Here is a 62,190-nt window from a genome sequence, read left to right on the forward strand (position 1 = left end):
TGTGCTGTCTTCCAGCCATCGTTTGCTCTGCAAGCCTACATTGACTCTAAGCTTATATAGGTCCATATAGTAATCTGCAAAACATGTGGATGATTAACGATGATTGGTGTTGAGGCTGTGATGCATCATGTGGATGTCATCAGATACACAACAATTAGGAGTAATTACACACACTGGCTTATATGTGAGGGTTCATGTCTACAGCAGGTCACACACCAGTGCACAGGTGACTGTGATGAGCCATTAGGCTTGTGTGTGGTTCACCTCCAGGCACTTCATGATGATTGTATGCAAAGGACTCATTTGCCTAATTCCTCTGGCCACTGGAACATGCCAGGCAATATAATGGATATGTAAGTAGTAAAGGTTGTGTGTTGCATGCAGTGTTTGGCCATGTTCTTTATGCCCTCAGACACATGCAACAAAGAAGACTTCATTAAATGATTACTGGAACTGTATATCGGTCATGTATATCTGCTTTGGGGACCGATGGTTTACATGTGACACAGTGGAAATGGGCAAGCATTTAGCACCCTTTAAGCATTTAGACATTTCAATGTGATATGGTCATAACATTCCACACTGATGTCCTTACACCTTGTAGGTTCTTAACAACTAGGTAATATTCTGGAATATAGAATGATGACATGGAAGGCACAGCGTGTGGTGCGAGACACAATTTAATAGTGGGGCTCACTGGGACCACCTGGAAAGAGATGAAGAGTATGCATGTGAAATTACATTCACAAAGTAAACACCAATCACTCCAAACAGTTTGCTCATGTCTGATGTGTCATTCACACATTCCCAATACATTACATAATTACGTATCACCTTGCTGCTTAGGGAGGATGATGGGCACAGAGATAGTGGGCCGAGCCAACTTCTCCTCCTCCAGGGCCACCTGTCGAGCCAGCCGGTCCAACTTGGCCTTCTTGATGTAAAGCACCTGCTGCTGGTACTCGGCGTCCCTTTTCGACGCCTCCCTGGTCAGGCCACACAGCTCCCTCAGCAGGCCCAGCTTCTCCCTCTCCAGCAGCACCAGGTCCTGGCTGCACTGGCAGATGGTAGCAGCAGCAGCAGCAGGAGCAGGAGCAGGAGCAGCAGCAGCAGCAGGAGCAACAGCAGCAGCAGGAGCAGCAGCAGGAGCAGCAGGAGCAGCAGGAGGAGCATCCGCTCCAGATCGCCTAGTCCCCGACACAGCGGTCATCTTCTCCGCTATTTGTGCCCACACCTTCTGCTTTTGCAGGTTGGTGTGGGCACCTTTAAAGCGGTCGAAAAATGACCCCTTTGTGCACCTCTATCTCCTCTATCAGGAGACGCACCTCATCGGGCCTGAAGCTCTGTTTTCTCCTTCTAGTATCCATTTTTCTTCTCTCCAACACCGTCCTTGTTGATTGTGGCCATTATATAGACAAGTCATCTCACGTGAGCAATTACAACGAAGGTTAATTAAATCACCTACATTTTATCACAAAATAATGTTTCAATTTAGCATGCTGTTGTGAAAGGAGATGTGGTAACGGAGATATGCATTAATTTCAGAAAGAGAATTACTGTTTTATTTAGGACACTTCCTTCCGTAGGCACGTGTCTTCCGCATACAAACAGAGTCGCGATATATTCAGCACTGCTTCGGTGGACAGTTCCCCTTAAGACCGTCTTAAGAGCAGTGCACGCGCGTTCACGCTACGAGCATGTTCGGGAAACAGTCGGAAAAACCAAACGACCTCTTAAGAGCGTGTCTCCGTCGTTATCGGGGAACTGGGCCCAGGCCCATTCGTGTCTACGCGTATGCTTTCTAAATTATTTAGCTAACTCCATCCCCATCAACGAACTTAGGCTATATGGCCAATATCTTTGAAATTTAACGGTCTTGGTTTTATTAGTGGGCATGCCTCAGACTCGTGGTGTGAGCGGTATGAGAGCGGAACAGAGCCGGCCACTCCGGCCTCTAAATTAAAAAGCGATCCGCGCTCAAATTCCATCCATATTACACAAAACTATAAAATGATCTAAACTTCATTCACTCTCGGTGTATCTAGATCAGGAAAGACTTGCAGAACAGGCTGCAGGTCAACCGTCTGACAGCCTGCATGAAGATAAGCATTAATGGTCCAATAGTAAAACAGTGCAATTTACAAAGGGCCCTTGAAATGATCTTTTTAAAGCCAAGGAGGATGGCTTGTAACAATGCTAGTTGTCAGCTCTGCCATAAGTAGTGACTGATCACATTTGCACATTTTGTTGTTTTGCACTTTCTTTTGCACTTGTTCTATAGTTTGTAGGCTAATAGTCTTTGTTAAAATTGCACAAATTACACAAATATTTTGAAATATTTGTATACTGGTGTATAGTTTGTTTGGTGTTGTTACTTTGTTCTTTGTTAACTGTTATTTTGAGAAGCTGGTTATTTATTTATAATGTAGTGTTTAATAAATAATTGTTAAATATACAGAGTCTGTAGTGTATCGCACAAACAAGACGCCAACACCCACACCCACTTATTGTCCTTATATGTGGAAGGGGGGGGTTTGGGGGTCCTCCCCCAGAAAAATGTTCATTTGTTTGATGTGATTTCCTGTATTCTGGTGCATTTTGAGGATGGCCAATACTAAATTCAATCATATTCATAGCCTACATCCTGATTTGTTGATATTGAGGCAATGATTCCATGCAAAGGCTTGGGCTTCAGGGCCCCCTGACCCCTTGGGCCCCTTGGCCTGGGCAGTAATCCATCCCTGCGCCTGTGGGTCATGAAGGGCAGTTATTTGGATGTGCAGTGGCCTTAACCACGTAAAACAGAGTGAAATAACATTTTGTATAGAAACATTATATCATTGGATACATATATTTTTCTAGCTATTTTGCCTAAACGGCATAGTGCATGGTATTTCCATAACCGCGAGACAGCACTTCACGATGACGGCAATGAGTAGTTAACAGACAAGACTATCTGAATATCTGCAATCTAGCAATCTATCAAATAACACCTATTTGAAGCCCATTTTTTTATGTAACATATTGTGTATTAGTGTAGGCTACATAGCTTAAACTGTGTAGGCTATGTTTAAACAGATAGGGCCTATTGCGAGTTTAATGTCAGCATGTCGACTTTAAAGTCGACACGTCGAGATTAAAGTAGATATGATATTTCAACTTTATTCTCGAAATGTCGAGTTTAATGTCGACGTGGCGACTTTAAAGTCGACACGTCGAGATTAAAGTCGACATTACATTACATTTCCACTTTATTCTGGAAATGTCGAGTTTAATGTCGACATGTCGACTTTAAAGTCAACATGTCGAGTTTAATCTCGCCATGACAAAAATAATTTTTTTTCTTCATGTGTGGCCCTAATACTCCGTCGTATATGCCCTTAAGATGTATCGAGGCTATGTTATTTGATATTGTTCAATAGGGCTTTAGTGGTGGTGTTGAAGCCTATGATAGCCCAATGTTTTCCTGTCATGTGCTCTATTTGTGGCATTTTTTTTATGTAATAAAGAGCACAAAAGAAATACCTGTTATGTCCTCCATAGTAGAACTTTATGTAGGCCTACACATTTAGGAACAGATATTGGGTTCTGCCGCCGAGCAACATAAAAGTAACATAAAAGTAACGAGTAACATAAAAAGTTACTTTCCATAGGGTAACTAAGTAAAGTAACGGGTTACTTTTTTTAAGAAGTAATGAGTAACGAGCAGACACTACTTTTTAAAAGTAACTTCCCCAACACTGTCGATGAGTGAAACAGAAGTAGGGAACACTTGAATTATACTTGAGTTGGAGGCTTGGAGCTTTAAAAAGTGTCAACGTCTCCATACCAGTCAACATTCTCCTAAGGTCCTAGACCTATAAGGGGCAGTAATAACTCTTCTAGTTATTTAGTTACTAACACAACAATGGTGGGTGGGTGTTCTCCAGGAGGATGGCAGCCGCACACTCACCATTCAAAATGTTACTCGGTACGATGTTGGCCCATTCAGTTGCCAAGTGGACAATGCACTTGGTAGTGCTAAAAGCCACCCTATCCCCCTCGTGATCAGTTGTGAGTTCACAAATATGTAAGCTATCAGCTGTTTCTTTAAAAAAAAAATAGGGGTCAGCCGTGGCATACTGGTTAGGGCTTCGGGCTTGTAACCGAAGGGTTGCCGATTAGATCCTCGACCAGTAGGAAAAATGTGGGTGGGGGAGTGGTTGAGCACTGATCTCCCATGCCCACATCCACGGCTGAAGTGCCCATGAGCAAGACACCTAACCCCTCACTGCTCCCCGAGCGCCGCTGTAGCTTTTGACATGATCAAAAGAGTATATATACTATACTTAAATATATATTTGTATTTTTTTATTCTTGGTACTAAGATAAAAATGATACAGTACTGTATTTCGTACCAAGAATAATAAGCTGAGATACAGATTGCATAATTGTATGTGTTACCCCATAGGCATAGTATAATTTCAAAAAGCAAGAATGCATGCCCTCAAGGATTATTGGTGCTTCACTCCCCTCCCTGAAGGACATTTACACCACCCACCTCACCCGCAAGGCGACCAAAATTGTGAGTGATGCAAGTCACCCCGCTCACAATCTGTTTGATCTACTGCCCTCTGGGAAGAGGTACAGAAGCCTGCGCTCCCACACCACCAGACTCACCAACAGCTTCATACACCAAGCTGTTAGGATGCTGAACTCTCTCCCCCCTCCACCCTCAGCTACATAACATCCTGAACATTGGACCCACAATGGCCGCCTTGCACTACTCCACTTGCACACTTGTACACTTTGCACACTTTGCAACTTGTTGTTGTCCTGAAAACACAACACTTCTGCTGCTCTTACATAACTTGCACCACTATGCCACTTTCTTTCTTACTTAGGTCAAACAGAACTACCTCAGCCTTTTATTGGCCTGACTTTGCACTACTATTTTATTGACTGTCTATGCACAATTTCAACCAAATTTTGCTGCTCTTATTTCTTCATTGTATGTGCCCTCTTATTTACTTATTTTTTGTTTACTTGAATGTTATGTTTGTCTGTGTACTTAAATTGGTAAAATATGTCTTGTCTTCACCGTGGGATAGTGAGGAACGTAATTTCGATCTCTTTGTATGTCTGGAGCATGTGAAGAAATTGACAATAAAGCTGACTTTGACTTTGACTTTGACTCAATGCCCATTGTTTAGATATGGATAATACATGAAGATAAAAATAGTCTTCTTTTAGTCAGCAATTTTTACCATGTCATTCTCATATTACACTTATCGTGGGTAAGTATGACAGACGGTGTCATCATGACATGCATTAGTTATCTGACTTCAGCCTTGCTGGTTGGCTCCATCCTGACCCTGTTCTGCCAAGTCAGCTCCCAGCCACCAGCCCTCCTGGAGTGGCTGGTGGCTGGGGAGTCACTGAACGCGACAGGCCAAGAGACGCTGGAGCTGGGCAGGGTTGAGGAGAGACACAGCGGGCTCTACTCCTGCAGGGCCTTTATCAACATGACCCTGAGGTGGACAAGTGTCACCAAACACCTCGTCATCAGCAGTAGGTGTTTGGGTTTACATATGAATACAGATATTTTAATATTTTGCATGATCAGAAAATTCGTTGTTTATTCCATCACTCATTGGGATGTACCTGTTTATTCATGTTGAATGTTGTCTTAGCAATGCATATACAGCAGACATTTGCATTACAGGGTTAGGGATCATAGCCTTAGCATTAGCTTTGTGGTTGCACCAACAGACCTGGGTACATGTTTCTCAAAAGTATGATTGTGAGAGGAATCCTCCAATTGAATCCTTCAGTCTAGTAATCCCTCCATCAGTGAAACAATCCCTCTACCTGAGATCTAGCACAGAGATCTAGTATGCGTTGTATGTCTGTCTTTGCCATGCAAACTTAGAAGCTGTTTTTCTTCACCTCCATTTTGTTTTTACTGTACCTGCAATGCCAGCTCCTCCTCTGTCGAAAGCTCAGCCGTTGAAGATCTTAACCCGGTTATTATGACCGCCGCTAGCGAAGCGGTCATATAGGGATTGTCAAAGTTTTTTTTTCTTTTTTTTTTTTTTTCCCGTCATCTACTTCCTGAAATTTTGGTCAACAGTACCCGGGGCACCCAAACACCGGGGCACATGAAATTTGGTGGGTATGTAGCCCCACTAGACTTTTACGGAAAAATTTCGTTTGGTCCCCGGGGGCCACTCCCCCTCCGCGCTGGGCCACCCGAAACCCAAAAAATGCAGTTTTTCCTAAATAACTACCTGAACCGTGGCACCGAGGATGAAGACATTTTTATGGTATGTTGGCCTCAAGGGCCCACATCAACCTAGCCCATAATCACTCATTTGTGATTTGCACCCCCCGGTAAAAAATGAAAATGCAATATCATTCTGCTTTAATCGCCCCTCTCTTCAGTAAAGACGTTCAGAACTGCACCAAATGTTATGTGTATGATTAACCTGACATTCTCTGGGGGTATGCCAAGTTTTGTAGAATTTCATCCATGGGGGGGGTCTAAAAAATTAAGTTATGTGTACATTTAGTGACTGTACACTCATTGGCCTGTAGATGGTGGTGCACACATATACACATGCACACACACACACAGGCACCCACATACTATCGGTATTAGAACGGCCGATACATAATTACAAATTCAGTAGGATTAAAAGAAAGCCAAAATAAATATTCATCATCATTATCATGGCTGCATTTCCAGTATTGGCGATAAGTAGTCGTTTGTCCACTAGATGGCGTATCGTTGCAGTGAGACGTAATTTTGTTGGAAGTTAATCTAAATTGGGTTGGAAAGACACTACGCTTCCTACAAGGACAAGACTGTAGGCTACAGTAGTTTACCGCAGAGAACGTCTAAGGGTAGGATGATTTCTGCATGACATGTAATTCCCATTTCCTCTTGAAGCCGAAATAAATCTGAGAATGTTTATCGGACATGCTTTTTTTTTTACTGCAGGTAGGCTACGTTAATCCTATCAATAGCAGAACGTAGGTAAAATAATGTTACCGTTAGCATGGTTGAGTGATGGAGGCCAATTTGATTATTGATGTATGTAGAAAACCATAAATGCGTTTATAGGCTACCAAGCAAATCGATAACAGCACTAATTGTATCTTTCGACTGTCATCTCATTTGCTTATGACCATAACCTAGGCTACTAACAGGAGCTAAGTGAGTTAGCCACAACACGTTCGCTACGTGATGGTTTTTTAATGGAAAATATATAGGCTACCTGAAAGATAACCTGTCTATGATGCATCCTAAACAACGGGCTGGGACATTTCTGCTCAAGGTCTCAAAAAGCATCTGAGTCAACGTTCATTCCCAAACACCCATATAGGCTACTTCAATCCTCTATTTTCAAAGGTGATTCAAGTAAGGAAGAGCATGGCTCAAAGTAAAGTAACTGAAACTACATAAATTCGTCAAAGTGAATAATTTGTGTCAACTCGCCGCAATGTAGATTTATTAACGCACCCGTGATGATCTACATCTCCATTTAAACCAGATGTTTTAGAGCGCACGTTGAGATGTATTCAGGGCAGGGCTGTACCTACACATATTTGTTGCACGTGCTACAAAAATCATTCTTTGCGATGGATGATTTAGTACCAACGTTACACCGGTCAGATACAGTTTTGCCTATGGCTATTCCGTGAGACTGAGGCGCTTTTTGTTTGCTCGAAGTGCGTGTTTAGGGTGTGAGAGGGGAGTCGATGTGCTTTGATTCCAGCTTGGTAGTTGTAGTCTATGCGATTAAAAAACACGTGTGTGTGAAGTATCCAAACAATGATAACGCTTTCATTATGGCTGCTTTAACCACAGACCTTGAGCTACTGTACAGTGGGTTGGGTTCCATTTAGAAGTGTCCACTTCATTCGCCCTTTCCGTGATTCACACAGCTACCTGAAATGTATTACTACTGATATGCAAAACTATTAACTTTTCGCCAAGAGGTGGCAGCTTGATACTGTAAGGTGTAAGCCATTGGTTCCAAAGGAGATTTAATTTGGGTCGCCAGCATAGCCTAGTGACAATTTGTGTTGTGTAATAGGCCTAGCATTAGAGGTGGGTCGGTCGCGAACGAACTAGTTCCTTTGAACGGGTCTTTAAAATGAACGACTTGAACTGGTTCGCCTTTCCAGTTCTTGTTCGTTCTTTCGTTCGTCGCTGAATCACACTGACCTAGTGCTGCTGTGAATGCCTATGGCCCAGCTTCCTAAGGGAAGAGCCAAACCAATCGTATGCTGTTGTCTGTATTGTTTCTAAAACGTTCTCATCGAATTAGCCAATGAGAGGCATAAAAGCATAGCAACCGTTTCCATGAAAAAAAACAAATGGGCTAGTGAGACTAGTTGGAGAGCATACGATAAAAAATAACGATAGGCTAATGGTTTACATTAACAACTCCATTTTGCATTTCAATATTGGCATTTACATTTAAATATCTGTCTAATGGTAAATGCATGCTGTCTTTGTATTTTCTGTGTCATGCCAGGTTAATAAATGTCTCTTCAGTCTCGTTCGTTCGTTCTCACGCCAAGACCCCCCCACCTGTTTCACTTCGGTCTGTCGTTCTCGTTAAGTCAGTCACTCGTTCTTGGCAGAGTGAAGCAGAAGAAGCAGAGTGATTATGGCTCTGTAGCCTAGGCAAAATGGGGACTTGAAACCTTTTCATCAATATAATCTTTCTGCCAAGCCTTTAAACATGTTTGTCGGCATAGCCTACTGGGTCTTTATGAATGAACACATTTTTAAAAAAGAAATTAGCTGATCTAGTTCTAGCCGTAGGCCAGGGGTCGGCAATTACGTTTGGACCCGGGCCAATTTTTTTTCAGACAATGGCATCGCGGGCCATAGCTTTTGTAATGGGGGGGGGGGGGGGGGGGGGGTGTTATAGGCCTACTATTTAAATTATTAATTATTATATTATATTAAAATAAACATCATCTAACTTTTAAAATGCATTTAATTTAATTCCATTAAAAACGTTTATTTGCTTATGTGCGCTGTTTTTATGCCGCCTGCTGCATCTCCTGTCGTCTCTCATGAAACAGGCGACTTGCCTAGCAACTTGCCGTAACTAATGTGTAGGCTACAAATATTATTCTTTTGGATGACGTGTAAATGATTAGCTGAACATTGCTATATGCTAGTTATCGATGCAAAATGTCGTTGTCAAAAGCCTTGAAAAGAAAAATTGATTCAGAATGCAGGACCTACAAAGAAGAATGGAAGCAGAGGTATGTGTTGAGCCTGCCTGCATTTCTTAATGCCAAGCCTATTAATTTAACGAAACATAGGCTATTTTTGACCTTGCCCACTGGAAGAGGGAGACAGGACACTGTTGTTGTTTTTTTGCACAAGATTACGCGCACTCGCGTGCCAATACCGTTCCGACCTGTGCGTCATGGATAACTGCAAGGATGTTCCACCTGTTTTGTCACTTTAGTAGGACTATCATCTATACCTCAATAAATGTTTTGAAATTGATGGGATTGCTGTAGGCCTTTTTTTCTTTTTAAAAACATGGGGTTAAAAAAAAAATTCATTCAACAGCAAATTAACGTCATCTCGCGGGCCAGATAGAATCAATGGCGGGCCAAAATTGGCCCGCGGGCCACTATTTGCCGACCCCTGCCGTAGGCCTAGTCTACTTTATTTACCTTCAATATGTAATGTCAAGGTGAATGAACACATTAGCTACTGCTGTTTTGTCTAAAAGTACACATAATCATGAAGTTGCAGCTATATTTGCCGCTACAATTACAGTGTTGTGTTGACCGTTTTCACAAACGAGGAGCTGAGAACCTGCATTCCATGATTCATAGTAGAGCGGCTACAAGGCCAATTTGGCAAGAATCGTGCAAATTATGATACAAGCATGAAACTTGGTAGGTATGTGCTTATGACCAATAAAATCAAATCTACCTGATTGGCCACTTGAAATGGTGGCCATTTTCCAAGATGGCCACCAAAAAAGACCCCAGAAATCGATTTATTGCATAGAATTGACCTAGCAAATTATGATACAAGCACGAAACTCAACATGTATGTGCTCAAGAGCAATACAATGAAATCTACCTGATTGGACACTTGAAATGGTGGCCATTTTCCAAGATGGCTGCCAAAAAAGACCCTAGAAATTGACTTATTGCACAGAATTGTCAAAGCAAATTATGATGGACGCATGAAATTTGTCATGGATGTGATCAAGACCAATACAATCAAATCCACTTGATTAGCTACTTGAAATGCTGGCCATTTTCCAAGATGGCGTCCAAAAAGACCAGAGAAATTTGCAAATTTCAAATGTGCAAATTGTAAATGTGGTGTAAATAATTGTTCACTCTCCTTAAATATGTTTCCATAGATGATGAAGTGATACAGATATTATAAAATGTTCCACAATGACAAATAAGCCACTTATGACACACAAATAGCATGGTGATTACATGCTAATAATGCCAGTTCTTAATGTCAATGGAGGGCGTTGCGTGATGCCACCCCCCACCCCCCCAAACAAATAAAATGGTTATGACATGCTAATAATATAATAACACTAATATGCTAATAATGGCAATTCATGTTTTTCTCGATGCGTGTACACCAGAAACAACCTCAGCTACCAAGTAGCCAAGGTCGTTGAAGAAGCTTTGTCATGAATTAGCTTTTTTCGCTCTGGACGTGACATTGACATGTTTGATTTAGCTAATCACATAACGGCTCTGGCTTGTCAGCCTGGGACATTCGAAGATAAGAGCATTCCAATTGTTTTTTTGCCGAACCGCTCATTACCATCATATTATCTGACTTTTAATTACTAAATCGCTCTGGTCGCCCAGATTGGTTCGCTCCCGGCTAATTCACTTTGGTCGCTTTATTCGCCGACCCTCCATAGACAAATAATGACTTCCGTCTTTCCGGTCGCATAGGTCGCTTTTGGTTTTACATGCAAATAACAGCAGTAACAGTTATTAACGACAAATAAGCCCCTTATAACACACTGATAACATGGTGATGACATGCTAATAATGACAATTCTTGATGTCAATGATGGGTGGTGCGTGATGCGATACCATTGTGGTAATAATATGCTAATAACGGTCATTTATGATTTTCTCGATTTAAAAACACTAATAACATGCTAATGGTACTAACGGTAATAATATGGTAATAATGTGCCGCTCACTATAATTTGTGCTCTCTGCGACTGTCCCCACAATTACCCCAGAGTTAGAGAACAAGGCGACCAGAGTGAATCAATCAGCAGAGGTCCAATGTCGCTGTAGGTGGCTAAAATTAATTCCGAATAACCTCAGTGGCTGGTTTAATTCAGATAGTTTTGGTCTAAATATTGTAAGGATATCGAGAGTGATATACAGTACATATACTCAAATGTAAAACGGCATATACAGTGTAATTTGTAGTAGAAGAGTAGGCTACAAAGTAGGGCAGTAAGAACAGACAGGAATATTATATATGAGGCACACTAGCATATAAGTGTTCTGTGTAACCACTCTGAAGGCCTGACTGACCGCAACGTCAAAAAAAGTTTGGTTTGACTAACTGCAACATTGCCCTTTTCCATGCTCAAGGTGAGGGTGGGTAAAGAAATATTACATCTTACTTGTGACATGGTCAGAATAATCAGCAATTGATATTGATATACTGCCACACCACTCATCAAAGGCATTTTCTTCTTCTCCACCTGCTGTATGTGTTTGCACAGCTTTGTTAAAACAGGCTTACATTGTTAAAAAACAAATAGCATTTTTATACACGTGCGTTTTTCTGTTAAAATACCTACACTAAATTCTGAATCACATTTTGCCAATCAGTCCAAAACCAATTGAAATTTAAATAACTGTTCCATGCATGGATTCAAAAGGTGATCAAAAGATCATACCTCAATCTGATTTTTTAGATTAACAATGGACAACGAACGTATAACACACACTGACTGGTCAAAGTGCTGTCTGTGTCAGTAGGACACAAAAGAACTATTAAAGTCACCCGATACGAATCCTGCAAAGACAGATAAAGATGGCTATACAACATTAGCAAAAAATATCCCCTCTCTTAATGCATTGCCTATCAAACTTGATAGTGCAAGACTCAGTCCTGATGCTGTTGCATACGCTCTCTTTTATTGTCCCTCAGTGAGATTTCTAAGATTAATTTAGCCCTTCCAGGGTTTGTAGTCTTTGTACATAGTTCATTTGTGAAACACATTTTCAAGTTGCAAATGAGGTGGATTTGATTATATTGCTCTTTAGCACAAAGATAGGTAAGTTGGTGCACGGCTCTGTCAGTCCTGATGCTGTTGCATACACTCTCTTCTATTGTCCCTCAGTGAGATTTCTGAGATTAATTTAGGCCTTCCAGGGTTTGTACTCTTTGTACATAGTTAATTTGTGAAACACTGAATCTCAGTTAAGTGCCTTTTTGCTTGATTTTTGCTTGATTGAATTTCCAATGACTTCATCATAGAAGGAAACAGATATGTAGTGAATGTTAACATTGATTTGGGCCACATCTGCTAAATTAATTGCAATAAATCTAGTGTCTTATTTGGTGGCCATCTTTAAAAATGGCTGCCATATTACATTTTCAAGTTGCAAATGAGGTGGATTTGATTATATTGCTCTTTAGCACAAAGACACAAAATTACATACTTGTATCATCATTTTCTTGCTCACTTCTGGGCTAAATTCAGTCTTTTGGCGGCCATATTGTAAAATGGCTTCCATTTCAAGTGGCGAGTCAGGTAGATTTGATTGTATTGATTTTTTAGCACATTCATGCCAAAATTCATGCTTGTATAATAACTTGCTTGATCAATTCTGTGCAACAAATCCATTTCTATGGTATTTTTTGGAGGCCATCTTGGAAAATCAGTTAGAATGTATCAAAAAATCAGTTAGAATGTATTGTGTTGGTCTTAAGCACATACCTGCCAAATTGCATGGCTGTATCATAATTTCCTTTGTCAATTCTGTACAACAAATCAATTTTTAGAGTTTTTCATGGTGGCCATTTTGGAAAATGGCCGCCATTAAAAATGGCAAATCATGCAGATTTTATTGTATTGGTCTTGAGCACATACATGCCTAATTTCATGCTTGTATCATAATATCTTTGGTCAATTCTGAGCAATAAATTCATTTCTGGGGTCTTTTTTGGCGGCCATCTTGGAAAATGGCCGCCATTTCAAGTGGCTAATCAGGTAGATTTGATTGTATTGGTCTTGAGCACATACCTGCCGAATTCCACGCTTGTATCATAATTTGCACGATTTTTCCTGTAGCCGCTCTACTATCACTGCTGAACTACGTTGTAGGCTACCGGAAATGCGAATGAACGAAAGAACGAACGATTCAGAACTAATCATCTTGGTGAACTGAACGACGCGAACTGTGTCATGAGAATGAACGACAAAATCCACCTCTACCTAGCATAGGGCCTACCTTATATAGCTTATAGTTTGTTAACAGTCACGGTTTGGATGCGTGGATATCTTAATCGCAAAATTAAACAATATTTCTATCGGGCGCCTACCATGGACTAGGCTGGGTGAAAATCAAAAGATTGAGCTTAACCATGGACCTCATAGTTGCAAAATGCAAGGGAACATGAATCAGCATATTATTTGCACAAACAATAACGGACAGTAGCTATTCAACTTTGCCCGTTAAAATGTGTATGAGCAGTCTCGCAACGCATTTCATGAAGGCCCTTTTGGACATGTCAGTTATTTGCACCACTGGGTAAAACGGCATTTTGTTTTAGACTACTGGTATTTAATTTGTGCATTGACAATAAAGCTGAATATCATTTGAACTAGATGACTAAACTTATGCATATGTAGAAGAAGAAACATTCACAAAAATCCATGACATGACCTCTCTTTTTGATAGCTGTTGAAAACTGCATGGAACTGACAGGGATTGTTTTGTTTAATAATAAATAAATAAATACATTATGCTGCTACCTTCTGCTTTTCCCAAATACAATGTAGCCTACAGGTGTACCTTTCATCAGTCCAGTTGCAATGGATGGACTGTGATGAACTGCCCTACTTGTGATTGTTTAGAGATTTTAAAGGTTTTATAACAATGCTACAGATTTTTTGGCCCAGAAACAAATCTATTCACCTTTGCAGCGCCAGTAGGCTACTTTGTGTGCGCAATGTGTGCAAACACACATTCCAAACAAGCATACACAAGAGTGGGGGATGGAGTAGAAGATGGAGACAAATTCATTAATATGATTTATTTTCGCGTAATGGATGTGCAGGACTGAGTGGCGGTCATATTTTGTACCGCTATGCGGTACATCTAGTTTGTTTTGGCTATGGTCCTATGTGTCTTGTATTCACAGTGGCACAGGTAACGTGAGCTTTGATATTGACATTTCTAAGCCACCCTGATTTTCACATGCATGTCTAAATCAACTTTTTGAGGCGGATGTGGTTTTCAACCGGTTTTGCTACTTCACTGACAATTGTGCAAGTTAAGAAAAAATACTGTTGCTATCAGAATTTAAATATTGGCTTTTGACTAATCATCTATGGACTTTCTAGGTCATTCTTGCTGTGCTTGTCCCACCCTAGAGTGATGTCTCAAAACAGATTTCAAGATTATGAGGCCAAATTTCTAAATTCCTTGAAAACAATGGAGCAATCGCTGATTATTTCACCTGTCATCCATACCCATTGTATTGTTTCAGTATTTTATGGTACATGTTGGTGCCTCAATGGTTTCAGGTTATATTCCATGTTTGGTCCAAAACCATGTGTGTAAACTATATAAAATATGACATAGTACACTTTAGTGAACACTGTAATATAATCATATACTTTCAATTTGATGTACTGTAACTTGTTTTAGCAATTTTATTTCCAGTTACTTTTTGTCTCACTCAGGTGAGTTGTCTCAGAGTATTTCATGAATTCTAAATCATTTATGGAGTGCTTTTTGATTGATTTCATCAAAGTAGCTAAGACGAACACTACTGTGATGTACTAATTCCAAAAGTTCAAAACAAATGAAGAACAAATTAGATCATAAACAGTCTGTACAACAAGTCTATCAAAATCTATCAAAGTCTTATGATTCAATGTTGTCCTTGCACTGTCTGAATGAGTTTATTAATGTGTGATGTGCTGAGTCATTTCAGCAATGAAGGTGTTTTTTCCAGGGAGACATTATAAATTCTTAATATATGACAGCAAGCCCTCCAGGAAGGCTGCAGAACAATTCCTGCCAGAGTTGTGAACACAGACACTGCCTGCATCCACATGTTGCAACTAACAACAGTGACTGGCAGTACACAGCCAGCATAATTTTCCAGCTTCCTTGTTGTATGTTCATCATGTCTCAGCTGAGTGGTCTCAATCTATCAGCAAAGGTTGATTATTCTAGGACAGTTTTATTGCCTAGTCAGGCTTTCATATTCAGAGTTATTGATATTAATATGAATCAAAATACCTGCAAATTAATTACGTTTTTTTGTTTGTTTGTTTCAGAGATGTGGGATGTATAGGGTGAAATTTGTGAGGTTCTTTTTGCTAGATATAAGATAAGATAGCCTACAAGATAAGGTTTAACTTCAGTACCTTATTTATAACTTTGTAATATCTCTTTCTTTCTTTAACAGTACACAATCAAATTATTTTACACAATCTTTATTATACAAGTATTTTAAGAGTTTGTTGAATATTTGAATTGAAATACTGTATATGACCAATTGTGTGAAACTGTCTTTTTTCTACTATTTCTATTTTACAATCAGACAATCCATCATGTACCTCAACTTAGTGTAGTAGCCACAGGCCCGCATGTAGTAAGTGCTTTTCCTCTGTGAGGAAAAAAAACATGTCTGTGTATAAGTGAGCTTTAAATATTTCTCAGTAGGATTTAAAATGAAATCCACATATTTATTAACTTATTTTGGGCCCCCAGCTACGTGTTTGTTCAGCACTTACTCACACCTCTGATTTCACTATAGTTCAGAACTGTGACACAGCCATAGGTCAACTAGCGTATATGCCTGAAATACAATGAAGGACAGCCTTAGCACACAAAACAGCTGACTCACAGCCGACATTCAAATGAGAGAGCTATTATCACAATAAACAAATGTGAGGTCAGTTCAATTGAACAACATTTATGCTCTCTGATTGGCTGGCTCACACGCGTGGAAACTAAGCCCATTGGTCAGCCTCCAGCATTCCCAGCGTGATTGAGGTTTACTGTAAACCTCTGATGATGAACACCCAGGCAAGGCCACCAATTGGAGAGGTTGAGCTTATTGAATAATTAGAGGCAGAGGCCAGGTGTGCAGGTGTGCTCATGAGTGGACATAGGCGGGGAGGGCGGGGTTTTCTTTTCTCGCTTTTTAAGTATTAAGTAACACGGTGTGTCTGTCCCACAGTTAGTCCAGCATAAATGTTTGTTCAGAGAGAGAGAGAGAATATTCCCATGATTGAAGCTTTTATTTTAATATTCTGCAAGAAAGAAAGGCATCCATTTTCAGCATAGGACAAGCACTGGACACGTTTTCCGATCAGTCACATGAAGATGGAATATATGGTGCCCTTTGCACTATTCTTACATCTCTGCCTTGGGCAAGGTAATATGAGTTACATGAGAGATATGAGTAAATATGTTTGTATATTGTTCAATATTACATCTACAAAAACTACAGATAAGTATGTCGGTCATATTAGGGTGTTAACAAAAATATGTCTGTTTCCACGGATTTTGGACATCTGACGGTGGTCAGATGCATCTTTAAATATCAATTTAACTTGCACCTCTTAGTAAGTCAAGTAGAAAGATGAAATGTAGATGAAATATGAAATGTAAACATATATGATAAATGTATATATTACATTAGCCCTATACTGTAGCGTACTCTGATATCTGTCTGAAGGGATTTATTGTAAACAGGCTCATAACTCTGATCATTTGGTTACAACATTTTAGAAGAACTCAGTCAACAGAGGCTCACTTCTTTTCACTTGAATCATTAAAGTTCAGCATTCTATGTCAAACACAGCTGCAGGTTTTTAATGTCCTTGGGGACTCTCTTGTCAAGTTCAATGGAAGCTACAGGGATTGCTAGGCTAACAGAATGCAAGGACCGTAATTGCAACTCTAGCGAACATTGTTACTGTATCATTGTGTACATAACATAACCTGTCATGGAAACTTGCCATCATTACATCTGTCTTTTATGTCCCTTTAAGCTCTTGCAGTGGTGGTGACTCCTGAAAACTCTCCTGCCGCCATAGTAGTGGAGCAAAATGTGACCCTGAAACCTATTCCTCCTTATAATATTACTCATGGAGCATGGCATTTTGAGAGCAACCTAATAATGTTTTGGTACCCCGGGGATTATGTCACCATATCACCGTACGAAAATAGGATATTTTTTAACGAAAGTGATGCTTCCCTGACTCTAACGTCTCTCCAAGTTGGTGATTCTGGAAAATATCGCTGTAATGGACTCAGGCCGAGAGCCTTTAACAGAGTGTTAACTTTATCAGTTCAAGGTGAGTCACCAAATGTTTCTCCCTTGTCTTCCCTGGGCTTGTCTCTTATCTGACTACACATTAACACATTCATTTATCCCAACAATACAGCTACTATATTGACACCATACCAGAGCTGAGACTTCTTTCTCTGTGTTGTCTATTGAAGGTTGCACAAATAGACAGACATGATGAAGCAGGTGTAGATTTGTTTATGAACAAGGTGATCTTATCAGTAAGCGTCAGGAAAACAAAGACAACACAAAGAGAAGGGAAAACAATTACAATTGTCAACAAAGTAAACACTTTTGGTTACATTTGGTCAAGTTCAATATTCATTTTACAAAGTAAATGCCAAATAGTTTGATACAACACAATTGACATCATTTTTGTTTACACTCAGGAGCAACACATTTTTGTTCTATATTTTCCATTCTGCTCACATTAATGCTTAATGAGGAATTGAACAGTGTACCAATATATTTTCTTCAGTGATATAATCCCTTGTGTTCATGTTCCCCCCATTGCCAGTGCCAATCTCAAATGTGAACATGACGGTGTCTGACACCAATTTAATCGAGTTCAACGACACTGTCACTCTCAACTGTTCTGCCTCTGGAACCCCTCTCTGGTTCCAGTGGATCAACGGAACGTCTGTTGTGATAGCCAGCGACCTGGTCCAATTTAATGACAGAAATGTTCTCACTATCAAACCTGTGACTAGATTTGATACAGGGCCATTCTCCTGTAATGGGTTCAACAACGTAAGCCAGGAGCATAGCTGGTCGGTCCACCTCAACATCAGCTGTGAGTATTGACTGACTATTGTGAATATTGTGTGGTTGATGTGATATTGCTTTGAGGTTTAATATCTCTCCCTAATGCCCCCTGTGGAGCCTTTCAGCCATTTGGCACAATCTTAGAGGCTTGTAGGAAAACAAATTACATCACAAATAAACTTCATACTGAAAGTCTTATTTCTTAAGTTTTTGATGTAGTGATGTGGACAGGCTAAAGTAAGTGCACAGCCTCCCCAAGAGAGATCAATGGACTCATTCAAATATTATTTTGATTCAATGCAAATGTGAGGAAAGGTATTCAATGTCATGTGCAGTATGCAGTATTTGCTGCATGTGTGACAATGTGTGTCTCATAATACATTTTTTGCAAAGCATTAGGTCAGGACAGTAACAAAGTTATTTCTTAATGTTTAAACAAACTGTGTCATTGTTTTTCACGCTTAAAACGTATGTATGTCTTCATTGTTCTCAGATGGACCGAGTAACCTCATGTTGGAAGTGGCCCCAGACAAGATGGCATATGTCTCTGGGTCCAGTGTTACGCTCACTTGCACTGCTGAGTCCAAACCGGCAGCTTCATATATGTGGCTGTTTAATGATACACTGTTGAACAAAGTTGGTCGGCTTCTCGAACTCACCGATTTACAGATAAATAAAACTGGCCAGTACACATGTCTGGTCCACAACAGCTTAACTTCTAGATATGAAAAAATCTCCAGATCTCTCACCATTGTTGGTAACGATCATCACGTCCACACTTGACCTAAATATATTTAATTATATTATCAAAACATGTAACATTATATTATGTAAAGTTGTATTATTTGTATTATTTAGTATATAATAATATTCATCACAGATTCTAAAATTCTATTTTCAGGTTGTTTGGCACAGTGAATAATATGATGCACTAAAGATATGGAGATTTATGGACTAAATCAGTAACCAACCGATAATCTTATATTTATGGTGAATATCTCTTATAACATTTTTATTCCAGATCCAATATCAGCTGTGGCAGTAAATCAAGTTGGACCCCCCATACTGAACTTGACATTCACACTGAGTTGTGTTGTGAAGGGGCCTGTGGACTCCATTCGCTGGATGAAGAACAATATTTACCTTCCTACAGACAACAGGATCTCCACCTCTAACAAGAATGCGACGTTAACTTTCACACCAGTGGAAATGTCAGATAACGGAACATACTCGTGCATGGCCTCCAATGCTGCGAGCAACAAAACAAGCAATGATTACACGCTGACGGTTAACTGTAAGTCTCAACCTTTCCCAAGCCATGAGATGGTTTACTTATGTTTCACTAGTAGTCTATGATGATCTGATTACTTAGTTAGCTTTAAATGTCTTCACAAAAGAGGCCTATGTCATTGGTAAATCAGCTTACACTAAACGTTATGCAAATGTCATGAACTCAATGCATGTCAATTATTTGTCTCCTTTATGCCACAGATGGACCTAAGATGCCCGTCATTTCGGGACCCTCAATCATAGCAACAGCATCCAACTTGATGCTTAGTTGCTCTGCTGCATCTTGGCCACCCAGTAATTTCACCTGGTACTTTAATGGCCTGCTGGTGAAAGAAGGCCCAGACTACAAAGTGGACAACCTTAGCTTGAGCAACAGTGGAAACTACACCTGTTCAGCTCATAATGACATCACAAATACCACTAAGATGGTCACTAAAGAAGTCAAAGTCATCGGTAAGATCTCTTTTTTCTCTCTAATGTCAGACAGCCTTCTAGTGGTTATCATGACACCCTCATATTAGTCATGGTTTATGACAATCAAAGACTTCCTACATGTCCTGCTGATGAAAATAAAATTGTTTCCAGTAAACAGTCACAGTTTTGTTATATTGATTAAAAACTTTGACATCTTTGCTCGGGAATCATGTGTTTAGTAAATAGCGCCTCTCGGCACAGACCATGAGGGTGAAACTGTGTGTTTTCGCTATCAACTATTCCCTCGCTGTATTTGCAGACCTCATAAGCAGTGCCACCATCAAAATCACTGGAGACCCCCCTGTCGACCACAAGCGTTTCATGCTGACCTGCGAGGCCATTGGCGCTGTCTATGACCGCTACTGGGTGATGGACGGCAAGGCCCTCAACCTGAACATGAGCCGCATGTCCCTCTCTGAGGACAACAGCACACTGACCTTCAACCCTGTGCTGACGTCAGATAATGGAAACTACATGTGTATGGCCTCCAACCCTCTGAACAGCGCTACTAGCCCCATGTTTTCCCTCAAAGTCAACTGTGAGTTTACAGATAAACCCTATTTTCTTTTTCAGTTAAGAAGCTTACAATATCCATGATGTGATGTTATATTGGATCCACAATGCTAAAACTCTTTTTTTTAAATCCTTAGTCCAATCGTTTAATTGGTTTAGCTGATTTAACTGATTTAATTCAGTGTAATATACATGCTCCTCAACAGTTCTATCAGTGACTGCACTGACAGTGAGTCAAAAGTGCAACTAATGTGTTCAGAACAAGGAGAATATGGAATATAAGTATGCAAAGTAGGGGTGACTAATTTCTAGTCAAAGACAGGTATGAGCTTAGTGTGATGGTGGTGATGACATTAGTGCGTTGTTGTGTTTCGCAGATGGACCTAAGACGCCTGTAATCACTGGCCCAATGCAGCCTGTCAAGGCTGGCTCCAATGTGACCCTCAACTGTAACGCAGCCTCCGAGCCACCCAGCAACTATACCTGGCACTTCAAGAACAAGATGGAAAGTGGCTCGATGTATGTGATAAATGAAGCCACATCGTCCGACAGTGGAAATTACACCTGTGTTGCCAAGAATGACGTCACCAAACAGAATAGCAGCACTTTCAAAGAGCTAGTGGTTATTGGTGAGTGATGATATGCCTGTATCTCCTCTTTTCTTTTGACTGAAGAAGAGGTAGAATTCAATCAAATGCAATTGATTCTTCATTAAATTGGTCCCCTCTAAGCAGATGCTTAGACTCAGAGTGACAGCTGACTAGTTTCTCAGCTGAAATATCACCAGTGTTATGCAAAAGAAAGTCAAACAGCAATCCCAACCAGTGTCTTGTCTCTAACTCAGTGATTCTCAACTTATTCTTTCATTCCCCACTTTGGAGGTGGGGAATTTTCAAGCTCCACCTGATTTCGCATTTTGGTTTCCCATCTCGGTCCGCTGGATCAAGATGTTATTTTAATTCATACTGTATGTTGGTCTGTTTATGACACTTATGTTGGCATGTGGCTGTTTTGTTTTGAATTCATGATCTCCCTTGTAAAGAAAGGCATTATTAAAAATAGACACAAAAAACAAATTCCCTCAGTTCCTCGCACCCCACCTGTCATGTCCCGCCCCACACTTTGAGAACTGCTCTAACTGAATAACATGGGATGCTTCAGCACAGAGCAATTTCAGTAGCTCCCAAAACAGTTTGTGAACCAAAAGCATGTTTTTGTTTGTTTCTTTGCTTCCTCAGATCCAATCTCAGCCGTCAAGATAATGAAAGACGAGCACCCCATACTCAACATGACATTCAGCCTGAGCTGTAATGTGACTGGGCCCGTGGACTTCATTCACTGGATGATTAACAGCAGCTCTCACCTGCAATCAAACGACAGGATCTATTTCTCTAATGAGAGCAAGACATTAACTTTCAATAATGTTGATCACTCTGATAATGGGGGTTACCAGTGTGTTGCCATGAATGCTGTGAGCAAACGAAACAGCGCTGAGTACATGCTGATGGTTAACTGTAAGTTTACCCCCACTGACTTGTTTTGTGCCTGTTTGTGCAAAATGATTCAAGCACTTTGTATGTTGACCTCAACAACGCAAACACTCACCTGGTTTCTGCATTAGAATCAAATACATGGCTCACTTAATGTAAGAGGTAAAATACACTTGTGGTGTGTATATGTTTAAAAAAGCTTGTAAAAAGACCATTAACCTTATTTCAAACTTCCCACACAGATGGACCATGGGATACTGTTATCACTGGGCCACAGGTAGCAGAGCCTGGATCAGACGTGACATTTCACTGTTCTGCTACCTCCTCGCCCCCTAGTGCCTACAGCTGGTACTACAATGGATCAATGATTGGAGAGGGTGCTCAGCTGGAGCTGCCTAACCTTACCTTCAATGAGAGTGGAGAGTACACCTGCAAGGCTCATAACAATAAAACAAGCATGGACAGCTCTGCCTCCATAAACCTACGGGTGATCTGTGAGTATCAAATTACAATTTATTCACTTCGTTGGAATATTCCAGTAGCCGCCATCTTTTCTTTTAACATGCTTCCTTGTATTTTTTTTAATACAGCAAGAATATTTATCTATATCCTCCCTATGATGTAAAAAAATGTACTCAATTTAAAAAAGTTATATACCAGGCTTTTATGAGAAGATATATATTATAACTATTCCTGCTCACCAAACACATGTGACCTCTGGTGACTATAGGTTGTAACCTTTTGCCAAGATTGCTGGCATGATCTAGATGATCTAGATCAGGGGTGTCAAACATACGGCCCGCGGGCCGGATGCGGCCCGCTAGATGGTTTAATCCGGCCCAGACTTGTAGAGAATACATTTCTGACTATGTCAAAAAAAAAAAAATCTCTAGCCCATTCCTGTGAGGAGTTATGAATTTTCAAAGAAATAACCGAAATGCTCAATTCAGCCGCTAGGCGCAGCCAAAAAACAAAAAAAAAGTTCGGAGTTGACTGGTCCTGTGCTTTCAGTTTGGCTACATTGTCGGGAGAAAAGCAGGCGTTGCGACAAAATTCAGAGACAAAGTGCAGCCTGCAAACGGAGGACAAGATGTTTGGGCATTTTATTGTATTTTGCAACAGGAAGTGTTGTGTTGTAAAACACTAAACTTGGATCATGTTAAAGTGTGGTTGTGCAAACTGTAAATTTAATCAGGTTGCGAGGTCTGACTCACCGTCAGTTTGACTGTTTTCTTAGTGATAATGGCATTCTGTCTGGCTTACCATACCACGCTGTAGTACGGTGGTTAAGCCGAGGTGCCGTACTCAAGCGTTTCTTTGAACTACGAGAGAAAATTGGACAGTTCTTGGAGAAAAAAGGCAGACCAGTAGCAATTTAAATGCCCGGAATGGGTGCAGGATCTGGCCTTTATGGTGGATAGCCTATTACACAGCACCGCCACCTAGCCTACAAAATTATTTGATCTGATGTAACCTAATCGTATCAGTTGATCGTATTGCTGATGCACTGCTAACTTATGTTTGTTAAATTCATTTTATTTTTCATACATTTGCACATTTACATTTTTAAAGCAGGATGTTAACTTTCTTCATAGCTCCCACTTGAGTTTAGTGTGGTGAGTTGGTTCAGGTGGTCAGATGTAAAAATGTAGGCCTATCCACTCAACTATAAAAATAAACCAGTTGTTTATGAGAGTGAAATGCATTTTATTTCAATTTCATTGGCCTCTCTGAATAAATGTGTAATAATCTAATACATCCCTTGTGATTATGTAGGCTACAAATGTAGGCTGAAGGGTAAAGCATAGCCTACTGAAAAAAACTAAGCTGGAGATTTGGAGTTGTCAAAGGATGTTTTGCAATTATTTCACTGGTCCGGCCCACTTGAGATCAGATGGGCTGTATGTGGCCCCTGAACCAAAATGAGTTTGACACCCCTGATCTAGATAGACTGAGGTATTCATGCTTCCACTCATTTAGTTTGCCATTGTTTTCAGAAGTTACAGTGGCACACCGAACACTCAATCCCAAAACAAAAATGCTGTTTTTATTCTCATTTTAGTTTCTCCAGTCTGTCCCAGGAACCTGATGTGTGCACCATTCTTTATTTAAAATGTCTCTAATATATCTAATACCTCATTTCTTTGCAGCCCCTCTGACAGTAGTTACAATTGAGACTGATGGTCAGCTACCGATACTTGGCAGATCATTCAAGTGTAACTGCAGTGCTAACAGTAAGACCACCTCCATTTACTGGATGAAAAATGGGATGTACCTGAGCTGGAATGGCACAGTGTCCTTCTCTGAGGACAATGTCACCATGACCATAGCCTCTGTGATGCATGATGACAATGGAGATTATCAGTGCACAGCCATCAATGATGTCAGTGAGAAAACCAGCTCATTGTACAACCTCAGAGTGAACTGTGAGTGGAATATAAGGCTCATTTGACTTTTCTCAAATTGTAAATACTGTACATCCTCTATTGTGTTCAGTAACATTGCCCTTGTCCCTTTTTTCTTATTAAAAAAAACACTTTACCAGGCCTATTCCATTTGATGTACAATACTCTTATCTTAATAAAATCAATACCGTAAGCCTACACACATATTCGGATCTGACGTCTCCAACATTCCCTCTGAACTGGGGAAATCCTGTGTGAAACAGTGTACAATTACACAATGTCCTGTTCTGCTTATTTGACAGTTGGGCCGAATAATGTCAGCATCTCTGGACCTAAGCTTGCAGAGACAGGAGAGAACGTGACGTTCAACTGCTCTGCCAACTCGTGGCCCCCAAGTGGCTTCAGCTGGTACTTCAGTGGCTCTTGGGTGGCTAACGGCTCCAGCTACACAACTGAGCCACTGGCCTTAAAAGGCAGTTGGAACTATACCTGCATGGCACACAACAACGTCACAGGACATCTCAGCTCTGCCTCAATGAAGTTAATGGTCTTTGGTGAGTATGTGTTACGGTATTTGGAAGACTGTTTCGTTTCAGCGAATTGTTTCTCACTTTAAATATGTTGTGGTGGGAGTGCTTCTGTGATCGATCAGCTCCTCAATCGTTTTCAAGTTCTTGTACATCTATCTAAAAATGTTGTGTATCAAATTGATGACAGGTGGGGAATTTGATGACAGATCAGCAGGTTAATAACAAACAACAGAGCCAGAGAATGTCCTTAGACGGGCTCTGATAGAGCATTATGTCTGCCTTGTACAGTCATTGGTGATTCCTTCCTTAGGCTATACCCAGTTAGCATGTTTTCATCCAACTCATGCGAATTAGTGATGCGCATTCGTGGTAATGCGCATAAATAAAATGTTGGCGAAAACGTTAAACGTGCAATAAACTGATGCTTTGAATAGCCCAGGCTACATTGGACGTGAGACTTTGAATAAACAAACTACATTTCCGACTGCAAGGTCCCAAATTGAAACAAGCGATAGGCTAATGGTCCCGAATTTAACGTTTCAGAAGATGTGCCACACAGCTAGACAACAAGTGGCAGACAGAGAAACGTCACTTATGCTACCAAACACTGCTTTTGAGTCACATCGTCGCAAATGTCAAACGATCACAAAATTGCTTGTCTTCACTAACAGGAAAGTTATGCCTTAACGCAAAACATTTGTTATGCCATTCTAATCTGTAGAAATCGCATGCAGTCCTGCCTAAATTCTGCTTACTGCACATTAATTATCTAGGCTAATATATTATGATATTCAGTATACATTATTGAATGCTTAGCTGGAATGATGTTTTTCCCTATCATCCTATTGTTAAAGCAGGCATACCTGCGGGCATGTAATCGGGCTACGGTTTTCTACAGGAATGGCATGTTTGAACGGGCACTGCACTACTTGTATAAACGTGCGATGTGTGCCGATCGAGTTGTTGGCGAAAACTTTAGCGTCAGCAAAACAACAGTTTGTTTTATTCTACGGAAACAAGCAAGAGAACACATCAAGTTGCCTAATGTTATAGGGAAGCGCCAGAGATTGCTGAGACTCTCTGAAGGTTACGTCACACGATGCGAATAAACCGTTTCCATCAACTTTATTCGCATTATACCTTGGGAATACGCAGGGCCGTGGGAAGTGAGTTTTGGTTGGGGGTGCTGTGTGGGGGGGGGGGGGGGGGGGGGGGGTTCAAAAAAGTTATTGTATTTTATTTAAACGCCTTTCTCTGTTAATGGACAACAGCATACTGGCATTGCATGACACACAGCACAGGCATACATCACTGTCAAGAATTATGGCTACACTACAGAAAAAATGTGAAAAAATGTCGCAAACCATTGATACTAACGCAAACAAAGTAACCGTCTGCTATCTGACGCTACACTAGTAAGGTAACAAAGTTGCTGTAGCCTTGCACCGAAATCGACGGTGAACACGAGAAATATAAAACTGTTGAACACCAACATTAATAAAAACGTAATAATTATTGACGCTTCTGACATGGGTGTCAAAACAGGCTAAAGACCCTATCGCACAGCATATTAGACAGAACACATTGACTCAAAACATATGCATAACATAGGCCTACACAACGCAATATTCATAGGCTAGCCTACATTAAATTGATCCACATATCATAAATATAGCCTACAACAAATGCTGACATCATAAACGCACAGTGTAGCCTTTAACCTACACTTTCAAAAAGAAGAGAAAGAACGCTCTGAGGAGGCCCCTGAAACAGGCACGCAAAGACACAGATGAATAAGTTCATCTACCTCGCTGAAGATAGCTCTTGTTTGTGGATGGAGCTTACTTAATATCCATGCCACCTTTCACCGTGGTGCACCGAGACACCCCGATAACACTATGCATCATTTTAAGCTGAAGATTGAGGCGGCCCGTGTTCAGCTCCTTGGGAAACTCACGGTAATATTCAGCTAGCCTACTTAATATGGCATATTGTCGTACCATAAAGCTAGCGTCATAGGATATCTCCCTCAGGTTTGTTTTGTTAATTTGTTTCGTTTTTGTTTAGATCTCCCAGGTCTAATGTAGGCCTAACATTTTTTAGTGCATAATAGAATAATAGACAGGGGGACGGAGAGCTTCTTTTTTTTCTGATCTTGAGTGGTATGACATATAAATACGCGTGCTTTCCAGCACCCCATACTTCCCACGGCTATGCTTATGCACATCGAGAGTTAATCCGCAGCCCCCTCTAGCGAATCAAATATAGATGCGCATTAGGATTTTTGATGCGCATTTCACGTGTTTCCAACCGGGATTTCTTATTCGAATAGATTAAATGCGCATTAGGAAGTTGGATGGAAACACGCCAAGTGATGCCAGTAACGCGTTACTTAGTAACGCGTTAGTCTATTTTGACCACTTTTTTCAGTAACGAGTAATCTAACGCGCTACAAACCAGTAATCCGATTAAAGTTAGTTATCTAAGTTAGGCTACTGTGCGTTACTATTTTTGTCACTTAATAAAAAGATATATTCTTTGCTTTCTTCTTGTCTTGGGGATTAATGTCATGTAGGCTATGCTCACGTTTTCAGCATGAGGACAATTCACGTGCACCGACACAAACGTAAACAACAATGGAGGGAGAGAGAGATGCACATTTCAGTCATTACTTTGAGTTTGTGTCAGCTAAACATGACAACATTAAGGTACATTGTACATTCTGTGCTGGCGACAAAGTGCTGTCTAGCTAGACATCCCAAGTCTCCCGAAGTTTTGAGAGTCTCCCACATATTGATAGCGGCTTCCTGACGCCCGCAAATTACATAAAATCTCCCGGAACCTAGAGCGAACAAGAGCACGCAAGCCAGACCGGACTTCAAATCAAAGATTCTAGAATCTTTGCTTCAAATCGCGTGTGCATAGCTTAATGCGCACACAACGGAGAGGGAGAGAGAGAGGAGTGGTGCGTTTGTGCCTGAAGCGCATCCAAGACAGAGAGCATCCTGGTCTGTTTTGCTAAATCAACCAATCATTCAGTGTAAGGGCTTATATCTCTTTTCTCCCAAACATAATTAATCAGTTCAGTCAGTGTATCTAGGAACAGAAGCGTCATGGCAGCGTCAGTGCCCCTCAAAAAGGAAGATTTAAGACCCATTTCACATCAGACTCACAAAAGTGTACCCAATTGTCTCAAAAGATTAAAACATAATGATAATCTTGCACACTGCACTGTTTGTAACAGCGACTTTAGCATTGCTCACGGTGGGTTAAATGATTGCAAAAGACTTGTTGAGGTGAGTTTAACAAGTGTAATTTCATTTGCATATTACTCAGGCCTATAGGCTACAAGATGGCTAGTTGCCAAGGCTACATGAAAAAAATCTACATATTTTACTATAACAATTTCTATCAATAGGCCTTCCTTATTTGGTGTACTTAGACATTATTGAACAAACATCTGAATTTCAGTATCTAAGTAGGTTAGGTTGGGCTGTCTGCTATACATTGCTGTTAAAATGCACTTCCAGTATAGTGAGTATTGGCAAAACCGGTTATCATTTTTATTTTGAGGCGTTGGGGGTGTTGTCGGCAGCTGCTGAAAGTAACTAATAAAGTAACTTGTAATCTAACTTAGTTACTTTTAAAATCAAGTAATCAGTAAAGTAACTAAGTTACTTTTTAAAGGAGTAATCAGTAATCAGATTACTTTTTCAAGGTAACTGTGGCAACACTGCTTATACCTCATAACCAGATTATTAATATGACTAGACTGGACAAAGAAATTGATTTCACATAATGTCATTGCTTTAAATGTTGTCACAGATGCCATAAACTCTATTGTGGTGAAGCCAAAGCCAGTCATTCCCATGGATTCTGAAAACTTCTTGCTCTACTGTGACATTGCTGGGCCACACGACAGTATCAAGTGGATTAGGGACAGTCAACCCTTGATATACAACAACACCGTTACCATCTCCAAAAACAGCACCACTGTATCTTTCAAACCCCTCAGGACGGCCAACGATGGGCTGTACCAGTGTGTGGCAGAAAACATTGTGAAACAGCATTTCAGTGAACCCTACAACCTCCGTGCCAGCTGTGAGTGATTCTGCTGATCACTTCCGATTCCCCTCTATATTATCCACTCATTCCTTCCAATGCATACCTAAATCCAGATGAAGACTGGCCTTAGCAAGTCAATTCAGATCAGTCCTATACTCTCTCATTTCTAATGTGCTCAGTTGACGTATATACTGTTTATTGTTTCAGATGGCCCAAGTGACGTCCTCATCACCTCCACTCAGAACCCCTTCACTCTCACCTGTCAGGCTGATTCTCAGCCGCCCAGTGAATACGAGTGGATCATTAATAATGAGCTAAAAGGAAACACCAGTTCAATAGAGATTACGCTCTTCGTCGCACTTAGTCTTGACACAATTACGTGCAAGGCCAAGAACCCACGGACCAACGAGACTGTTACAGCCACCTTTAAAATGTCAGGTAAGCATTACCAGGGTTGAAAATAAGATTTTTTTGGAGGGGCTATGGTTGGCTCTACCATGGAGATTAAGACTAGATTAAGATAACAAACTAACCAATGCACAATATTTCCCCCCAACAGCACAGTACACTGTATTGATGTTACAGTATGTCACTAACCCCCCGACCCCCTTCTCTCTCAGATTTGAGTGCTGCTCCTCCTCCTCAGTCTCGGGTTGACCTGATCCTCACAGTCCTGCTGGCTCTTTCCCTCTGCCTGCTTGGGAACAGGTTTTATTAAACCCTTCCATTTAAAACTCTCATCTGCTCTTCCCACTGTCTAGCTACATTGTCTTTTTCTTATGTCAGATTGGACATTGATGAGGCAACCCAGCTGTGCCTACTAATCTTTTGTATTAGATTAAAGTGTATTTATTAACACATACTGTCTCAGAGTTCAGTCCGTAAGATATAGTTGTGTTGCAAACGTGTGCCTATATATATATATATATATATATATATTAATGCAGTTTCAAAAGTGACATTTTGCTTTATTTATACTTATATTCTTATATTATATTCAATACCTTTCGTTCTTTATAAATGCATATATATTTTAATCTGAGCTGCTTCTGTCCATTTTATTTGTGAAATAACACATGGTCACTTAGCAACAGAATCCCAGTCACATTAAATGGGAATACCAAAGACAGGGCCATCAGGTTTCAGTTTACGGCATTTAGCCACATGTCGAATCCCTTTCCTCAGGCACTCCTTGATCTCTGAGTTTTTGAGAGGTCCTGTTAGAGTAAGAAAATATTGAATAATATAAGAGATGTAACTAAAACTTAAAACATTCTGTAACAACTAGTTCTTACAGGACACACATTTGATAATAAATTAATCATAGGGCAAACTATACTTACTTCGGTTACTTTTACGAGTTGACTTAGGGGGTGACTGACAAGGACAGCTCAGGTTCACCAAGTCATTCCTCTGCCCTGATGGATACATGACATGTCACAAAAAATTATAGAGACCAAAGACTTACCACAGACAACTTTGTTTACAAATGCTGGAATCTCATATTTTTGGAGCAATGCATTGGATCGCGTGATCCTCGCACACTACAGCATGCATCTACATTACAACATTTCTGTCAGGCATTATTAGGTCACTTCAGTTTCAAATAAAAAATACTGTTTAAAATACTGTATCATTTGTTTCATCAAAGTAATTGTTACAGGAAGGATAAACATTTACAAAAAAAACAACAACAAAGTAATATGTTTTATTCAATCACTGTATGCTATACTCACTGATGCAGTTGCATGAGTGTCCACGAGACTTTGCACCTCCACCACTGATTTCCACCATAGCCTCAGAACCCTCAGATCTGGATGCTTAGGCAAGAGACAAACAAATCCCAATACACACATCATATCTAAGTATTTCAGTAATCGATCTTTTCTTTTGGTTCCATCCTCCAAGCCTTATTTATCACTAGAAAACTGCAGATTTGGCGCGTTTCCCAAAACCATAGTTGCTAAGTAAGTTAGCAACTTTGTTGGTTGCAATGCAATTTCCCATTGCCAACCAACTAAGTTGCTAACAGGTTAGCAACTATGGTTTTGAGAAATGCACCCCTGAACAGTAGTGAGTTACTTACTGTCAGACTGTCCTACTGCAGACGTGTCACCTTGCACCCTGGTCTCAAACCCTGGGAATCCATAACAAAAAACAATAATAATGTATTGACACACATATACATGAGTATAGTTTTACTTTTAAAAACTTTGTAAAACATGCCATTACAAATGTAGCAACTTTGTATTGTTATATACAGCATGTAAGACATGTATACAAACTACTTGCAGAAATAATAATTTACTATAAAGCAGAATCATGTCAAGGCAAATGCCAGCATTGAAATGGGTACCTTGAGTCTGTTCCAGGGTCATCAGCAGCACAGACAGGAGCACCACTAACATTCCTTGTTTCATTTTGATGTTCAGGTGGATAAATGTCCAATCAACAATAATCAGAGTATGAGCAGTATTCAGTTTATAACGTGTCAGGCCAGACACACAGAGATGGTGCAGATTCTGGTTAGCAACTGCCACCAGTGGAATTTACTGGGGAGTTTTATAGGAGACTTATGATAGACATGCTTCATTGGCCAAATCGAGCCCCGCTCAGACTTGCTCCCTAGTATCCCCAACTTGACGTGACTATCTGCTCTTTGCTGAGATGATGAATGATGTAGGCATAGAGGAGAATAAGATTTCAGTGAGATCAGCCTCTATCCTCTATCTAGCAAAGCTAAAGTGTTGTCACCCGCATCAGAGCAATGGAGAAATCTCCTGGCAATCCCCATCTCCTCGTCCTCCAACAGCTCCGTCACGGTATGAGGACATGATAGAAAACACAAATACTCCTGCCGCAGGTGTGGCCTCTCTGGGTCATCTAGTTCCACAGTGTGCTGCAGACTGCTGCAGGCATGTTGAGTTATGCCAGTTGTTGGACAAGTTGCTGCTCAAATTTGAACAGAAACAACAGTGATCGAGTTTAGTAGCCATGGCCATGACTTGTTTTTTCTCATGGTTAAATTGTAGTTATGTAATGTTTTAAAATAGCTTATGCTGGAAAACACTTAAAATATTATTTATTAAATGACCGTTTTATGCACAAATATACATTTTGTCATTTTGACACACATCTTCTCTCATCTACACGACAATGAATCATCAACTAAAAGACGCAAACGACCAAAAGACTTACCTTTACTTTTGTTTTATCTTTTTATCTTTATCTCTAATACTCAACCGCTATTATGTACCGTATTGTGTACCGTAATTTTCCAACTATTAGCCGCGGTTTATACATTCATTTTGCAAAATGTTTTCAGTGAGGTTAATACACGGGGGCAATTAATATGGTATTAATACAGTTTTGTTTTTTTAACTTGCATAAAACAGTCCTGCGGTTTATACACAATGTGGCTACTACACAGGAAATTACTGTATTAGAAATGAATATACCTTCTCTAAATTCTACTTTTTAATCTTGAGCTCAATAATTTTCATTACTGATAAATGTTAATTTATGAATACATGACAATAAAACTTGAACTTTATTGAATGAGATATATTGTATATTTATGAGTACATAATGCATGTCTCAGTGTATTCAAAAAGAATAAAGAATCTTAAACATTTAGTCACTGAAAAAGTGTCTGTGTGGTCCAGATAGAGGTCTGCCTTTGACCTGGCATTAAATATCACCAGACCTTCACGTCTGTCAAGACTTGGCATGACGGCTGCTCGCCTGCATATCCTGTCTTATTTTGCCATGGATCATCTTAATGTCATCTTTGCTGCATGTAAAAAGCTTAGGAAGCTTTGTTGCCAGCAATCTGTCTTGGGAAGAAGTCAGCATTACTGTTTTTGATGTCCTGCTAAATACCGGTGTGAACAGAGCATGTCCACTCATCCTCTTAGTCCTCCAGTCGAGTGTTTCAGATTTTCATCAGGCGACGTCTTCTGGGAATCATTGTTATTGTTCTCAGGATCATTTTTCATGAACAGGGAGATAAACAACTTTTGTTTTCCTATAAAATAATCTCAGGGGTAACTGAGCGCTCCTTCAGGTCATTTCGACTATAAATCAAGTTTGTATAGCTATTTTCACTCCGTAGTTGTTTCACAATGTTTCTACATTAATGTCACCTACACTATTTGACCCTTCCGTTGGTCAGTGGTCACATTCATTAGCGTATTTCATTGCTACATTATCAGTGAAAATATCTGTAAACATCTACATACTTTCAGGCTCCTGTCTGTTCATGTTTTTTTATTCCATCTCAATCTCTGATTGCCATTGTCCTGATATTTTGCCAATGTTTACATTTATGCCAATGCAGGATGTCGCTTCGCCATGGTAGCAATGTGGGCATGTTCCCTGACAAAGTCAGATACACAAAGATCTGAAAAGAGCAGTAAGTGATGCAAATACATGCAACTGTGGATTCTAACTGGCTCAGACAGGGTTGTGTGCAAGCCATTGGAATAAACCATCAAAAGATCATCGGTGTAAAAAGCTGACCTACTGTACTTTAAGCTGTTCTCTTTCTAAACTACTCTTGTACAGGCTCCTGAGACTAAGGTCATGTGAACTAGCAGTGAATATTTGGGGTTGCAGTGAAGAGTTGGTTTTTGTATATTGTATTGAGTCAGTGGCAAGAGTTGTTTTTTGTATATTGTATTGAGTTCAGCAATGATACAGTTGAAAAATGACAACAAAACAGTAACAAAAACAAAACAACTTGGTCCAAACAAAACCAGCGAATGCCAGCAAAGCAAAAGCATATTCACAACATCACCATCATTGTGTGACTGCAAACAACCTCTCTGGTGAGCGAGATAGCTTATGTGCTTTAAAGGATTTGGTGCTGTGTCAAAAGCAAGCTTCCAGTGAGGCAGTCCCTTTAAGGATTGTTTAACAGTCCTCAGGAACTAAAAGATTTGGGAAGTCAGAGACAAGGTCATTAGGTGTCTGTTAGTCTGAGTCCAGTCAGTTCAAATCTAACCATTTGATTTATGAGCAGGCCTTCAGCTCACTAGGACAGGGTGAGCAGGCCTTCAGCTCACTAGGACAGGGTGGATGCCTTTGGTGAGACACATGGTGACATGTTCCTAACAAATAATAGCCACATTTGTGGTGCGAGCCAAATGAGTTATGTATTCACAAATGGCATGGCTCATTGGCCTAAAATCCACAAGGTGCTGATACATACTGATATGACCGCTGGTTTTAGGCCTTAGACTGCAACAGCAAATGCAGTGTAGGATTTCATCAAGCAACAAAATAAATTCACTGAGACAATTTTACACAGTATGCAGCCTGAATAATTCTATCTAGTTTTTGAACAGATAACATGACATTACAGACCTCAAGTAGGCTTTAGTAGGCACAGCTATTAGAGGGTATAAGGGGGTCATAAGGGCATGTTAGAGCTTGCATTTGCAACCAGGTGAGCAGGTGGAGGTGGGCTGCTGCTCAGGACACCTGGTTCTCGGCCGGCTGGTCCAGCAGGGCCTTGATGCGATCATGGAGAGGTTCGCACACCTTCTGGTAGGCTGGTGGCGTCAGGTGCAGGTAGTCGTACAGGTCCTGGTGCCAGATGGTGCCGTCGGAGTGCACAAAGCCGGGGTCCACGTTCAGGAAGGAGGCGTGCGGGAGGGCGGCCACCTCAGCCTGCACCAGCTCGTTCACCTCGGCGTTGCGCTCCCGCAGTGGGTTAGGGTTCTTGCCACGGGGCAGCAAGCCCTGTTGGGCACAGAGGTTCAAATCACGAGAACAACATGGACTTGGAGAGGTGAAACTTCTACCTGTACACATGCTCCTCTCTTCTCAGTGTAAAGATAATAATACTGTACCTCTAGTGCCAACTCCCAAATTAAACTAACATGTTTTGTATCTTCTCCCAGAGGTTTGCCTTAAGCATGATATTACACACCCTCCATACTTCCATATCTCTGCTTTGCGCAGTGGCCACATTACCACCTCAAACGTGCATTAACCTTTTGATACCTGAACGCCTTAGCATCCATTAGGTGGGGATCACATCAGCCAGTGGCAGCGGCAAACGTAACGCAACGCTCAGACCATAATACATTTTATCTCGTTCCTAAGCAACACAAACGTTTTGTCAATTGAATACACTCGCGTTGCGCTTTTGAAAGTTGAACCAAGTTCAACGCTCAGCTTGTTCAACACCAGCATTGCCACCGTTCCGCTGCCGAAACCATAGAGAACAATAGGAAACCTGCCACTTGCCGCTGGCTAATGTGATCCCCGCCTTATCCCTTACATATGTCTTCAGCTTGGTAGGATGGTGACAGTGCAAACAGAATACTCACCAGCACAAGAGTATGAGCATGAGGGAGTTTCTGGTTGATCAACTTCACAATTTCCATGATGCCATCACAGATCTGATGTGGGCTGTTACCATGATTATTTGTCCCTACCCATAATACCACAACCTAAAGGACATTAAGGGAGAGAAATGATGAGGGAATGTTAGGAATTGCCAACCAACATTGTATAGATATAAACAGTGTCATGAGCCATGACAGGCCGTCACAACAGATAAACAGGAAATGATTTTCTAATGTTGGAAATTCTTTTACAACAGGATAGCCGATGAGGTCAAATATTAACAACCTCTTTGTCAAGAATCAAACGCCACAACATTAATTGGCTTCACAGTATGAAATTCAGTAAGTAACACGATACACACAGCAGATCATTATGCTAATGTCTACCTTTGGACTGATATGATCCAGTTCACCATTGCAGAGTCTCCACAGTACATGTTGTGTAGCATCCCCACCAATTCCAAAATTTAAGGCATGGAGTGGGGAAAACAGTTTCCTCCAGATCTAACAACAATTCAGAAAATTGAGTCCATTTAGATAGATAGATAGATAGATAGATAGATAGATACTTTATTGATCCCTAGGGGAAATTCAAGGTCTCAGCAGCATACATACAACACAAACACATTCTTTAACATCAGAAAGAGATAACACATTTGAATACAGGAAGATAGTATACATTCTGTGCCTGCGATCTAACAGTGCCACCCTACAGACGCGCGTGGCATTATGTGGCATCTAATGTAATCACCTCAAATTCATGCAAGAGCTGTACAAGGGAGTCTCCCACAAAGAGAACATCAGGCTCCTTCCCTTTGCTGTCTGACACGAAGCGGTTGTGCTATGAAAGTGAGGACAAAAACTGTGTTACGACGGGCAGAGTAAAGAAAGTTGCATCGTGTCATGATCATGTAAAGTGTAGTCAGTGAAAAGCGACAGTGACCGTGAAACACACCATGCACATCCAGCGTCCATCCCCTTGGATATCTTGACATGGGGTGGGAGTTGCAGCGGGGTTGTCATCAGAGCTCATTGCCCTGTCATTGGACATGGGTTGTCTTTTAATACAAGGTTAATTTTTATTAGCATACACCTCTGAACACATGGGCAACTAATTGTATTGATTTTCTTATGACACTAAAAACGGAAATACACAGTGGTAATAGCTCTAAAACTGATAGCACTAATGTTAGCGAGAATAATGTTAGCTTCGAAACGTGCTTTCCTGTTTCAGGCGTTACAACACACGTACGCCTGCAGCTGCTTCTTCACATAGCTCGTATCTATTCGACAACAACTGCCTGCGATGATTAATTCGTTGTATTATGATGAAGATAAAATCTCAATCAAAACCATATGCCAAACCTTTGAGTGGGACAGGATGCTTCCTCCAAGTTGACTGCAACAAATTTAATTCCTGGATGTCACCATTTCTTCACGATAGGTGGTTGTATAAGAATGCAACAGCCAGCACTAGAACTAAAACACAAACATAAACTTAATTTTAACGTAGAAATAAAATAAGCTAAGATTTTACCGACTTAATAGTATATTTCTGTATTTATAGCCATCCTAAGAAGTAAAATTTGATTACACTGTGCAATGGAACTGCCTCGTAATGGACTCTTCCGTTTATCATGAGTGCGGAAGAGATGCGCTGGCTTGTTGATACCGCTGATACTCCTACAAATCACAGGAGAGATGAGGAAGATTACCAACCAAAAGATTTTACAGCTACAATTTCTCTCAAACATGCTGAACCTGAAAGTGATTTTTTTTCATGCCAATATCCAGATTTTTACATTCGTTTTTGTTTTTTTATTCCAATAAAAATGAATGTTCTTAGCAACGTGATCGATTGTTTCATTTTTTCTCAGTAATTGTTGTAACATTATAAACCAGCTGTGGTTAGATGTAGCCTATTATTCTTATTATTTTTTTTTTTAATTATTATTATTATTATTATTAGGCCCTATTTGTTTTTGTTTACGGACTTGCAGAACAACCTTTGCTGAAGTGAGGTTAGTGAGGTTAGTGCCAGAGCTAATATTGCCAGGCAACAGTTCCTATTTCAAATGTAAATAATAATAGAATGCGGCATTACACAGTAACGAGTGAAGCAAACATTTATTTCACCTGTTTATTGGAGCTCCGCAGAGACACACTAGAGAGACAGCTGGCTAGCTAATTAATCAGTGGTAAGACATGACTTGAACACTAGCTATCCATACACAGAAAAGGAAGGACATCTCATTTCTGCATATAGATATTAGCACACTTCTGCTTGCTAACTGATTAGTAAAGTTATTTATTGTTAAAAGTGTCAAACTGACAATTGATCAACATGGCAGGTAGGCTATGTCGCAATCAAATATAAAATACATATAGTAAGTTAAGCCAAACGTTAGAGATAGCAAACCAACTGCCATGCCGTCATATACCGTTAAGTTGCTTAATTGCCAATCATGATAAACATTTGTCCTAGTTAGCTAACGTTAACAGTTATTATATCGATAACGTTATTGTTAACATGTGTCTAGTGTTAGCATAGTTTTCTGGTGCACCTTGACACTTGCTAACAAGTGAAATGTAGATATGTCCGTTTATGGTCTCGCTATGGACTGGTAATTATTATTTTGGTGCAGAAGTAACGTTAACGCTCATTTGCCTTGAATAAGCTGGCATTATTCCCTGGTAGGTTGGATAGTATATAATACTAATAGGCTAATTAGCTGATGTGATGGTAGGATAATACGCATGTTATTAATCATGTCGTTAACTACCCGACTGCACAACAGACTATACTCAGTCCCACCCATAGTACTACTTATTTATTTACAAAGGTACATACTCTATACTTATACATAGCTTTATCCTACTGCTCTTCATACTATTCTTACTGCTCTGTTTTTATTCCTTATATGTTAGTGAGTGTTGTAGGCTACTTTGAGAGCAACTAGATTAACGGGAGTCAAATTGCTTGTTTGTTTATGCAAACCTGGCCAATAAGCTTTTTTCTGATTCTGATTACAACAGAAAATCTAACTGATTTGAATTATGTTAGGCAGTTAGCTTTTACAAGTCCTCTTGGATTTTCTCCTGCAATGCCAGAAAACGTGTTGAAGAATGTGAGCATTAAGACCATATTTTCTCTGTTTTTATTTCCACAGATTAATTTGAAATTCCAATAAAGCTGATTATGAGTCAACAGAACGTCAAGGGTAGACCACTTACAGATAAAAGAAATGTGCTAGGTGTTTTTACAAAACACTACAAATCTCAAAATATGACCCTTGTACCTACTAACAATGCTACTGCTTGCTGCTCGTCTTGTAGTCATGCAGATGGACCAGGCCGACCAATGCACAGTAATGTAGTGTCTTCCAAGGGGAAACGGCTGAAGACTCGTAAGGAAAGAGACCATAAAAGGCAGGGATGTGGTGGGCAAAAACATAAATCTCACTCTCATACTAAGCAGAGCTGCAGAGGAAAGGAGCAATGTCAAGGATCCTATCAACCACAATCTCACTCGCACAATTGTGAGAAATTTGCAAAAGCGTTTGGCCCTAAGGAGCCTTCTTTTATCACAGAGCGCCGTCTCCTTGGGCACCAAGGCTTGTTCAATCATGAAGTGAAGTCATTTGACATTGAACGTCTACTGAGTGAAGAAAGGAGAGCAGAGAGATCGAAAAAGCAAGTGATCCATACAAAGAAAAGTCTTTTTTCACCCACTCCATCTCTCACACAAAATTCAGGTGATGACAAGAAATGCCCCCCAAGCTGTAAAGATGAGGTGTCCGGCAAGTGCAGCAGACAGGGAGTTTCACCTGAGACTGAGAGTCAAACATGTTTACAAAGTTATGATAGAGGAGACAGTGATACAAACAAACAGGGATCAGGACCCTCGCCTTGCCAGAGAAAAACCGATGGTATGGATCTGTCACCATCTGAAAGCAATTCCGTCATTGTTCTGTCTTCAACTCCCAAAAGCACTGTGTCAAATAATGTGCCACAGTCAACTCCAAGGATTTCAGTGGAAGAGCACAACTCCCCAAAGGTGCAGTGTGCAGGGAGTCCCATTCAGACAGTGTTTTCTAACACAAATGCTCAGCATTTAGAGTGCACACCTACACACATAAAACCCCCAGTGCCTTACCCTAAGGAGCAAAAGCCCAGTAAACCCCCCGAATCACCTGCAGCTAAAGATGTAACCAGTGCAAGTCTGGATCAGAAGGGTAAGAGTGGCATTGAGAGGGCACAGGTGAAGGCAAAAATAGCCAGGCACTTAATTAGTGTTGTTGCTGACCGCCTATGCCAGTCTCTGGATCGTCCACTATTGCTGCGCCACCATCTGTTGGCAGAGAGCAGGGCCACCCTTCTGCATGTACTGCAGGAAAGGCATGGAGCTGTGCTCCAGCAGAATCTGCTGAAGCTACACACAGTGCTAGGTCTTGGACAGAGTCAGGTGGACAGCGGACGTGGCCCTGGGGTGCACAATAAAACCCCGAAGGACAAATGGACAGGTATCAAATACTAAAATACACAGTGGCTGCACATTTTATATATGAATAACAGAGATGTACACACCTTTAGGAGTAAGATGTCATGCATATTACAGTTAATCCAAGCATTTTACCACAATGGAGAGACCTCAGTACTTGTACTAGGCAATTGGCATATCAATGTATATGTTGGCTATTAATATGATTGAGGTTTATTAGAGTTGTTGCTGTGGTATACTGCGGTATTTGCTCTGTCTCTCTTTTCCTGTCAATAAGATATCTCCTCTTCTCCTCTGTGTAGCAGCCGTTAATGTCGTGCATGACAGTGACTCAGGGCCAAACTCTGGGCGGCAGTCATGGCTGGGCTCTCAGCAGAGGCCCACCAACAAACGGAGGAGGAAGCAGAAGTGTCCCCAGAGACGGACGCCACCCAGTCCTTCGCCTCCACAGGGACTTCTCAGTGAAGGCACTGGCCAGAGGAACTCACAGGTGAATATGCCTCCTCAAATCGCTCAGATTTATGTGTCAGTAGTGTGAAAATAGTTCATTAATACAATAGTTACTAAGCTAACTAGTACATTTGAATTTGGGGGATTAGGAGAAGCTTTGAGAGGGGGTGACATTTTGTGTGTGTGTGTGTGTGTATTTGTCTGTGTGTGTGTGTGTGTTATTATTATAATTATTATTAGTAGTAGAAGTATTCACGGACAGACTGGCAGCAATAACAATTCTTGTCCAGCGCCCCCCATTGGCAAATTTGACACACTAACCGATCCATTAAACATTAAGTCGGCTATGATAAGTAGGCTATTGTTAGTGTTATGATGTAGGCAGATGAACATCAGACACTGACCGTTTTGGCTCCCAGGTGCTGGCGATGAAAAAGATGAAAAAAATGGAGATCATGGCACACTGGTCTGAGAGTGAACCTGAAGAAGCTGTCGGTCGCTCCTACTATACAATTCAAAATATGAGAGCAGTGTGCGGTGATCTCCATTTTTAAAAAAATCATTCTTTAAGAGTTAACCTCCCCATCCTCTATCCTTTCCCTGTATATTCATTTGCTTGATATGTATCTTGGAGCCTATCAGACACATTTGGTCTATCTTAAATGATTATGAAACATGGCTATGTTGTATGCTATGGGCTATGTTGTATCATTAAATTCAGAATCAATATTCTATTAGGCAAATATATGATGTATAATGCAACACATTTGAAGCCTGATCATATGCATTGATTGATGTGTTGTGCTATGTTTGACTTAAAGGTTGTATCAGCGATAGCGGGGTAACGTCACTTCTGTTGATGTTCAAACAAAACAGAGAGCTAGCTCGCTACTCCCTCCCCCTCCCTCCCGCGCAATTGAAACTCTCCTAAACGCGCATCTTGTCGGTTATTGGTTGAAACACTTTATTTTGCCTTTGAGTGGTTGCCAACACTTGTTCGTAGCAATTGTTTTTGTGTACAAATCTCGGAGCCTAGGCTGCCTACAGAGACGCGATTTTTTGACGGCCTGCTTATGGGCCAGGCAGCTAGCAGATCGTTAGGAAAGATTAGATAAAAGTACTCATTTATGTTTGGGCCTTTTTTGGGCCTGAAATCGCTGATACAACCTTTAAAAGCAACATACAATAGTGCCCCAGACAGTTTGTTGTGACACACATTGTAGTAATGCGACTATTTAACATTAGGCCTGCAAAGACCATGCAGACAGTTCATTGTGGGGAAAAATAGAGGAAGCTTGCAGCCCATGGTGCAGAAAAATAGTGCTAGGACGCATCAGAATGTGAGCTGATAGCTGGTAGTTCATTGACTTAGTTTACAGCACCTAGCACAGCACTTCACTTGCTCCCAGCTCTTATTCTGATGCATCATTCTAGCGCTCCTTTCCCAGGGCTGGATACTTTTCAGTTCTAATTCAGCTGCAATGTCAATACTCTCATTGGTACTATTGCATGACACACACACACACATCAGTCGTGTCACTGCATCTGTAGAATATTATCTGTCTTGGAACAAACGATTGCCCTTGGAAGACCACCAATCGGGAAAATGACTGATTACCAGTCCACGCGTCTTATTATGACCGCCAGTGAAGCAGCGGTCATATAGGTTTAGTCAGATGTTTTTGTCTTCTGGGATTTTTTTTTTTCTTCAGTGATTTTTTGTCAACGATTCCCGGGACACTGAAAGACCGGGATGCACGAAACTTGCTGGCATGTAGCCCCACAAGGATGAACCATTGTTTTTCTTTTTGATGCATCGCCCCCACGCCGGACTGGACCCCCCGAAAGGAGGGTAGGGCGGACACAGTTTTCTATGAATATCTCGAACCGTGGGGCCTAGGAGGACCACATTTTTTTGTATTGGTCAACCCATCCCAGTTAAAAATGAAAAAGCAAAAATTAGGTGTTGTAATCACAGGTATCTCTTGTTGAAACAGACAAAACTGGAGGTGTAGGATCATTTTGACACACTTTGTCTGAATGCATGCCAAGTTTTGTGGAATTCCGTTCATGGGGGGCCATACAATAAATTCATTTATGTGTACATTTAGTGACTGTACACCAACTGGCCTGTAGATGGCCGGACACAGTTTTCTATAAATGTAATTCGCCAAGTGTGTAGTCATTGGTAAATATATACTGAGCAAGAGATAGACAGCAGTATTCGGACATTGTGTGCTTTTCTTTTCTTAGGCTTTGCCTTGGACTCTAAACATTGGAAACGAGCAACAGGTCCTTATGGAACCAGCAAATCCAACCTCTGACCGATTTTCACTGGGTCTCCAAACAACTGAAACTTTCCCAACTGATGGTGATGACACATTCTCCTCAAAATGGGGACCCCATCCTGGACTGCCCCACAGTTGGAACAAGCAAATTAATCAGGAAGAGATCCGTCCCCAAACCATGAGTGACTCGTATGAGAAATGGAGGCATGACCCAGATTTGAGCTTTCTCTGCCAAACAGAAAATCAGGGACAACACCAGCAGTCTTACTCCAGTTACAGAGCCATGCCACAAGATGGCGCTCTCAGAGAACCTTGGCGCTTGTCAGAGCATCATCCGTTTGACTTTCAAAGGCACCCTGCGAGTGCTTGCTTTCCTGACACTGCCCACACTTCTCTGAAGAACCTCCAGCTCCAACCCTACTACCGCTTTCACAATCCACTCAACTCAGCCATCTCATCCGTCACGTCCTACAGGCCAGATATGAACTTTTATCCCCCTTCAGAGCTTCTGGACATGGCTTTGTCTCCACGGAAGCCTCCCTCTGCAAGTCCAGAAGGCTGGTCGTACCCTCGGATGAGGTTATACTGACCTAAACTAATCTACCAGAATTTGATCAAGATAGCAAACCCAGTCTGTATATTTTTGAGGTGTGAAAATATGATCTGGACCAGACATAGTGTTGTAACAAAAATGATTGATCTCACTTCTCTATATTTTAGTATTATATGTAATAATAATAAATATCAGTCTACCTCCTCATAAAGACTCAGATTGTTTTTCACAAATGTTTTGTTTGTAAACATTTCAGTTTCTAAATGTACAAAAATCTGAACAAAAAATAAATGATTTACAGTAAGGATTTTTGAACACTTTGTATTGATCATTTATAGTGCATAACAATAAAGTCTTACAATGTTTTTTTTTAATTTCTGGGATTTTCTTGCACAAATCATATCATCTTCAAAATCTGTTTTCATATTATACACATACATATATTTGTACACTACCGTTCAAAAGTTTGGAGTCACTTAGAAATGTCCTTGTTTTCATCATTAATATTGTAAATTACTGTTGTAGAAAGAAATGGCTGATCTTTAATGCAATATCTACATTGCCCATTATCAGCAACCATTCATTCAATGTTCCACAGGCACATTCTGTTTACTAATCTGATAGCACTATGACCGTCGCGCAGCAAAGCGGACACAGTTTTCTGTGAATACCTCAAGAACTGTAGGGCCTAGGAGGACCACATTTATATGTTGGTCTGAAGGGGCCATGTCGACCCATCCCATAACCACTCATTTGTGTATAGTGCCACCTAGTTAAAAATGAAAAAGCAAAAATGAGGTGTTGTAATTGCAGGTATCTCTGTCAGACAGGGTCAAAACTGGAGGTGTAGGGTAATTCTGACACCCTCTGAATGCATGCCAAGTTTTATGCAATTCTGTTCATGGGAGGGCCATACAGTAAACTAATTTATGTGTAAATTTAGTGACTGTACACCAACTGGCCTGTAAATGGCTGAACACAGTTTTCTGTGAATATCTCGACAACCGTAGGGCCTAGGATGACCAATTTTGGATGTTGGCTTCCAGGGGCAATGTCAACCCATCCCCAGTCCATTCATTTGATGTACTGTATAGCAACTCATTTGATGTTAAACATGAAAAAGCAAAAACGAGGCATTGTAATCAGGTATCTTCGGCTGACAGGTTCAAACCTTAACAGAATTTGAAGTGTAGGATCATTATGACACCCTGTACACTGTACACTATGCATGCACACACATGCACACTCATGAACACACACAAAGACACACATAAAAATACGTGCACACACATGCAGACGCGCACACACACAAACACACACACACTTAAACACACACACACACAAATACACATAAACGCACAAACTCACACGCATACACACACACAGGCACACACACAAGCACACACACATAAACACAATCACATACATACACGCATGCATAAACACACCCACACACATAAACAGGTTGGCCCCCGGGGACCAAACAAAAAGTCCTGGGGCTGAGGCAGAGCAGAACGCTCTTAAGAAGGCAGGGCCTTGTTGAATATTCACTCATTTTATGCAAATATCACCAGTTAACATGATAACCAGCCAAACTGGCACACCGGACTTGTTGGAATGAGACCTCATAGGGGCCGTCATGGTCGTGGTCATTATCATGCATTATGCATGGGTGTCAGTGTTGTTTGATGATATCCTTTACAGTACTATACCCACTTATGAGCAAACTAGCACAAGTCATGTACTGCTGTCATATACCGCTCTTTTCCTCTTAAAATACCCTACTTCCATGTCTGTTTTTTCAGCTACTTCCTTCTTGAGGATGGTTTAATCAATTTATCATATCATAGAGATATTGCTTATTACGCATTGTTGAAGACAATCACAACTGGATGTGAATATTTTTTTTTTTCTCTAATTTTCTCTTCCTACCCAAAACATCTGGGGGGCCGCATGAATCCTGCTGGCGGGCCTGATCTGGCCTTATGTCCGGGTTATGCTATTAAATTTCATAACTGGATAATAACTCCACATACTACCACAATTTTTAATATTTGTTGCACTTTATGTATTTATTCAGAGCATACTATATTTATATTTATTCAGCGTATACCAGTTTTTATTATGCCATTGTCGTATTTATCCAGCCACACATCCACAAATGTGGATGTTGAACTTCAATCTCAGAAAAACGCTGCCAACTAAAGTCTCCATAACACCACAGTTCGAATTATGGGAGTGATTGGTAAGAACCTGGTGCCCTAAAAATGGGATGTTTTTGGGGGGATTGCAACATTCCATATATTATGCTTGCTCTGTTAAGGTATTTCTGTTCTTCCCAAATGGTGTTAAAATAGTGGGGTTTAACAGCCAGAATTTCTCGTGGGAGAACCCTGGACCCCAACTGATAGCCTATCAATCTTCACCCACTCTCAGAAAATACTTCCAACGTCCCTGCTCGTAATGCCCCCCAGCGTAGCTTTTGTAAATGGTAATGAAAGATCCAGATTTAGGCCATTTTTCAGTTATCTTAGAATTGCGTGTATGTGAAAAATATGTTTTGCTCATTGTACAAAATGTTTTGGGATATATTAAAATCATTCTGGATTACTAATAAATTAATCAAATAGTCATAGTTAATTTTGTGTCTTCATATAACACAGCTTTATGCTGCTATTTGCTCTTTAGATTACAGTAATAACTGCAGACTTTAATGTCATGGCTGTAGATGTACCAGTATATGATTTTGCAGAATAGTACTGGCACCACAGGAGTGACGCATGATCTTGTGTTGGTATGTTCCTGTTTCTATAGTTAGTTATGAAAGCGGGCATATCCTTAATTGAATTTCACTTCTTAGCAATTTCACTCTTCCACTTTCTTCTCTGTTAGGACAAATGCGTCTGCCAAATAGGCTACTACATTATAACCATAACCGTCACTTCTCACTGAAACAAACAGAGCACAACAACTTTGTGTAAGAACATAGCTCAAAACTGATAGTTTTTTTTTAACAGATTAGCCCAGAGCTAGAACAAGCTTGAACTTGATCAGGGAGAGATCTACCTCTAAGTCAATAGTGATGTGTGCTAGAACTGGAGGCAAACAGAACATCAGAGATGGCACAAGCATTTTTTCCAGTTACAGATCCATGCTACAAGTTACCATTCTCAGAGAACCTCTCAGGATAGATTCTCAGTACATCAGCAGTTTGACATGACATCCTACAGACCAGACATGAACTTTTACCCCCCTTTGAAGCTTCTGGACATGACTTGGTCTCCACCAAAGCCTCCCTCTGGAAGTTGAGAAGCCTGGTGGTCCCCTCAGATGAGGCTGCACTGACCTACACAAATCTTCTATTATTTGACCTGGACACCAAGCCCAGTCTGTATCTATTTGAGGTGTGAAAAATATGATCGGAAACATTTCAATTATGTTTATATAGTGAAATTATCAATATTTATCAATCTCAATTGTCTGCATTTCTCCATATTTTGTGGTTATAAATAAATTCAGTTGGCCTCAACATGTAAAAAAATTTTTTTTCATATTGAATGGATTTATTTACAGTTATATCAAATCTGAGCAAAGAAAGCAAAATGTCTAAATATTTTGTGGATTCTTCTCAAAGCATCACATTATCAAATTGATCAGTTACCATCATTGCAAGAGAAAAGTAAGGAGTGGCATCTTATGATGAACTTGTTTAAAGTCACAATTTTAAACAAACATTACAGTGTGGATAACTAAAAGAAAGAAAGATAAGCAAAAACAAAGAAGCTTGACCTGAAAATAACCTTGTAACCACTCTCTGTCACATATTGTTATGTACATATAGTCATGGTTATTTCATGATACTTTTATGCATCATTAGTAATGTCACAATAGAGAGCACAATCATGGCAGAAACTCTTCACAAAAGAATAAAATTCCTCCCGTTATCTGTCTGCGGCTGATTCACTCGACGCTCTTCTCCTAGCGTGTCCTCTTCCCCAGCACGTTCCTCCACATCGGCCAGGCCTCTGCTGCCACTGCTCCTCAGAGCTCTCCTCAGTTGGACCCAGAAGAGCTCTTGGGCCTGGGCTGGGTCGGCGCAGTCGGATCCGGGCCACTGGAGGTAGGTCTTTTTCAGCATGACCTTCCGCATGCGGTGGTAGGCTGAGATCTGCCTCTCGGGAATGTGCTCCAGGAAGACCAGCACAAGCACGTCGCGGAGCTCGTGGAAGAGGAGGTGGCTGGCCAGCTGGATCTCCAGGGAGCACCACTCGCTGCGCAGGAAGTGCTGGCTCACCACGCACACGGTCTTGCGGCTTTTGTACACGGCTGACACGATGTTGTCCACGATGTAGCGGCCGGGCTCGAAGTCGCGGTGATGGAGGCAGAGTCGGAGAGGCGAGCTGTTGCCCTCCAGGTTCGGCACCAGCTTCTTTAGCACCCACTCTTCGTCTGCTGAATTGTAGGAGATGAAGGCGTCATATTTGCACTCCTCTTCCTCGTCACGCAGCCGACGCCATTGTTCCCCAAACCATGACCGAAAGACATAATAGCTGTACTTCAGCTTCCAGTAAAGTTTAACATAAAGAAGAGGTAATATTGTCAGTAGAAACACCACATTACTTGTTGAGGCAAAGAGGTAAACTCCAATGTCCAGATAACACACCTTGGTGTCAAAATTGTAAAAACTTGAATTAGACAGATCAGGGCATCTCATGCTATACAAGTAGACTATCTGCACTCTCTGGTTGGTATTGGTCCAGTTCTGGAGCTCACTGTTGTGACAGGTGCAGCTGAGTGGGGTATTCCTCAGATCAAGGTATGTCAGATTGGGAAGTTTCTCAAAAACAGCAGGATCTACTGTTGTCATGGCATTGCGATTCAATTGTAATCTATGCAGTGATGTTAGATTCCAAAACACATGCTCTGAAATGGAACCGATACCCATGTTTTCTGCTTGTAAAATTTTCAATTTCTGCAAGTTTTTGAAGATTCCTGGCGGTAGCGGTATCACACCAACACATGAGGTGTCCAGATGAAGATACTCTAAATTGGGAAGGTCATCAAAGGTGTCTGATCTAAAACTAGAGATGTGGTTGTTGGTAAGTGAAAGGGACGTTAGAGATATCAGGCCAGAGAAGAAAGCATGAGGCAAAAGCGTTATGCCATAGGGCTGCTGTGCATCCAGTTTTAGATCTTCTAGCTTTGAGAAATTAGCAAATGGAGAGGTGGTCTGTTCTTTCATATACCTAATGCTGTTGGACTGCAGGTCTAGAACTCTCAGAGTGGCAGAGAGCTTTGCCAAACGATAAATTGTTTTGAGACGATTGCGGTCAAAGTAAATATTTCTAAGGCTTTCGAGTCCAGTGAATGCCCCTTCACTGAATTGAGTGATTTTGTTCCCTCCAAGATCCAGGATATTGAGCCTTTTTAGAGACTGGAAGGTTTCCTTGAAAATCACAGAGATTTGATTATTGCGCAAGTTGAGTGTTTCCAAGCTGTGCAAATCAATAAAGCTGTCATCGTAGAGATCTGTCAGTAGGTTATTGTCTAGGCGAAGTGTGGTGAGATTTGTAAGATAACGCAGTGCATGATGATCCATAAAGGCGATTGTGTTGATGTTGAGTTTGAGAGTCTTTAAACATGGAGTATGGACAAATGCAAATTTGTTGACCTTCAGAATGCGGTTGTAACGAAAGCTCAACTCTGTAGTTAAGTTGAAATGATGTTGAAATGGAAGAGACTGGCAGGAGATTAGTTCTGACAGAAGATTGTGCTCCACAGTAATCTTCTGTAGCCCATATTGACCCTCAAGAAACTCAAGGCACCCCACTCCCCTCAGACTGTTCCTAGAAAGATCCAAGGAGCCCTTTAGATTAGTACAATTAAAGAAAAGTCTGTCCTGCAAATAGGTAATATTGTTATGCTGGAGCACCATCGATTGTATTTCTGTAGATGAGTTAATCAGCAACCAGCACAATGTCTTGATCAGTGAGTTGTTTCTTTGGCCTAGACTTAGCCCCGAGAAGTCAACATGTGCAGGATTTAAAGATGGGGCGAGTTTGAGAAGTTCTGGCACAGTCACTTTAGTTAATCGCAGATGGAGAAATTTGATATTACTCAAGTTTAAGCCCTTGAAATGTATTGAGGAAAGATTATTATTAGAAAGATCCAACACGCGGATTCTGCTGAATAAATCAGGATGACATCTTAAGTGGGTAAGATTATTGTTACTTAGATACAGGACCTGAAGTGATGATGGTAGGTTTGCAGAATTCTCAAGAGATGTTAGTCTATTGTAGCTTAGATCCAGCTTTGTCAGATGTGTCAACCCTTTCACAGACTCAACCACTGCTGAGAAATTAGACAAGGCATTCTTTCGGATTATTAGAGTTTTCAGACAAGTAGAAGCGTTAAAAATGCTTGGAGGAAGACTCTGCAGCTTGTTATCACTTAACAACAATTCAGTTAGTGCGTAGAGGCTTTTGAAGGTGCGTGGATGAAGTCTGGCCAGATTGTTGCTGGAGAGGTTTAGACTTTTCAAATTATTCAGATTATTGAAAACATTCTCAGTTATGTTAGATATGTTGTTAGAATCTAGAGTAAGATGAGTGAGGTTTTGGAGATGAGCAAAAGAGTGTGGAGGGATCTTAGAAAGTGTGTTGTGAGATATGTTAAGAATAGTTGCTGTAGGTGGTAAGTCCTCCACAAAGGCAGTGAGTGACTTTGCATAGCGGTTGATGCACTTGAATTCATTGTGATGGGAAACTTCAATGCAATTCTTATAGCTGTAACCAAAGATGACTTGGATCAGACAAGATGCTATTGTCAAAGCTGGCCCTGAAAAAATGCTAAGGAATTTATATTTAATCATGGTAATTAATTAGTTGGTGAGTAATTGAAAAATCTCTGCATAAAAAGAGAAAAGAGTGTATCTTGTGAAAAAAGTTTCAGAAAAGTTCCATTAGTTTGGTTCTCTGTTGTGATATCAGGGTTCAAGATTGTCCTGGATTGAATGGCCAAGTGGGAAGATGTCTTATAATATCACATATTCCCACATTCTCTCAGGCTCCTGAAAGAGAGAAAAAAGTCAAAAAATTAAAATGACGTCTTTTATAAAAATGACCACAAAGAGTTCTAGATGATCTCACACTTTAGTTTAATTTCCATGTAGATCCATGTTGCTTAGCCACAAGGCTCTATCTCAGTTCAATGGGAATGTATATTAGTATATTATTCAGAAACTCTCTGTTGATGACTCTAGTCAGTGAGGGGTGGTGGATAACTAGTCCTAGTCCACTTCTCTTCACCACTTTTGAGTCATATTGTAATGGTCACTCAATATATTACTCTGACCGCCACTTTTCTTTTCTTTTTCTTCAGTATATCTGAAGAATTCCCTGGACACTGAAAGACCAGGCTGCATGTAGCCCCACAAGGATGACACGGAGCCACCAACTAGTGTCGCGACCACCAGGCGCGAGTATAAATGGTTATGGCGCTCCTGTGACGTCACATTGTCGCGCTACAGGTCGGAAATGGCTAGTATGCAGAGGCCCTTACTCTCCACTGGCTCCCTAGTGGCCAGAATTAAATTTAAATATCTCACTTTGGCCTATACATAGGACACTAAGGGCCCTATTTTCACCACCTGGCGCATGGCAGAAAATTAATTACTATTCCAGCGCAGTGTATTCTCTTCTTGCACGTCTCTTTTTTTTATCAACACGCCAAGGGATGTGCCAATTAACGACCCAGGAAAGGGTCTGGCACGTTGTCTAAAAATACACTATCTAAAACGCTAGAAATGGCCCAACAGGTTATAAGGGGAAGATTTTCTGAGAGACTGAGAGACACTCTTGCACTCTAGTAACATTTGTGTGGTCCAGGTACCGTTGCATAAAAAATGGCTGTCATTCACAAGACTACTTTTACTTTTATACTTAAAGTAAATTTCCAAGCCTGTACTTTGTTACTGTTACTTGAGTAAAAAAGTTAAATCAGTGCTTCTACTGATTTTCTAACACACGTACGGGAAGTGAGTACTTTTGCCATCTCTGACTAAACCACACCCAATATGGACTGGACAAACCCCAAAATTTGTTTAAACTAGGGCTGTCAATCGATTAAAAAAATTAATCTAATTAATTACATCCTCTGTGATTAATTAATCTAAATTAATTGCATATATAATTTTTGCTGTGAAAGTATTTTAAATATTTAAATTGAAATGAATCCTTGAATAATCAGCATTAGTGACATTAAAGTTCAAAAACTCTTTTATTATTATTTTCACTGTTCAAATAATTGCCATAATAATCTATGATATGACCTAATATGCTGAGGAAATAAATTCAAAAGTGCTTTGGGAAGAAGTTTTTTTTCACATATAAGGCATTTCAGGCCACAAAAGGGGACATAATGAAAATAAATTAACACTCCCCTCAATGTCAACACTTATTTCTTTGCATTGATGTGCGACTATAGAGTTGATGAACTCCGGTGATATGCAAATTCCTTGCTGCAGACATTGCAGAGGACTTTATTTTCAACACTTTATTTTTTATCAACACCATCAGGTCGTTTTTTAAAAGTAAATGTTCCAATCAATGATCCAGGCAGCACGTTTTCTTCTCTCTCCTTCATTTTACAGTCTAATTTTTACTGACTAGAACGGCTCGGGGTCAAAGGTCATACGGAATCGATTAATCTGCACTAATTTTTTTAATCAGTTATTTTTTCTCAAATTAATTAATCGAAATTAATCAGTTATTTTGACAGCCCTAGTTTAAACTATTTGCCAGTGACCCTGTGGTTTAGGCTGTCATAATAGGGCCCCAGGTTAACGGAACCGTCTTTTGGGTCTTGTTTTCCCACTGATGTTTTTCTGTTTTGCAACACAGCTTGATTAAGCTTGAAAGTTAACCTCCTATGGAGCAGGCTAGTTCTGTGGCCTACATTCCCGTAGTTACCAAACAGGGCTTCATGTAAACCACACTAATGGAACGGAACTCTCACTAAATCTAGCGATACTAAGCCAGGTTTAGCCTTTAGCAAGGTTGATGGAATACCCCCCAGGTTGTAGCTTACCACTGTTGTAGTGAAGTCTGTATTTGAAAATAACATGTTTCCTTAATCTCTGATGGCATATTATGGTCATTTTATGATTTATTACAAAACAATCTTACATATAGCATCTTTAAATTCCACTAGAGATAATTTGTGGGTTTATTATTGTACACTGTTAAATGTCATTCACACATAGCCTATAGGCTTACTCATGCCTAAAAGTGCCAATTGAAATAAGGTTAAATCTAAAAGATATGCATATTATCATGAAGAAATGGCATACACTGTGTTAAGTTAAACTTACCGTGAGCAAGCCTTGGTTTCAAAATGCTAATTCCAATGAAAGTGCTCTTCCTTGTATCTGTCTCTGATTTATGTCTCACATGATGAGAGAAAGAGGAAGAGGGATGTATGCTCTTTAGTGGCGTGCCTTTGGGAAACCGCACAGACATGTCTAACAGTTGCCTCACAATAGCACAAGGTGAACACCATGTTCCTTTATGTTATATTTCAGTCAAAATCGTGTTAAAACTGCATAAAATAATAGATTTATTTATCAGTGTACTGTTGGAGTACATAATATTATATCATTTTTATGTCAGTGATTTATAATAATCTAATCAGTATCCAATACCACAATCAGTGGTATTATAGGGCAGATCTTCTGGCTCAGCACATCAGTAAGAACCGCTCTTCCTAATTTAGCTGGCTCTCATTTAGCAAGCTTTTGAGCTATGATAGCCCCTGCCCCTCTGACAGGATTGGGTCTGCCTGTGTGTGTGCATGTGTGTGTGTGTGTGTGTGTGTGTGTGTGGGGGGGGGGGGGTGCGTGTGTTTGCTCACATAATAATACTACTTGACAACCTCCAATGACCATATCGTGGCCCTCTATTTTAACAGACAGGACACATATAAACAGGCAATATGGTCAAACAATGTACATAAAATGTAGATGAGGTAGTGTAGATGAGGTAGTGATAACAGGGTTCCCATGGGTCATGGAATTTCTGGAATATCATGGAATTTTGATGAAGTCTATTCCAGACATGGAAAGTCAGGGAATTTTATCATATTCGGGGCAAAGTCATGGAATATCAGGGAATTTTGTTGTAGCAGTTTAGAATATACTTGCCAAAACACATTAATGCAATACATTTCCACACAGAATTGGTGTATATCTGGTTATTACTGTAGCTTTACTGCTTGTTTGAGTGGTGATGGTTAGCCCAACTTTGTTTATTCAATGCCCATTTATTCATATTCCGCTCTAAAAAAGGTAAAATATTCTTGAACACTATGGTCATGGAAATTTAGGGTTTTTTTGTCAGGGAAAAGTAATGGAATTTTAGACTTGACTTCAAGTGGGAACCCTGGATAACAACCGCGTATGTTATCTGTGCATGATGTTTTAGATGTAAAGCAGGAGGTAAAGTTTGGACAAACAGGAAACATGATGTAGGCCTAGAAACAACATATGTATGGTACTGTATATAATGATGTCAGCTATTAATGGCTGATGCAAGTGGAAAAAAGCTGTTCCTGTGTCTGGTGGTTTTGGTGTACTGGGGTCTGTTATGTACATCCTGTTGTGTCTAGAGTGTGTGAGGGGATCCTGGAATATTTTCTCTGCCTGCCTCCTGGTTCTGAAGTCCTGAAGGGCAGATAGGGAACCCTGAGCCTGACACCACCCGTCTCCTGACACCACCTGTCAGTATCAGTTCCTTTTCTCACCGAGTCTGAGATTTGTACTGGTGTAACGTTTCCCTCAGTCACAAGGATGGTGAACCATTCAATGACCACAAGGGACAACGCCATTTTTGAATAAAAAGTGACAGTTGGAGAGGTAGATAAAGCAATAAAACAGTAACAGCAACACTGGCAAGCATCAATGAATTGCCACCCGGAAGAGTGTGTGAATTTACATTGTTTCCTAGCTGACAGTGCAGTTTATTATCAGCTTGCAAAGGTTAGGGGCGAAGTAGGAAGTAACGTTAAGAATCCCTGTTTAATGCAATTGATTAGGCTGGTCCAATGATTTCAAAGTGAATGCAAAGTCTGCATCAATACTTCTAAAGTTCAACTACATACAACTACAACAAAAGCTGCTATCTTTGCCCATATAAGGAGATCCAGGTGTTAATTGAAGCTAAACTGCATTGCAAGTTGGTACTTAGGTAGCAGAAATCAAAGTTCACTGTCTTACCATACCGAAGATCACAGTACCCACTGGAAGGCAGAGGACAAAAGTGTGTAAAGCAAAACGTCTGCATTTTAAATTTCTTTGTCTTCGCGAGAGTTTAAGAGGTGTCAAACCATGTTATTTTCCCATAGGAAAAATCACAAGATACCGGATCTCCTTATATGGGCAAATATGGTAGCTTTTCTGTAGGCAAATTTCAGAGGTCTATTAGCTACGATTCCTACGAAGGAAACATTTCCCAATGGGGCACTCCCAGACCCTGTTCACAAACTGAATAGGTGTAACGAGTCGCTAGGCCTTCTACTTGTTTGTCTGCTTGTTTTAAGGTGTACCAGGAAGATAACAAGCTGATGAGCTGCACCTGCAGGTGTCCCGATAAAAGGGCTGATTCATCTCCCCTTTGGGGGGGCCATTGTGACTTTGAATTTTGGACACGCAAAACAGCACTCAGACACATAGGCCTACAACATTCATGCATTACTGATAACTGACTTGGACCCATCTCACTCTCGTTTGTTTGTTTGTTATTTGGTTAATAAATCCATATTTTAAATTACAATCTCTCAACTTCCTCTTTTGTTGTGACCTCATACCTAGGCCATAACAATAGGTTTGGTGAAACAAGTCTTGACCACTGCCGTTTCTGTCCTGTGCTAGGGTACTTGAGGTGGTTGCTATGCTGGTTGCTAGGTTAATCATGTTGGTTGCTAGGTTTTAACTGTGAAAATGGTTGCTAGGCTGTTGCTAGGGTATTTGAAGGCATTGCTAGGTTGTTGCTATCCAGCAAACAATTTTCGGTTCGGGGAACGTTCCGCGAATGTTCACGGAAGGATGCAGGAACATTCGGTGCTCGTTCGCTGCTAACGTTCCCTCACATTCAGGAAAGTTTTCTTGACAGCGCCGGAACGTTCCTTCATCGTTAAATCTTTGGTTCCGGGAACGTTCGCGGAAGGTTTTTTGAATCATGTTTAAAACTCGAGCAGAGAAAAATCGGTTCCGGGGATGTTCGCGGAACATTCTTTCAACCACGTTTAAAACTGAAGCACCGAAAAAATTAAGCTTTCTAACCGGGCACTGCGTATGATTTGACATAGGAGATATCAACTCACGATAGGACAGAGTTCAAGTAGCCTACACATATCAAATGTGACAGTCATTCTATGATCATATTCATCATAGGCCTACCTTCTGCGTGTATTCCATTGTAGGCCTACTCACCTCATCCCAGCATCAGCGATAGCTATATCCTCCTCCTTTGTGTTACTGCTATGAATCAGCTGTAGCCTATATATATACCGGGTTATACCTAGTACTTTCACGTTTTCTCATAATGAATAATAAACAATAAACTAGCCTAACTAAACAATTTTCAATGGGCATATCTGTGACAGAGTGCAGCAAATCTGTCACGGACAAAGGCAGTTTTCCCGCTGCAGCACAAACAATGACTTTTGTTGAAATTAATATGAAAGCTTATGTATACGATATGTGTCTGGTTGTAACATTGATTGGGGACATGTGAAGTTGTGTGTGTGTGTTCTAGACCTGCTGTGTGTCTAAAAGCAAAGGTAATTCCACACGGGAACTTGTTTAGGTGAGTGTATGTACGGGAAATGAAGACGCCGACTGTAGCATATTCTATCTGAACGGTAATGTAAGCGATAAGCGCGCATTTTTAACATCAATGCTTACGAGCCGATAGAAAGAAATGTTAGGTCTGTATGCGGAGATATGCATTAACATGCTTAGGCTACCTGTTGCCTGCTTGTATCTTCCGGGTATGGGGAGCAAACCGAGGTGCGGGGCATGGGGAACTTTTATGCAGGCGCGTAGCAAGCGTGGGGGATGTGGGTGTTATAACGTACACACTTTTGCTGGAACACGATTCTATCCCCCACACTTTTTGTCAGATTAAAATGAAAGTAAAATATGGAAATAAACACTCCCGTAAAGAGTTGGAACCATTATAACGTCTGCAGTGAGCAGATTTCAGGTAGAATTGAAATGATAATTGCATTATGCTAATTTAGTATACCAAAATTCACTGTCTGACTGACAGTTTTTGTCACAATGTAGAAATGCAGGGAGTCAAAGTGAAAGCGGGGGTGCGCGCACCAAGGCACTTGTTTCTGCAGAAAGACCTTTGGCTACTGTTCTCAGAGTCAGAGCATTATGCTTTCTCTGTCTATGATCTGCAGCTTTTCTCAAACTATGGGCCTCCTCAACAATTAACCTACTGGTCCACGTAGCCGCGAAATTAAGTTTTGCCAGGTGCTTCACACCTCTGATCATCTGATCATTTGCAGCAAGATTGAATGTATGGAACTGCGGACTGAAAAAAGAAATAAACTAGGCTAAAAGTTTCCCGAATCAGAAATACTTTTTAATTTGGTGTCATCAACATAGACAGAGCCCAGTCAGCACACATACGTCTCCAAGACGCTTGGGAACGATCTGAACAGCTTAATTACACCGTGTTCCATTTAGAACGTCTTATTTGATGTGATCAAACTCCACTGTCAATGCGTGTCATAGTGCTACATCTACTGGAGATCTTAATGTCTTAAATACGATCGCGTTCCATTTAAAACATCTTATTTTGATCTTACAAACGGCGGCGTCAAGACACCTTTGAGTTCTACATCTGAGAACTAAGATTTCCAGCATGTAGAACTCAAACAGAACGCTTATGAGCGCTCATGCAATGTGTGCGTCCCTGCAGCAAGTGAAACTGGAGGTAACATGGACTAGAAGCAACAATAGTTTAAACAACAACGTAGCTACCTGTAACTATCAATGGAAAAAGCATAGAAACTGCTTATCATAATTTTTACATTTACATTAATTAAGCTGGCTATATGCAACACTATTTATTTATATTCCCTTTGCATATGTTTGGGTAGACTTCAAACGTTTTTGAATTTGAGCTTACAGTTCTGTCACTATTCTGTGTCCTTTACATTTATAGTACAGGTATTATACAGGTATTAGTGATACCTCGAAATTAGGCTGCTGTCTGTTAGGCAATTTATTGTAGCCTGCTAACCCATATGCACAAAACATAATTTCTGATATGATTTCTTGATTTATAACATGAGATATGTCTCTATGTAGGGTAGTGTCAAATAGTGAAGTGATTGCAGGTAGATCATGTAGGCCTACATGTCACATGAGCCACACATATGAGGTGCGCTGTCCCTCCCAAACTGCATTAAAATGGTATGTTTAGCAATCAGAATTTCTAAATTTTTGGGGGGGAGAAACTCCCGGACACCAATATAGTCCGCACCCCTCTCAGAAAATACTTACAACGTCCCTGTAGGGAGTTATTTATAATTTGGCCAGATTGTTTCATTTTCCTATCCCACAACCCCCACACTTTTAAAAAGGTTGATACGCCTCTGCTTTTATGCATTCTGTTCGCGCTTTGAAGTGAGAAGCGCTCATTGGAGCAGGGGTGTCTAGACGGTTTATATTTGTTTCCTTAATGAGGTTTTATTGAGCATGATCGTAAGGGCACATGAATGTTTTTAGTAATGTGTATTGCGTGGATGTTGTGTTGGCCAAAATATGATGCCTATGTGTTAATTGATTTATATCGTTACATGGTTGAGACCTGTGGGTTAAATGGGGGCTGTTTAGCTCAGACGAGAGACTCCTCTGTAGCGAGAGGTCATGCCAAAGGACCTCAGAGGTAGGCCTAGTTATGCGTGGGCATCGTCTCTGTGTTTATTTCTTGTTTTGACTAAGTGTTTGTTTGTTTGTCATCATTGTTTTGTTTTTGTATTAACCTGCCGGCAGCCTAACAAAAAAAAAGAATAATAAAAGAAAAGCCTTTTGACCACAACGCAGCATTTGTACATCCTTCAGTCTGACCCACCATCCGCTCGGGCGCACTCCTTTACAATATCCCGTCATGTTATTATTCAAAACACCAGCAAGAGAAGGCTATACTGTAGGCCTACTGTTTCAACCATAGGCTATTGTTTAAAATCATAACAACAAATGCAGCAACTAACTTTCATTTGAAATTCATTAATGCATACCGGGACTAACTAAAGCTAAATTACGAAATGTTGCAACCTCAACATGAAAGACGCTTTGCAAATCAGCACAGCTCCGGTGTCGAACCAGACGGAGAGCTAATGCTAGCCTATTTTTGGTTGAAACTTGGGGGCAAAAGCTCTCTCTCTCTCTCACACACACACACACAGGCAGAATCAGATTGTATGACATGATGACAGGTCTAGTCTGTCGTTGGACCCCCACCCCTGAAGCGCACTAAAACACTTGTCATTTTCCTTGTAGACCATTGCTACACTAGACAGGCAACTGTGTTCTGTTCCCAGAGCATGCTTTCTCTGTCTATGATCTGCAGGCTTAGGGCCTCCTCGACGAGGAGATTGCTAGTCCGTGGATAATTTGTGGCACAACTGAATGGTAGCCTATTATGGAACCACGGACCGAAAGAAAAAGAAACTAAACATTTTCCTGATTAGAAAATATTTCTTAATTTAGTGTTATCAAATAAAGAGACATGCAATTAGGGGTAGTGGTGTAAGGCGCTCATTCAATGTGCGCATCCGTCATATCCCCTGAAATAAGCCCAGCATTATAAGTGATGGTGCGTGTCTTTAACGCTGAACGTACTATAAGAACTCAACTCCCTGCTCTACAAGATATCTATTCCAGAAGAGTACTCCTAAGAGCCTTAAAGATTCTGAAAGACTCTTATCCTAACAATGGATTATTCCTACCGCTGAAATCAAGAAGACGCCTATGTAGTCACGAAGCCAGAACTGAGAGACTCAGGAGAAGTTTTTATCCCCAGGCCATCCGAACTCTGAACTCACACTATACTGACTTTGCACACATTCACTACTCAGCACTCTCAAACATTTCCCAACCCTGAACTCATACTATACTGACTTTGCACTCATTCACTCATCAGCACTCATGACCCCCCCCCCCCCCCCCCCCCACACACACACACACACTGTGTTGCCCCCTGCAGGTAACCCCCAGAACCTAGTCAACGTCAGCCGTTTCTCAGACGTAACACCAGGCCTAGGCAGTTAAGACCCACGATACCCCCCTTGAGGTTATTGTAGATAGCAGGGACCTACTGTCAAGCGAAGTCGCACGTCTTCCCTCTGCGGCGCAGATAACCTTTTGCTCCAATTTTTAAATATCCCCCTTGGAAGTTGATCAGCCTTCCGTGGTGGATTTATTGAGATGTTTATGAAATAAGGAGCGACTACGCCTAGGTCTCGAACAGTTGGCTAACGTGCGAAGATGGGTTATAGGCTACTTCTTGCTCAGGTTTTATAAGGATGGAGATTTTGTTACCGTCCAGCAGTACTCAAGTCCAACTAACAAGTCTTAGACAGAGCAGATGAATAACCACAGAAGAAACCAGTTATCTTACCCTCCTGCTGGAATTCGTAGAAAAACCAAGAAAAGACAAAAATACTGCTTGAAGAATTAGATGCCAAGGTTAAATAAGTTCTTTACTTTTCAGCACTTTGGTGATGTTAACAAAATGCAGCGTAATATCCACTTGCAGGTTACAATGTTGTAGAAAATATAAAAAGAGTAAATCCACAAAAGAGAGTATAATAAAAATAGTAATCCACAGATGGAGAAGAGAATACAATAGTAAATCCACAAATGGAGAAAAAGGTATATAGGAAAAAAGTAAGTCCTCAAAAAAGGGAAAAATCCGCTGATAGTCGTTCTGCAGTCTCTCACTGTCGGAGTAGCAGTGCGATCCCGGCAACAGGTAGTGCGGAGTTACGATCCGCGGCTTCAGCCTGGCACAAAGTTCCAACACTCGGCTTCTCAACGAAGTACGGACAACGAATCCTAACAATCAAGCGTAACAGCAAACAGCACGTAGCAGTAGAAGAAAAAAGAAGAAGCAGCCCCGATCGTTTAGTCCGGCCCCTATTTATACTAGGTGGACTTGGCCTCCCCCACACATTCCTGAGACAAATCAATCCTATTTTCCCACGACAGTTTAGAACCTTCTAGAAGTTCCCACGGGGGCTGGGAATATTCTCACGTTAGCTGGGAACATAGCTGGGAATATTCTCACGGTAGCTGGGAATATAGCTGGGAATATTCTCACAATAGCTAATACATTCTAGAAGTCACTGATCTTAACCAACAATTTAAGATGTCACGCATTCACATCCTTCTCCGGGTTACATTTCGGAGATGATACATTACATTCAGGTTTACAGATAGTTTCCAGAGGTTACACAAACAGTTTACATTCAATGGCAATTATAACCATGTGACACATTACATTTAGCAACATACACTTTTACAGTCATCAAGAGAGATCGGTTACATTCTTACAGGTTACAAACATTTATGGCATTAACCCTTCACACAATGCAATCTGAATACATTCATTTAAACAGTTTGAGGCACTTTACCAATTTCACAGTTTGAGACATACAATTCTTTACATGCATAATTCCCTAGACTTTACAAGGTCAGGCTACTAAAATACTTGTAATGATACATTTCATTCATCGCACTTTATTATTTATTATGAAGTCATTGTTTGCAGTTATGGTTCATTTTCCATTCTTTTATTCACATTCAATAATCATCAAGTATTTCTGAGGTCAGAGTGATCTGGTTTAGTAATCCTGCACATTGTTCAACATCTGCTTCAACACATTCATTCACTTCCACGCTTTCAGGTGAACTTAATTCAAGAGTAGGTTGCAAGGTCATTGGTTTAACATTACGATTCAATTCCTGGTCAGTTTCTTTCCTAATTTGTCTAATCATATTTTCTAGATCAGAGAGATTACCTTGATAGCTAGCGCTGAATCTAGCCTTTCTGCGTTTTCGCCTTGTAAGACATATTGATTTTGTGCTACCGCTCTGTGGTCCATACGGTCGGTGTTCTGGCAACACGTCAACACATACACACACACACCTACATGACTTTTAGCACTTTTACATCCCTCTCCCTATGCTACAGACCTTTTATTTTATTTACATGTCAAAACACACACACACACACACATCTGACTTTCTCCAACTTTTGCACATCTCCATAGAACTTTTTATTTATTATTTATTATTCTCCTCCATCTATCTACCCATGTCCTTGATTGCCTAGCCTTTCTGCCCCCCCCACCCCCCACCCCCACCACCATCCCCAACACACACACAAAAAACACACACACTTACATCATCACTGTCATCACCTCACATACATACAGCACACTGCTTGCTACAGTAAGCCTCCTCTACATACTTGCTGCACACTGCCCCCCCCCCCCTACATACACAGCACATTGTCTTCAGGATCTTCTACAACACATATCCTCTACATACTTACAGCACACTGCCCCCACCTACCCACACACACACGTGCATAGACTCAAAGTGGCAATAGCCAATGTTCCTAACCCTGCTCACAAGTGCCATCTGGTGGTTGTTTGGGTCATTGCAGCTTCACTGGGGAAATATAAATAAAAGCCGAGTGATTCACGCATGAAGCCGGCCAATTGAATGTAGTACCCACTGTACACAAAGTGAGGTGAAGCACACACTAACCCGGAGCAGTGAGCTGCCTGCTACAGTGAGGGGTTAGGTGCACTCAAGGGCACTTCAGCCGTGGATGTGGGCATGGGAG

General features: G+C 40.7%; 4 protein-coding genes across 7 annotated transcripts; 2 read left to right on the forward strand and 2 right to left on the reverse strand.

Moving 5' to 3' along the window:
* Positions 1-16,424: 16,424 nt before the first annotated feature.
* Positions 16,425-29,973, forward strand: LOC143118768 (hemicentin-1-like). The gene is made up of 15 exons (XM_076279862.1): positions 16,425-16,663; positions 17,283-17,588; positions 18,099-18,374; positions 18,840-19,103; positions 19,368-19,640; positions 19,838-20,089; positions 20,370-20,648; positions 21,001-21,252; positions 21,862-22,137; positions 22,356-22,607; positions 24,264-24,539; positions 24,821-25,072; positions 28,874-29,149; positions 29,321-29,551; positions 29,734-29,973. The coding sequence occupies exons 1-15, from the start codon at positions 16,606-16,608 to the stop codon at positions 29,829-29,831; spliced, it is 3,621 nt and encodes a 1,206-aa protein (XP_076135977.1). The 5' UTR covers positions 16,425-16,605; the 3' UTR covers positions 29,832-29,973.
* Positions 29,974-30,157: 184 nt separating this feature from the next.
* On the reverse strand, positions 30,158-38,791 carry pafah1b3 (platelet-activating factor acetylhydrolase, isoform Ib, gamma subunit). Of its 2 annotated transcripts, none has more exons than XM_076279868.1 (12): positions 38,773-38,791; positions 37,064-37,152; positions 36,835-36,948; positions 36,425-36,506; positions 36,221-36,310; positions 35,857-35,973; positions 35,452-35,574; positions 31,470-34,858; positions 31,200-31,250; positions 30,850-30,933; positions 30,457-30,531; positions 30,158-30,330 (listed from the first exon to the last, which is right to left on the reverse strand). In XM_076279868.1, exons 4-8 carry the CDS (start codon positions 36,500-36,502, stop codon positions 34,589-34,591), a joined length of 678 nt encoding a protein of 225 aa, XP_076135983.1. In that variant the 5' UTR covers positions 36,503-36,506; positions 36,835-36,948; positions 37,064-37,152; positions 38,773-38,791; the 3' UTR covers positions 30,158-30,330; positions 30,457-30,531; positions 30,850-30,933; positions 31,200-31,250; positions 31,470-34,588. The 2 variants fall into 2 exon arrangements, with proteins under 2 accessions (XP_076135983.1, XP_076135982.1); XM_076279867.1 differs by having other exon boundaries at positions 36,425-36,527.
* Positions 38,706-41,297, forward strand: prr19 (proline rich 19). The gene has a single exon (XM_076279866.1). The coding sequence runs from the start codon at positions 38,756-38,758 to the stop codon at positions 40,004-40,006; it is 1,251 nt and encodes a 416-aa protein (XP_076135981.1). The 5' UTR covers positions 38,706-38,755; the 3' UTR covers positions 40,007-41,297.
* A 2,269-nt stretch (positions 41,298-43,566) lies between these two features.
* On the reverse strand, positions 43,567-60,414 carry tlr21 (toll-like receptor 21). 3 transcript variants are annotated; one of them, XM_076279864.1, is made up of 2 exons: positions 59,956-60,414; positions 43,567-50,330 (listed from the first exon to the last, which is right to left on the reverse strand). In XM_076279864.1, the coding sequence occupies exon 2, from the start codon at positions 50,130-50,132 to the stop codon at positions 47,178-47,180; it is 2,955 nt and encodes a 984-aa protein (XP_076135979.1). In that variant the 5' UTR covers positions 50,133-50,330; positions 59,956-60,414; the 3' UTR covers positions 43,567-47,177. The 3 variants fall into 3 exon arrangements, with proteins under 3 accessions (XP_076135979.1, XP_076135980.1, XP_076135978.1); XM_076279865.1 differs by lacking the exon at positions 59,956-60,414 and adding an exon at positions 56,282-56,319; XM_076279863.1 differs by lacking the exon at positions 59,956-60,414 and adding an exon at positions 52,632-52,767.
* Positions 60,415-62,190: the final 1,776 nt, after the last annotated feature.

Source organism: Alosa pseudoharengus, unplaced genomic scaffold (genome assembly GCF_046254945.1).
Source record: "Alosa pseudoharengus isolate Yale_2024_CS ecotype anadromous, Long Island Sound unplaced genomic scaffold, YU_APseudo_1.1 YU_APseudo_1.1_scf_12, whole genome shotgun sequence".
Classification (NCBI taxonomy): domain Eukaryota; kingdom Metazoa; phylum Chordata; class Actinopteri; order Clupeiformes; family Clupeidae; genus Alosa; species Alosa pseudoharengus.

Excerpts from the sequence above, each read along its gene's own strand:
- LOC143118768 (XM_076279862.1), top strand. The coding sequence starts at position 16,606 with ATGAAGATGGAATATATGGTGCCCTTTGCACTATTCTTACATCTCTGC. Across the intron at positions 17,589-18,098 it reads GTTAACTTTATCAGTTCAAG|TGCCAATCTCAAATGTGAAC; the intron begins GTGAGTCACCAA and ends CCCCATTGCCAG. Across the intron at positions 22,138-22,355 it reads GTACATGCTGATGGTTAACT|ATGGACCATGGGATACTGTT; the intron begins GTAAGTTTACCC and ends CTTCCCACACAG.
- pafah1b3 (XM_076279867.1), bottom strand. The coding sequence starts at position 36,520 with ATGTCCAATGACAGGGCAATGAGCTCTGATGACAACCCCGCTGCAACT. Across the intron at positions 36,311-36,424 it reads ATGGACGCTGGATGTGCATG|CACAACCGCTTCGTGTCAGA; the intron begins GTGTGTTTCACG and ends TCACTTTCATAG. Across the intron at positions 35,575-35,856 it reads TGGATCATATCAGTCCAAAG|GTTGTGGTATTATGGGTAGG; the intron begins GTAGACATTAGC and ends AATGTCCTTTAG.
- prr19 (XM_076279866.1), top strand. The coding sequence starts at position 38,756 with ATGACCCTTGTACCTACTAACAATGCTACTGCTTGCTGCTCGTCTTGT.
- tlr21 (XM_076279864.1), bottom strand. The coding sequence starts at position 50,132 with ATGATTAAATATAAATTCCTTAGCATTTTTTCAGGGCCAGCTTTGACA.